General features: G+C 36.5%; 2 pseudogenes; both read right to left on the reverse strand.

Moving 5' to 3' along the window:
• Nucleotides 1–5,287: 5,287 nt before the first annotated feature.
• LOC149204795 (2-hydroxyisoflavanone dehydratase pseudogene) lies at nt 5,288–6,410 on the reverse strand (annotated as a pseudogene).
• A 10,829-nt stretch (nt 6,411–17,239) lies between these two features.
• On the reverse strand, nt 17,240–19,854 carry LOC149204796 (alpha-bisabolene synthase-like; annotated as a pseudogene).
• Nucleotides 19,855–72,089: the final 52,235 nt, after the last annotated feature.

A 72,089-nucleotide genomic window follows, 5' to 3' on the forward strand; every position in this document is an offset into this window, starting at 1 on the left:
CTTATCTCAACTCAATATATTAGTTTTAAAACTTATTACCTGAATATTAAACACTTTAACCATTCTATATATATATATATATATGTATGTGTGGGGTTATAACTAATTTTACTCATATATTAATTATAATATTTTTTATAATTAATTTTTAAGTTCATGTTTTTTTGGTGGTTAGTTTATTTTGATCTGTGAGATTAGTTTCTATTTAAGAAATATGGGCTCAGTGTTAGTTAAGTGATCAAAATTACTTAGTGATTGTTTGGGTTACACCAACTTTTAAGTTTCAAACCAACTACATTCACACAAATAGTTCCTTAACATAACACTAATACTTCAAGGGTACTTTTTAAGTTTATATATATATATATATATAGTGACTAGTGGGATTGCCAATTTGGGGAGTATTGTACTCACATTATACATATATAGTGACTAGTGGCATTAACAACTTGGGAAATCTTGTACTCACATTACATGGGTATATTTCGTTTTCTATTACTATAACCATTAGGTGCACCACGCCTACCCCTATAGTCAACATAGGTTAATCAAAGGATCGAACCAAGGACCTCATAATATTTTACATAACACATGTACATGTTTTTCCAAGTGAGCTACCCTTGAGGGCTTTCAAATTCGAGGATATTGTGGTGGGATTTGATCCATTTATATGTGCATGAGTAATGAGATCATTTAGTATAATCTCTCTGCATGCAAGCATACATTTGACCACTACCTCAAGGTGCTCAAGGTTTCAAATTAAATCTTTATAATAAAAAATTCTACCAAATAATATAAAACTCCTTAATTTTTTTCTTTAAATCTAACCCCGCAAATATATATTAATATTATATATCTATATATATATGAATGAGAAATTTACTTCCCTAATCGATCAAATCAATTTTAACTAATCTTAGCTGATCAATTTTAACTAATCTTAGCTGACTTTTACATCTATCATGTTTTATTATAATTACTCTTTGAGTTGATATAAATTACTAATATTTATATTTTAATTTTATATAAATTTATTCCTTTAAATATTATATAAATTTACTTTTAAATATTATATAACAAAATTTTCCCTCAAAACATAGGAAGGAATGCCTTTCAAAAATAATAAATAAAGAATTTTTTAACCGTAAAAATATATGTATTATTTATTTATATAAAATTTTGAAATGTTTCTAAGAGTTAGTTTAATTAGTTAATTCCTCGTTATTAAAATATTTTTTCTATTGAGAAGTCATGAATTCAAATCTCTAAACACTTTGGGGTCTATGGTTGAGTTGGAGACGAGTATCTGCGTGTTACAAATATTCTATAAACGTAGTGGTCTCCGGAATACATTAACCCCCCCCCACACACACACACACACACACACACACACACACACACAGACACACACACATAGGCATAGTCTAACTTATAAACGAAATAACATTTTTCACAAGAATTCACCAAAATACGGAAATGCAATTTCAAGAATTTTTTGTCTTTAAAATACATTTTTGAATGCATAAATAGATTTAGCACACTAAAAAACCCTGGGAAAATTATCCAGATTAAACAAATTAAACTCAAGTTTTGAATACAATTAACCAGAGAAAGGTCATTTCGTCTATAAATTAGACTACGTCTATATATATATATATATATATATATATATATATATATGTATGTTAATGTTATTATAATTATTTTTTAATTTGATATAATAAGATAAAGATATTATTTTATTATGTTTAATGATGACCTATTTTAGATATAGTTTTGTCAACATGGGAAGCTATAGAGTGAGTTTTTTTTTTATGTTGATTTTGATATATCTTATGGTAATATTGATTGGGAATTTATCATAAATATGTTGACTTGCTTTGGGTTGGACAATGATATATTCAGATGGTCAACATTTTGTTTATATTGGCCTATGCTTTTGTTTAGTGAATAATATGTTGTCCCCCCACATCAATCTTCACACAAGGATGTCCATTGGCCCCTTATCTTTATGCTTAGACAATGGATTCTCTTGGGTATTTATTGGAAACAACCCTTTATCAGGGTCAACTTATAAGTGGTATCACCTTGCCTCAAGGGGAGGAGATGGTTTACAACCACTTTGTGTATGATTCCCTCTTATCAATTTCTACTAATCAGGAGTCAATTTCAACTTCAATGGATTGTCTTTCAATATTTGTGAGGCTTCAGGGGTTATCTTGAGTGACCATAAGATGGAATTTTAGCGGCTTGGTCTTGATGATCTTCCTACATGAACTCCAACTACTAGGAGGTTTATTCAACTAGACGTTATTGCGAGATATTTTGGTGTTCCTTTTGGGGTTGACCTTTCTTCCATTGCTATGTGGGATTGCTTCTTGATTAGATTGCAACATAAGAGTCTTGTTTGGTAACACAAGGATCTTCCCTTTGCTGGTAAGCTAACAATGGTGAGCATAATTCTTTAGGCCTCTCACATTTACAATGTGTCATGTTAGCTTCCCTATAAGACTCAATTCCATCGACTAGAGAAGATTCAACGTTCTTCTATGTGGGCCAACTATGGTAGATATCAATGTCTTCCTATGGTTCCTTGGGATGTTTGCATCATGCCCAAGGATGAGGGAGGTACCAATTTGATCAATGTGGTGTCTCAAGGAAGCATTTTGGTTTCCAAATGAGTGGTCAGATGCTTGGAGCATTCATCCCCTTAGCAAGTGTTAATGCAACATAGATTGCTTTCAACCCAACATGTTGGAAAAATTAGGGGTCAATTTGGCTTATTTGACATCAATTTTTCTCCTCATACTCTTCATATTTTTGGGTCCATCACCTTTAAGAGTATTTGGGTAACTTGGAGGAAGGTGGTAGACTTAGTGTGTTCATAGAGGTTCGGTAGTATATCAGGTTGGGATTTGGCCAAGAGTCAAATCTGAAGTTGGAAACAGGAAGAAACTTGTATTTTTTATATTCCTCATTTACAAGAAAAATTTCTAGTAAAAAGAAGTTTTTCTTTGGAGGGATCTATGGGGTTTTAGTTTTTGTTTTTGGAAGAACCAATGTTCAGTGGCTTGGGAGTTTTCTTGATCCTTTGTGGATAGAGCTACCTTTATGGAGATCATTGTGCTCATTCCTCAAGAAGACCTTTTCAATATGAATCTTGATACAGATGGTCCCCTTTTTAGAGATTGGTAGTGGACTTTTGAGTGCCCTTGGACTATGTATGATTCTCATAAGCTCTACTTTATGTTGCATCTATGTCATGAATTAGGATCATTTCTCAATGTTGAATGGGTTCTATAGATGAAGAAAGTCATTGGATTAGCCCAGTGCATGGTTTCTAGTTGATTAGAGTCTCTTATACAATTTGAGTCTTTGCTTGGTTGGAGATTTATCAAGGTTTCCCCTACAATGGTTGGTTAGCCAAAAGTGGTTTTATTAAAGGATGATCCATTTTTGCTTTCCATTAGAAATGGTGAAGCATATTTTGTGGGAATATTCTTTCGTAAAATATTGTTGGGGCTAGGTTCAATCATAGTTGGGTAAGATTCTCTAGGGTTATTTTCATTAGTGGGCACTTTTGTTGGGAGATTCTAGATCAATTATGAGAGACTCTTTGTCTAGTATTTGACATTGTTTAAGAGTATTTGCTTTTAATACTCTCTAGAAAATATGTTGAAAAGTATTTCCGATAAAAAAAAGTTAGTTGTGGAATGTGTTTTTGATAATTCTTTTTCTCAATGATAGTATGATGAAGTATCTATGTAAATCCTAGACAAAGGAGCATTGTTGATTAGAGATATCAAACTATTAAATCCAAATTCTTTTTTAGATTTTATAATTGTTTTAGTTTCTCTTTACAGAAAGATAGGAATTCTTTGTATATATCTTTCCTTTTATTTTCCTTCTTATAATGTATATATAAAATATGATTTTCAATTAAAAATTCTAGTCACCTTTTAGATTGATATAGGATGTTTGTAACATAATGGCAATAGAATGTTATCATCATTAATATTTTATGATTAATAGAAATAAGTTAGGGTTTAGGCTTGGTAACAATTGAGCCACATTTCAAGGATGTAGACTATTCCATCGATTTCGATACTTCATTATCTTCATGATTCACATGTTTCTTTTATTTGCTACTATCTCTATGTTTATATTTTTGGATATTCTGGAAGTTGTTCATTTTGTTGGTTTTCCACATTTGGGATGACTATCTTCTTTTTTGTTCCATTGTTGACATACTCTAGATTGGTTTTCATACTCTTGGCTAATTTTCCACTACAAGACAACTCTTTTCTTTCTTAGTTTGATGCTTCTATTTTTATCTTATTTTTGGATATTGATTGATAAATAATTATTTTGTCTTAGACATTGATTGATAAACAATTATTTTGTCTATGTTTTTGTTTCCAAGTGGCAAGATAAAGATAATTAACAAATCATGAATTTTATAATTTTGTAAAATATTAATAGAAATTAAAGAAAATAATATAATTAAATCTAAGACTTTTGTGATTTATAATATAGATAAATACCATTTTAAAAACCTTTATTAATAAATTATAATAAAAATATATTTGTAGTGGTTACAATTTAAAATATAATTAATAAATTATAATGCAAAATTTATGCATCAATTTTTTAATTATTTTTAAGGCTCACAGCAAGTTTATTAACGAATTATAATGAGGATATACTTGTATGGTTAGAATTTAAAATATAATTAACAAGTTATAATGCAAAATTTACACATCAATTTTTTAATTTTGAAGACTCACGGCAAATCAATTGACATTGATCTTTCAACTTGTAAAAAAGATAACAAATTACAAATAAATTAATCGGGTCACTCGTTAAAAAAAAACAGCAAATTACTGATAAAGCGCGGAGAAAAATTTCCGATCCATGGTAAAGCCACAGAGTAATAATTGTACAATATTGAAGAAACATGAATTTTTTGAGATTAATCACGTAATGAATTTTTGGTCGAAATACATAACATAAGAAGCTACGCCACAGGGTTTCTCATGTGATTAACATAAGAAGCGACGCCACAGGGTAATAACTATACTATCGATCGAATATTGAAGAAACTGGAACTTGTTAATAACATAAGAGGCTACGCCACAGGGTAATAACTGTACTATCGATCGAACATTGAAGAAATCCAGTTTCTTCAATATTCGATCGATAGTACAGTTATTACCCTGTGGCTTTCTGTTTCCGCGACGAAACTGTATATACCGAAAAACTACGTATAGTTGGCTTAATATTCATATTCATACGGAAAGATTCTGGAGAGGCTTCTTACAGTCATCAGAGGAGGAGGAGGAGGAATGCATGAAGTCCGAAATGCGTTTCAACATGAGAAACGCATTCTCAGATTTGGGATTGAAGAGATGGAACACGTGGCCTTCGCCTTCCGTCATAACCAGATCAGCGTCTTTGCCTGCCTTCTTTAAACCTTCGTAGTACAGAACAGCACGATCTGTCAGCAGATCCTTCTCTGCCACGAATACAAGCATTCGTTCATACACCAGAGTCGACAGATCAGGAGAACGGGGTCCAACTGGGTTAGAAAAGGGGTGGTCTTTATCCGCTCCTGCAGGGAGGACGATGCTCCATAGTGCATCCGAAAACTCTTTAAAACGCTCCGCCTCCGCCTGTGGCCCCACTTCGCGGCCAACTGGTTCTTTCCCGCCAAAGGCGGGGTGAAACAGAATGGCCCCTTGTAAACACAGCCCATCCCAATTCCTCCCACTCGCAAGGATGCCCACCTGGTGCACCATGTTGGCCCCTGAGCTGACTCCTGCAAAGAAAACCTTGCTGAAGTCTGCGTGTGAAGCGAGCCACGGATCCACAGACACTCCTTCTAGTGCCGTTGCTTGGCGGTCAAGCCACTCAAGAACACCGAAACAATCGTCATAAGCCGCAGGGAGGCGATGCTCGGGCACTTTCCTGTACTCCACCGACAGGCATATCACCTTGGCCTCTGTAGCGACTTCACTGACATAGTTGTGATAAAGCGGCGAGGCAGCCGATCCGATACAGAAAGCCCCTCCGTGAATGTACACAAGTACCGGAACTTTCTGTTTTCCATCAGTCACTTCCAACGGAGGAAGGAAGAGCCGAACGAAGACGCCTGTTTCAGGATCGATGACCACGTCCTTGGATGCCACTCCTCCCTTGGATTCATTCCCGAGCTGCGAAGAAGGGGGAACTGTGCCCTCATCGAGCAAGCGTTCAACCGTCCCGTCTTTGTAGATCCTCAGCAGACCGGGAGACTCAGCTACGATAGATAAAGAAGAAGATGATTCCTCCATAGGTATGGCGTTGGTAGTGCTGCTATCAATAGCTAAGCCGAGAGAGAGAATACAGTTACAATACCCAGATCCAGATGATTGCATTTAAAGCTCCAGATACCCTGATAATTCCCAAACATACCATGACTTTAATAACGAACCTTAATGTTCCATTAATATTGTATCATAAACCAGGAAATGTTTTGGACCTTACGTTCATGAAATGCTTACCGGGCCCCACACTTGTGTAATGGGACGTAATTTGGTGCAAACTTTTGATGAAAAAACACTAGTTTCCATTACGGTCCACCGGTCCAATGAGGTGTGGTATCACCATAAATTACGGAAAGTTTATTTCTATCGGTTGCAGTTAGGGGGTTAAATTTGATGGTATTTATTTGTATTTTTTATATTTAATCATTAATTAAATATATATTGGAAAAAAAAAATTATAATTACATTGTAACGTGTTTTTCTTTGAAATGAACTCTCATTTGATTAGTGTTAGACGATTTAAATAATTTTCTTTTTTTTTTTGAGAAGAATTTTTGGCTAAAATCACATAGAGATATTTTTGTCGACGTGTTTCGAACCAACCAGTGTGGTTCATCATCAGGACAAGTTGAATGAGCAGATTTTGCTATGCATTATAAATAGATCCGGCAGAATATCCTGCTAGAATAGCGACAGCGAGATTTGACCGGGAAACGGCTAGTTTGACCAAGAAAGGTATAAACAAAATTTATTCAGATCAGTTAATTCGGTTATTAATTTTCTTATTAAAATAAATGTAAATGGACAATTCTATAAATATATATTAAAATAAGTGAATTAAAATACTATAATCATAAAATATATTTTAAATAAAATATCAGTTAAAGGGAGATTTAAATCTTAATCTAAATTAAGTAAATAAATAAATAAATTATTTATTTATTAAGGATGTTTTATAAATATTAGTTAGTTGTATAAGTTAAAGATAGAATAATCTATAAATAGTTATATTTTAAAATATAAGCTAAAAGCACATAATTATAAATATATATTAAAATAAATAAATTAGTTTCATATAATTAGTTTCATATAATTAGTTTTAATATATATTATAAATATATATTAAAATAAATAAATTAGTTTCATATATTGGAAAAAAAAATTATAATTACATTGTAACGTGTTTTTCTTTGAAATGAACTCTCATTTGATTAGTGTTAGACAATTTAAATAATTTTCTCTTTTTTGAGAAGAATTTTTGGCTAAAATCACATAGAGATATTTTTGTTGATGCGTTTCGAACCAACCAGTGTGGTTCATCGTCAGGACAAGTTGAATGAGCAGATCTTGCTATGCATTATAAATAGATCGGGCATGAATGAGCAGATCTTGCTATCCATTATAAATAGATCGGGCAGAATATCCAGGTAACGGCTAGAATAGCGACAACTAGATTTGACCGGGAAACGACTAGTTTGACCAAGAAAGGTATAAACAAAATTTATTCAGATCAGTTAATTCGGTTACTAATTTTCTTATTAAAATAAATGTAAATGGACAATTTTATAAATATATATTAAAATAAGTGAGTTAAAATACTATAATCATAAAATAATAGAATAATTAAAAATAGAGAATAGTTAACTATATTTTAAATAAAATATAAGCTAATTATATTTTAAATAAAATATCAGTTAAAGGGAGATTTAAATCTTAATCTTAATCTAAATTAAGTAAATAAATAAATAAATAAATTATTTATTTATTAAGGATGTTATATAAATATTAGTTAGTTGTATAAGTTAAAGATAGAATAATCTATAAATAGTTATATTTTAAAATATAAGTTAAAAGGACATAATTATAAATATATATTAAAATAAATAAATTAGTTTCATATTCATAGTCAAAAAGTATCCTGATATAAAAATATTAGAGAAATACAATATTAATTAATAGTTTATTAAGGGTAAAAATTAGTATATTAGTTTTAAATTAATTATAAACTAAATAAAAAAAAATTAAATAAAAAAATTAAATAACTAAAAATCAAAAATAAATAAAAAAAAAATTTTAATTTTAATTTAAGTGTCAAAGAGCTTGAATATATAAATATTAGAGAATTCAAGTAAAAAGAAAATCTGAAGGGAGAGAGCTGGGACCCAACAACTACTAATTTTCCAGCCATCCTCTCTATTGAGATTGTTCGGCCTTTTTTCAATCTCAAGGGCTTCTCTAAATTTCCAGTGATGGAATTGCGACACTCTAGCAATCACACTAGCTTTTTCGATGCAGACATGGTGATTGGTTTTCTCCACATGCTCTGCTAAAGCAGAAGACTTGGTTCTCATATGCTTGAGGTCAGCTACATGCTCACTAATCCTTTGGTTAATAGAGTGACTAGTCTCACCGATATAGGGGGTCCCACATGAACAAGGAATAATATAAACACCTTTCATGTCCTTGGGGTCAATAGGATCCTTCACAGATCTGAGGGACTTACAAATGGTGTTAAGAGGTCTAAAGGTTGTGGGGACATTATGCTTCCTAAGAATCCTCGCAATCCTATCCGTGGTCCCTTGAACATACGGAAGATAGACACCAGGAATCCGTTCCTTAGGTTCTCTTCTGGATAACGAATTCTTAGTTGCTTTGAGGAAAGCCTTTTGTCCCAAATGTTGGTTATAGCAGACAAAAGGGTTTCCTCAAAGCAACTAAGAATTCATTATCCAGAAGAGAACCTAAGGAACAGATTCCTGGTATCCATCTTCCGTATGTTCAAGGGACCAGAGATTAGAATTGCGAGCATTCTTAGGAAGCATAATGACCGCACAACCTTTAGACCTCTTAACACCATTCGTAAGTCCCTCAGATCTGTGAAGGATCCTATTGACCCCAAGGACGTGAAAGGTGTTTATATTATTCCTTGTTCATGTGGGACCCCCTATATCAGTGGGACTGGTCGCTCCATTAACCAAAGGATTAGTGAGCACACAACTGACCTCAAGCATATGAGAACCAAGTCTTTTGCTTTAGCAGAACATGTGGAGAAAACCAATCACCATGTCTACATCGAAGAAGCTAGTGTGATTGCTAGAGTGTTGTAATTCTATCACCAGAAATTTAGGGAAGCCCTTGAGATTGAAAAAAGGCCGAACAATCTCAATAGAGAGGATGGCTGGAAGATCAGTAGTTGCTGGGTCCCAGCTCTCTCCTCCTAGTCGTTTTCTCCCTTAAGTTTTTTTTTTTTTTTTACTTGAATTCTCTAATATTTATATATTCAAGCTCTTTGACTCTTAAATTAAAATCAATATTTTATTTTATTTTATTTTTTAATTTTTATTTATTTTTTATTTTTATTTATTTTTTATTTATTTATTTGTTTATTTTTTTTAATTTAGTTTATAATTAATTTAAAACTAATATACTAATTTTTACCCTTAATAAATTATTAATTAATATTGTAGTTCTCTAATATTTTTATATCAGGATACTCTTTGACTATGAATATGAAACTAATTTATTTATTTGAATATATATTTATAATTATATGTCCTTTTAGCTTATATTTTAAAATAGAATTAATTATTTATAGATTATTCTATTTTTAACTTATGCAACTAACTAATATTTATATAACATCTTTAATAAATAATTTATTTATTTATTTACTTACTTAATTTAGATTAAGATTTAAATCTCCCTTTAACTGATATTTTATTTAAAATATAGTTAACTATTCTCTATTTTTAATTACTCGATTATTTTATGATTATAGTATATTAACTCACTTATTTTAATATATATTTATAAAATTGTCCATTTACATTTATTTTAATAAGAAAATTAATAACCGAATTAACTGATTTGAATATATTTTGTTTATACCCTTCTTGGTCAAACTAGCTGTTTCCCAGTCAAATCTAGTTGTCATTATTCTTCTCGTTACCTGGATATTCTGCCCGATCTATTTATAATGCATAGCAAGATCTGCTCATTCAACTTGTCCTAACGATGAACCACACTGGTTGGTTCGAAATGCGTCGACAAAAATATCTCTATGTGATTTTCGCCGAAGATTCTTCTCAAAATTGATATGGATCATGTTATCACTTAAGAAAAATTCAAAATTCTGAACATCAGTTTTTTCAAAAGATTGGTGTCAGTCTTGGTCTGGTTTTTCCATGGTGTTTTAGAGTCTAAGATTTAGAATAGAGTCTTGTTGGTATGGTCAAATAGGGTCAATACTCTATTCTTGCCTATCCCTGGTCCCACATCACGCATAAATTCCATGTGTTAAGCTTGTTTCAAGGTTCTTATGTGCTATGAAACTGTCTAGGAGTTTTCGTAGCGCAAAACCGAGTCTAGGTGTTTTCGTAGTGCAAAACCCAGAATTTGCACTGGTTGCACTATGAAATCGGGGATTCGTGCAGATCCGTAGAAAATCTCATCCAACTGTCAAATCTATTAAAATCTGTTATTTTTACATCATCAGTTGTCAGCCCATACACTTTGCCTATCACATTCAACCGCTTATTCTCATCATTAGGGTCGTTAAGTGTCTTGGTATGCTCAAGTTGCAAGTTTCAAAAAGAAGCCAAGTATTCAAAGTCATGATTATGTTTGGGTTCATGCATGAGGAGAAAATTGGCAGGTGTTCAATTAGAATTCCTTGAAGATCAAGCCCCTGGTCAGTCCCTGCAATAAAGGAAGCAAAATACATCAGGAAAGTCAATACAAAACTGAGAGCTGGGATCAGAATTATGAAGAGGCAAATCAAAGATCTGAAGATACAACTAAGCCAGCGTGAAGGACATCCTTAGCTAAAGGAAATCCCATAGCAAGTAAGGCTAAGTCCTAAATTTTGATAGATTACCTTTGAAGTTTACCTTGAAGAATGGTGCCTATCTATTCAGTTTTGAACAGCTTCATGACAGATGGAAAAGCCGTTTCAAGAAAAAGAAAGCTCAAGAAAGTCAAATTTTGGCCTTAAAACTGTGTTTTTGTAATTACACAGCAGTTTCGTAGCGCGCTACGAAACTGCTGTAGATGATGCCTAATGCACAACAGTTTCGTAGTGCGCTACGAAACTGCTGTAGCTGCATATTATGATTCGGTTGACCAATTTTGAGAGACAAAGGGGAAATATTTTTGAAAGGGAGTTTCTGAAAAGGATCATTTACAAAGTGTAAGCATCCAGCAAGGGCAAAACAAGCAGAGGAAAGACATATATGAACTCTAAGCTATTTGTTATAAAAGTGATCATTATTTCATAGCTAGTATTGTTCATGATGCTTCAGGCAGCATTAAAGAGGTTTTGTCTTCACACGTGTATATGGGCAAGGTCTACAGTGCATGAAAAACAAGGTAGTCCAATACATTTTTGTGTAATTAAGAAGAACAACAAGGATAATTGATTTCGAAGATCCTTGTGGAGACCAAAAGCAGAAAAACAGGAGCAGTTTCCTAGTTTCCAGGAGCAGTAAAGGGATGAGGCATCAAGGGCTAGCAAGGAGTTTCAAACCTCCACCAAAGCTAAACTGAAGAAGGCCATTTGTCAGAGAATGAGTTTGGATTGTAATAAATGCTACTACCAACATGATGAGGAGTTATACTCCTAATTGTTCTAGGTCTCTAGAACTGCCAGTTAGCAGTCAGTTGCATTTAATAGTTAGTTTTAAGTGTCAATAGGTGTCATAGTAGGAAGAATTCGAGTTCCCCTCATGCTGGAGGAGGAATCTCAGTTATGTAAGGAGCTCTATATATAGGAGAAAATTTGATGTACAAAGGGTTGGAATTTTTTCAAAGAACAATCATACTGTGCTTTTGTGTAACACTGTGTTTTAATGTAATACAGTCATTTGGCTTTGCTCCTCAGGATTCAGAAAGAGTTCAATGTTTAAATTGTCCTATGGTTGTCTTCATTTCATTGCTTATAGTAGTATGAATGCATGATTACTTAGAACTCATTGGCTATGCTCTAACTTCCTTCATGTATTTGTAGACTGTGTCTTCCTACATATTTCTGATGTGTTACTGATATGTTGAACTCCAGATGACCTAACTTCCATGTAAAGTTAATATTATTGTCATACTGAAGCATTTCTTGACTCCATAAGCCCAATGGTTATTTACTAATCGTGTTCAACCATTCATGTTTTTTCACTTGTTCCATAGAGTTAGCTATCTAATCTTTATCAAAATCTTTAACCTAGTGAGAGAGCCCTCTCAGGTTGAGGAGGCTAAGCCTCAGCCAAAGATTGGTTTGAAATAGTTGCTCAAACTCTTCTTGATCAATAGCCTATTAGGGTTGGGTTTTGGTGATAACATTTTGGTGCGTCTGTTGGGAGTCTAAAGATTATTCATTCCCAAAATCATGAAGCTAAACTTCTGAAGGTAGCAGGAGCTCAGACATCTTTTCGACGCTGCAAAACTACCTTGGCGACTCCACACATCAAATAACAAATTGAAAGGTGACTCCACTGCTATAAGATTAGTAGCTTGATGAAGTTTCAAGATGAGTTTCATTGCAAGAATGAATGCCAAGTATGCCCCTATGAATCGGTCTCATATCCCTGGTTTTCCAGATCCTATGAAAAAGGTTGATTGGTTAGATGATCTTCCAATGTTCAAAGATGAAAAGAAAGACAATGCTACTCTTCATTTGGTTAGGTTCCATATGCATGTACGCAAACTTAAGGTTCATTTCCCTGAAGATTGTCTCATGAAGATGTTTATGACCACTTTAGAAGGAAAAGCACGGTCTTGGTATAAAAGTTTGGAAAATGGTTCAATATATTCGCTTGCTAATTTTCATGATGAATTCTATGAGATGTATAAAGAATGTCATCCTTCCTTATTGCTGGTCAAAGATTGCTGTAAAAATTCTTTGAGTCTTATTCAGTATTTGGAGGATTGTTATGATGATGATGAATTTATGGATGAAGAAATTTTAGAGGCTCTTCATAACAATGCATTTCAACACCTAGAAGAAAGGAGAACATCCCATGAAATGCAGAATGAAAATCAGCAAGGGTTTACTTATGAAAACCATGTTACATCCTCTGAGATAAATGTGAAGATGCAACAAACTTGCCAGTCTTTTGATCATAAAGAGTATGAAAATGATTACAAACACCAAGAAGAAATACTGGAAGAAATTTTTTATAACCCTCAGGCAAAGGAAAAGGTTGTTCGTGTTTGTAATTCTTTGCAGCAGCGTACATCAAAGAATGATCTTAATAATGAAGAAAATTACATGGTTTGTGGGAATCATTCAGAAGAGTAGTTGGATAACTTATCAAATAAATGTTGTGTGACTAAAGATCAGTTGTTAGAAGTAACAAGATGTTATAAGGATCATCAAGCTGATCATGTATTCTGAGATCCTATAGCTAGATGCATGGAAGAGTTTTACTCTCCAGTGTTTCAATTTTTCTATGAAGATCAGAGGCAATTCCAGTGGCAGTGGTCATCACAATATCATAGTTTCTCTAAACTCCGATGCAGTCTAAAAACTCAAATATCAGATAAGACAAATGATTGGCTGCATTGGAAATTTCACATTGATTGAGCTGAAAGAAGTTTGAAATTGATAGGGTAGGTAGGTAGGAAAATGCAAATAAGCTCAAGGTTGACTAAGCATTTTTTAGCAGATTCAGATTTCTTTCTTCTACAATGATCATCAAGTTTAAGCCCAAGGTGAACACCCAAAAAGTTTGAAGAGGATGCTTGTCAACAAAACTTCTGTTTTTATCATGAGAGGATAAAGCACTTGACCTGCGAGTTCTTAGTGTACCACAAGGGCACACTATCCCAAGTGGAGCCACTGTTATCACTTAAGAAAAATTTCAAAATTCTGAACATCAGTTTTTTCAAAAGATTGGTGTCAGTCTTGGTCTGGTTTTTTCATGGTGTTTTGGAGTCTAAGATTTAGAATAGAGTCTTGTTGGTATGGTCAAATAGGGTCAATACTATGTTCTTGCCTACCCCTAGTCCCACATCATGCATAAATTCCATGTGTTAAGTTTGTTTCAAGGTTCTTATGCGCTACAAAACTGTCTAGGAGTTTTCATAGCGCAAAACCCAGTCTAGATGTTTTCGTAGCGCAAAACCCAAAATTTTCACTGGCTACGCTATGAAATCGGGGATTCGTGTAGATCAGTAGCAAATCTCATCCAGTTGTCAAATCTATTAAAATCCGTTATTTTTACATCATCAGTTGTCAGCCCATACACTTTGCCTATCACATTCAACCGCTTAAGTGTCTTGGTACGCTCAGGTTGCAAGTTTCAAAAAGAAGCCAAGTATTCACAGTCATGATAATGTTTGGGTTCATGCATGAGGAGAAAACTGGCAGGCGTTCAATTAGAATTCCTTGAAGATCAAGCCCCTGGTCATTCCCTGCAATAAAGGAAGCAAAATACATCAAGAAAGTCAATACAAAACTGAGAGCTGGGATCAGAATTATGAAGAGGCAAATCGAAGATTTGAAGATAAAACTAAGCCATTGTGAAGGACATGCTTAGCTAAAGGAAATCCCATGGCAAGTAAGGCTAAGTCCTAAATTTTGATTGATTACCTTTGAAGTTTACCTTGAAGAATGGTGCCTATCTATTCAGTTTTGAACAGCTTCATGACAGATGGAAAAGCAGTTTCAAGAAAAAGAAAGCTTTAGAAAGTCAAATTTTGGCCTTAAAACTGTGTTTTTGTAATTACACAGCAGTTTTGTAGCACGCTACGAAACTGTTGTAGCTGCATATTATGATTTGGTTGACTAATTTCGAGAGGCAAAGGGGAAATATTTTCGAAAGGGAGTTTCTGTAAAGGATCATTTACAAAGTGTAAGCATCCAACAAGGGAAAAACAAGCAGAGTAAATACATATATAAACTCTAAGTTATTTGTTATAAAAGTGATCATTATTTCATAGCTAGTATTGTTCATGATGCTTCAGGCAACATTAAAGAGGTTTTGTCTTCACACGTGTATATGGGCAAGTCTACATTGCATGAAAGACAAGGTAGTCCAATACATTTTTGTGTAACTAAGAAGAACAATAGGGATGATTGATTTCGAAGATCCTTGTGGAGACCAAAAGCAGAAAAACAGGAGTAGTTTCCTAGTTTTTAGGAGCACTAAAGGGATGAGACATCGAGGGCTAGCAAGGAGTTTCAAACCTTCACCAAAGCTAAACTAAAGAAGGCCATTTGTCAGAGAACGCGTTTGGATTGTAATAAATGCTACTACCAACATGATGAGGAGTTATACTCCTAATTGTTCTAGGTCTCTAGAACTGCCAGTTAGCAGTCAGATGCATTTAATAGTTAGTTTTAAGTGTCAATAGGTGTCATAGTAGGAAGAATTCGAGTTGCCCTCATGCTGGAGGAGGAATCTCAGTTATGTAAGGAGCTCTATATATAGGAGAAAATATGATGTCCAAAGGGTTGGGATTTTTTCGAAGAACACTCATACTGTGCTTTTGTGTAATACTGTGTTTTAATGTAATATAGTGATTTGGCTTTGCCCCTTAGGATTCAGAAAGAGTTCAATGTATAAATTTTCCTATGGTTGTCTTCATTTCATTACTTGAAGTAGTATGAATGCATGATTACTTAGAACACATTGTCTATGCTCTAACTTCCTTCATGTATTTGTAGACTATGTCTTCCTACATATTTCTGATGTGTTACTGATATGTTGAACTCCAGATGCCCTGACTTCCATGTAAAGTTAATATTATTTTCATACTGAAGCATTTCTTGACTCCATAAGCCCAATGGATGTTTACTGATCATGTTCAACCATTCATATTTTTTCACTTGCTTCATAGAGTTAGCCATCTAATCTTTATCAAAATCTTTAACCTAGTGAGAGAGCCCTCTCAGGTTGAGGAGGCTAAGCCTCAACCAAAGATTGGTTTGAAATAGTTACTCAAAGTCTTCCTGATCAGTAGCCTATCAGGGTTTGGTTTTGGTGATAACAGATCATAGAAGCCTAAATTCAATAATTTTCTCCTTTAATCTCATAACTAACTCGTTGGCTTTCAACTGACTCACTCATTAATCTCATAACTTCACTGATTCCAAAGACCCGGTGATGCCTCTGAAAATGAAAGGTTAACGAAGGGTTAATGTCCATTTGAACTAAGCAAGGGTTCGAGCCACCTTGCTTTAATATGCAGGTACTTGATCCAGAAAAGACATTGGTTGAAAAAGCCGCGCGCAGTGTTGAGATTCAAGACCTTGCGGACAATCTCTTCTCTCTTTCCTTTGTAGGAAACAACCGCCCTTCTTATTTGTTCCACATGTATGAAAAGCGACCGCAAGTTTTGATCAAAGGGAATGCCAGAACAATGGAATTCTGCGCAACTGCATCTCCCTGGTTAAAGATGGGATCTGGTAACATTTTAAAGATATTTTCTTCCATTTAAACAAATTGTTTTCAATTCCTTTCACGCTTTGACGAAGCTGGAAATAAATGTCTTATGAACCAGGTTTCAGGTGGGCGTATGATAATGCGAAAACATACAGCAAGGATGGGCTTTATAGTCTATTGGGTTGTCCTACATTTTTGGATGGTTGTGACATTATTGTAAAAAAAATCACTAGCGAGCTTGGCTAGATATTCTAACAGCAGCATGAGGTGTCACTATGTTGAGGTATATCGTAATGATTCCTGTTAATCTCTACTAAAGCCTAAAAAGCTAGAAATACATATATTTCTCACAACTCATTTGTGGTTATTTTTCAGTGTTTCCAGGTATTTCAATTTTCAGGGAGTCACTATTGAACAAAATGCCTTTCACATCCCATAAAGCACTCTCCTAGCAATGGATTTAGAAAAGAAGGAATTGAAAATTCCCCATTCATAACGAAATTATTTGTTTTCTCTCCACAGGCTTTACATCGATTCAGTCATGGTCCTATAAGTTCGTTAGAGTAGGAGCGGTTTGATCAGACACTTTTTGATGTGATCCTTCACTTCCCACTTGGAAATGCCGAAGCCATCTTCATCCTTGAATATCACCATCGTCACCCTCGTCTCATCAAAAACCATCTTCTTGCACGCCAATGGCACATGATCGTTTACCTTCAGAAACTCCCTTGTTAGCTCCTTCACTATCGCCTCCACAATCCCATAGATGTGATTCAGAGCCTCCTCTTCTTTACATCCAGGGTGGTCTTTCATGTAATATTCAATGCTTGAAGCCAATTCTCCACGAGCCTTCTCTGCTTTATATGTCTTTGTGTCATCCGCCAGGTGAGAAATGAGTTTATTCAGCTCTGTAAGAACACGTCTCCCTCTATAATCCACTTTCTCCAATGCCTCTTGCGACAACAGTTGCCCGTCCATTATCAACACTCCACTCAGCAGAAGTATACGTTGACCGATGGAAGTGATCCCATTCTTGTTGTACTCATCCAAGCTAGGCACATACTCAGCAACTAACCACTCAGCTTCTTCATAATAACCCAGAAGATAATCCTCCCATTGTTCCATATCAATGGATCCAGATATTAATATAAAAATCAGTATCAAACCCCATGTTAATCAATTAATACAGAAATCCTTTTGTCTTAAAAGCCTTGTATGCATGTATTAACAAAACAATTCAATTCTACTTACTCCCTTTCTGAAAAAGCTAACCAATTCACGCCCTTGTTCCTTCTCTGCCTCCCAAGAAACTTCGTGAACTATGTCATAATAGATTTTGTAACATAGTTTCATATAGTCTAGAAGGTTTTATGTATAAGAGAGGTCCCACCTGAAAAGGTTGGGCCAACATGACTTAATCAGAATAATCATCATAATTTGTATAAATTGATCCCTTAATTTGTATAACTTATGTTTAATTAGCTGCAACATCATGTAATAGAAACAAAGTGATCTGCAATGCAATGTGATCCAATCATGATGACCTGTCCCTACCTTCTAACAGCCTCAGTGAATAGCTTCAATTCATCAAGGGTTCCATATGTGTCGTACATATCATCCAGAACAGTCTACAAACAAGCAACTTTCGTAAAGAGGAATCTGCATTTGGCATACTGGGGCTCATACGTACCCACCGCTATTAAGAAGTAGAATTCCAGCGGCCTCTCCCGAGCAAAGGTGAAGAGAGGCAAACCCGAATCTCTAAACCAGTTGTGATGTGATGTGCATGTAAAGTCAGACACGATCAGGACATCTAATGATTGAGATGGTTTTAATTTTGTAGGTGAAACGGTTATAATTTTCTTTATTAGAACTATTAGTTACCTGGTGACATTCTTCATCTCTTCTTGGTGGATGGACTGGACAATGTTGAAGTCCAACTTTGCCAACTCCAAAATCTTTTCGTTGTTCACGTAGGGCAGCCTGAAATTAGAATATGCAGGACCCTCTCCATCCCATAATATATAGTATTATATTTATGAGGAAGAAAAGAAAGTTCAAGTTATGCAATTATTATATGATGCTCAAAATTACTTGTAAATGCTTTTTGCTAAGCGTGCATAATCTGGGCGATACACCTGACAGTATCTCTTTGCTTCCACTCTGGGGACACTGGCATGCCATGAAGTCTTCAGCGCGTATTTAATCTGGCAGTGGAAAGGGAAAAAAAAATATTAAATCTCATAATGATTAGGAATTCACCCAATCCTTTGTATCAAGAAAACAAGCGACAAGTATATGTATGTTGTGTGAAGTTACCTCTTCGGTTAGGTTTTCCCTGTGGTTCCATGAGTTGAAAGTCTCGCTTTTCTCAAGAGCTTCTCTCAAATATTGAATAGTGAAGCTTTTAGCTTCATCCAAAATGTTTTCTCCTGGAAATACCAGCTGGGAAGCTCTATAAAGGCTCAACATGCTTGCTACATCTTTGTTGAAGTGACCGGTTGAGCAAAGGAATTGCCCATCGACATCTTTGAAGTTCTCGAAAACGACTGTTAATAAAACAATGTTCAAATGTTAGAGCATGGAACAGTTAATGATGTGTCGAAAAATCCAAGGCACACTTTTTGCTATTATCTTGAAGCATCTCTTTAGATAGAAAATTAAGTAAAATTGATACCTACCTGGAGATACATTGTAACGATGCAGCCGAAATCCCAAAGCGGTGGTCTCAAGATCTGCTATGGGGTTCAGGCTTCCCCACCCAATTCCTCGATCATTCCAATGTCTGTATGAGATAGATTTTGCCAATTTTACACTCAAGGATTTTTCAGAGGAAATATGGATTCTTAGGCTAGTAAAATATAATTTTCTATTGTCACCTGTAAACATAATCTAGAGATTCCTTGATTTCCTTTTCAAAATGTCTATCGATTCCAAGGCGTTCAACATTATCCACGATCAGGAGGCGTTCCATCAGATCTATTGGATCATACAGGCAGGCATAACTAGCGAAGGATTTGAAAACCTGCAGAAGGTTTGAGGTGCTCAATGAAAAATGGCTACGATTGGTCGGATGTGTTAGTTGTTAGCTAGGTTAGTGTTGACTATTTACCTTTAATCAACTGCCTACTTACTTTTACTGTTACCAACAACCATGCCTTTTGATCAACCATTATTTACTACCTCCGTGGCAAGTTCATCATCTCTAGGGCACAGGCAACAAGAGAATAACTTAGGAAAGTAGCAAGTTCGAAGAAGGCAGGTCTCTAGTTCACAAGGTTGATGAGGGCAGTGAGTCAAGTGGTAGAAGGTAGGTAGCAACCTCGCAGGTATTTTTTTCAGACGACAAAGTTCTCTATTGCAAAAGGATGCTTTTTGGTAAAACTGATAGTTTAGGTTCCCCTTTATCATTTTTTTCAGACATATTGTTCTAGCCCTTTCTTATCTTAAAATTTCTCTATGGTGCAATCCTTGAAGACTCCATTGTTCCAGTTGTTTAAAATCTGGCCTGCCATCAAGCATAAGGTGTTACCATTTTTTTATCTTAGTAAATGGTATAAAGCATAAGCTTTGTTCTTTTTTTAATTTCTGGGTTTTACCTAAATCTCTTTTAAGTGGTTGGAAGATTCCATATCTCAAGCATAAGGTGTTGCCATTTTTTGATCTTAGTAAATAGTATAAAGCATAAGTTTTTTTTTTTTTTAACTTTCTGGGTTTTACCTAAATCTCTTTCAAGTGGTTGGAAAATTTTGGCTACTTAAATCTCTTTTAAGTGGTTGGAAGATTTTAACTAGCTTATCAATAAGACACTCATTCCAAATTCCATTATATATGAATGTTTTTCTCCATTACAAAGGCTTACTTTTCCATATCTCAAGCATAAGGTGTTACGATTTTTTGTTTTAGCTACCTTATCAATAAGACACTCATTCCAAATTCCATTATATATGAATGTTTTTTAGCCTCAAGAAATTTCATGTTTTTTTAAGTAATGCTTTGAATATCATGGAAATTAATCAATGCTATAAGATTATCTTATGTCTTAATCTAAATTTAAATATTTTAAAGAGTAGTTCTTTTATCTTTTAATTTCATGTATTAGTTCTTTTATATTAAAAAAAAATGGGATCCTTTGCATTATTTAGTTAAAACAATATGAGAACCTTGATAAAAAATCAAACTTCCTGAACCTTGATAGAAAATCAAACTTCCAAGATGAACATTATGGATCTTTTCCATATCTCAAGCATAAGGTGTTACCATTTTTTGATCTTGGTAAATGGTATAAAGCATAAGTTTTTTATTTTTTTTTTGCTTTTTGGGTTTTACCTAAATCTCGTTTAAGTGGTTGGAAGATTTTGGCTACCTCTAATAAGACACTAATTCAAAATTTCATTATACATGAATGTTTTTTTCCATTACAAAGGCTTAAGATGTTAGTGCAATGAGATATATTTAAGGTAATGTAAAAATTCAACAGGTCTAGGATGGATTTTTATTTATTTATTGAAATGTTTTTCCTAGACACAAATTCTGATTAGATAATGGACAAATTTAGAGTTTGTTTTCTCACTTTAGATGGATTTCATCTTGTGCGTTGTCAAGAATCTTGTGCATTTGATGATGCATATCTATTTTGGACAAGAAAATTGGTGTTGGCCAGCCAATAATTTTGGTGGCAAATTCTTCCATGAATAGTGATAAGATCAAAATTTATGGAGCTACCTTATCAATAAGACACTCATTCCAAATTCCATTATATATGAATGTTTTTTTCAATTACAAAGGCTTAAGATATTAGTGAAATGTTTTTTTCTAAACAAACATTTAATTTATAATTTCCAAAAGAGTTGTTTGATGATTTTGTAATACTTGCCATTGAGCATGCTAATTTTGATGGAATTGAATGGAGCTCTTGTAAATAGGGGAGAAAATGCTTCAACTTTGTACAACCGAGAACTAATTGAGGAAATCAAGATCGAGGAGGACAAGTTAATTCACTTTTCAGGAGTTGAGTTGGAATAAGCTTGTACTATAGCCATGAGACTAGAAAAGTAATTATATAACATCAATGAACACAATTTCAGGAGTTGAGTTGGGATAAGATTGTACTATAGTCCTGTGAGTAGCAAAGTAATATCAATGAACACAATTAAGAGGGAAAACAACCAGCAAAGCTAGGTGCAAATACATCGAGTGATCGAGCTAAAAATTCTTACCTTAGCAATTGAGGTGCAAAGTCTAAGTAATATACAGGATCACTCTAGAGAAATGATGTTCAACGAGCAGGCTCCTAAATTACAAAGGCGTTTCCACTCCAGAGAAATGATTTTCAACAAGGAGGCTCCTAAATTACAAAGGTGTTTCCACTCCAGAGAAATGATGTTCAACTTCCTCACAATTTTCTTGCAATTCAACCAAGAGTTGCCAATTTCAGCAATTACAGTAGTTTCATTTGATAGCATGCCCTACAACCAACCAATTTTCACCAGTGAATATAAAAAATAATCCTACTGTAAATGTATCCTCTAATGGAAAAGCCAATGAAAAGAAATTATTTGAGGCGTGAATATGTTTGAATAGAATATTGACCCTCAAGGACTCATATGCTGCACTTTTCAGGGGAACACCTTCGAGTACAAAAACTTACAACGTTTCCTTTGCAACATCTGATGCAAATGCTAGTTAAGTTACAATTAAAAAGATTATTATTATTATTATCTAATTTTGTGGGACAAGAGACCCACCTCCCTGCAGTGATTTGACTACTAAATTTATGAAAACATACATACTCTACCATATATAATTACACCAAATTATTAATTAATTTAACATTATGAATGAATATGTTTAATCATTTTAATATATATATCTTTATATATATATATATATATATAATCAAGTTACAATTAAATTTTTTAATAATATTATTATTATAGTGAGACAAAAGATCCACCTCAAAGCATACATACTCTGCTATGAATGCATATGTTTAATCATTTTATATATATATATATATATATATATATATATATATATATATATAACATCTTTTATAATCAAGTTACAATTAAAAATTTTAATATTATTATTATTATTTAATTTTGTAGAACAAGGAACCCCATATATATATATATATAAATAATTTAGTTGAAACATCTTTTATAATTAAATTACAATTAAAAAAATTATTATTATTATCTAATTTTGTAGAATAAGGAATCTATATTGGTGATATTATTATTATCTAATTTTATAGAACAAGGGACCAAAAATATATATAATTAATTTAGTTGAAACATCTTTTATAATCAAGTTACAATTAAAAAATGTTTCCCATCATAATCTATATCACTATACAGTGAGGTGTCGAGTGAGATGTAGTTTGATTGCTGGCTATGCGTGGTAAATTATATTGTTTTGGTAAAAGTCTTCGGAACCCCAAAGTTTCTCTAACAACTTCTTTCCTATCGCGTGCCACTACCCTCTCATAAACTTTTTAAATTCCATCCTTCAACGTCCCCTGCGCTCGAGAATCTTTTTAATTTCCGTTGACTTGAACAAAGCATCTATCTAATCTTTTAATTAGATAAGTACAATATAAATATATATATATATATATATCTCAATCATACACGTCGCTGTAATAATTTAATTAAAGAAGCATGTCCACATATGGTAATTTAAAACCCATGTCCACATTACTTGACCCAAGTTCTGCATATCACGGTTATTATGGACTCTGAATATCTTGAATGTCCCGGTTACTATTGTTATAGATCTTCTAGAATCCGTGATAACCGGGATATTAAAAATTGACCGAAATTTTATGGACACGCGTCAATAACCAATACATCACGGTGAAGTATTCTACTCAGTAATGTGATTGAAATATAATTTATTAATTATATTATTATAGTGGGTGCAGTAATGTGTTTGAGATATATTTTACTAATTATATTATTTTGCAGTGGGTGGAAGATAGATATAATTTATATTAATTACATTATTAATAAATTATAATATAATTGTTGTAGGTTTAGTCTCATTTAATTTTTTAATTTCTTTGATTTTATTATTATATAATTATTGTAGTGGGTAATGTGTTTGAGATATATTTTATTAATTATATTATTATTGTAATGGGCCAAGATAGATATAATTTATATTATTTATAAAGTATAATATAATTGTATCTCGAGTATATTTTATTTTTTAAATTTATTTGATTTTTTTAATATTTTAAGTTTTTTTCCGCAATTTTATAGATTTTTTAAAATTGCAAATTTAAATTAGTTAAAAGCGGGGATACAAATAACCCTTTAATTATAGGACAATTATGATCAGCCCTCTCTTAACCAAGTTATATGGTAGTATTTTGGAAAAGAAGTTAAGCATATGGCTTGAAAGTGAAGGTAAGCGGGCTAAAGGCCAAGCAGGTTTTAGAAGGCATCACTCAACAACAGACCACCTCGTTACGCTTAGGATCATTGCGGAGGAATGTCGTAATGATAAATCCAATTTATTTTGTTGCTTTGTGGACTTTAGAAAGGCTTTCAATACGGTTCCTAGATACAACCTTTGGAATAGATTAGAAGAGCTAAAGGTTCCTCTCGAGTTGAGAGTTGTCGCTATAAGATTATACGAGAATGTAATTGCCAAGCTAAAGAGCAATGAGGGGTGTTCGAAAGATATTAAGTGTAACATCGGAGTTAAACAAGGTTGCCCCCTCTCCCCTACCCTATTTGGCATTTACATCGATCAGCTTGAAGGCTATTTAGAGGAAGCAGGATGTGATGACACGATCTTAGCTGGGATAGTTTTCATCCTTCTTCTCTATGCTGACAATATTGTTCTTTTGGCAAGGTGCCCATCTGATCTTGATAAGCAACTCAGGCTTCTTAAGGATTTCTGCTCTACCATGTGTATGACTGTTAACACTGACAAAACAAAAGTTATGATTATCAAATCCAAGAAGGACACTTACGCTAATTTTATGTATGACAATAATAACTTGGAGGAAGTGTATTCTTACAAGTACCTAGGAATTGATATTCATCACAAGCTCAACTGGAACCATAGCATTGAGAAAAGGATTAATGGGGGGTGGAAAGCTTATTTTGGTCTTGAAAATAATTGTAAAACAACAAACCTCATAATGTGGGATAAAAAGAAGTTCCTCTTTGAAACTTTAGTCACTCTTGTTATCTTATATGGCTATGAGGTTTGGGGTTGCAGCATCTCCAGAGAATCATGGAGAAAGATTGAGCAAATCCAAAAGCGTTTTATAACTTATAACCTGAAAATTAAAAGTAATACACCCTATCCTATTCTCCTTATAGAAGCAGGTCTTTCCCCTGTTGAGAGCCTAGCTAAGATTAGGTTTCTGTTGTGCAAGCACAAACTCAATAACATAGACAATCATAGACTTCCTAAGCTAGCTTTAAATTCCAACCAAAACCACCTAAGGCTCAATCGGGGGTGGTATAAAGACACAAGGGCTGCTTAAACTATTGGGAGATTGTTACGGAAAAGTGTCTATGCAGAACTGCTAATCCCACTAAGGCGGTTAGCTACCTTAGAAACAAACAAAGTAAAACTACTTTCGTTTTCCTTTATGAAAGATAGATGAGAGAAGAATAAAGGAGACCAACCTTTGTCTTGCGCTTGGTTCCTTGTTCGATTCCTCTCTCTTCTGATAGTCCTTTGCTACTTGCTTTCTTGTATACCCAGCTTCACAGAGTACCTGTAGATTCAAAGCAGCATAACACTATACGAGAACATGGATCTATTATCATAAACAATATAGGATCAGATGTAAATTGACCATACAAATGCACAAAACATAAATTACACAAGAGTATGGAGGAAAACTTGAATAGCTTTATTGATAATCAAGAAAGAGCCAAGAGAGTTACAACCAGTTGTTCTGACCCAGCATCATCCTCTCAGCAGGTAAGCCCTTCTTCATCTCATGCAAAGCTTAAATCACCCAACACTATGATGTTGCCTCAAGAAACCAACATCAATTCCTTACAAGATGCAAAATTCCAGTCCCCAGATCTCTGGGATGAGGGATCCATATATAGATGTCTGTAAGGGAGATGAGTCAACTTGTGATTTGATTAGTGTGTCTTCCCTCTGATAGTTCTTGCTTCTACTTAGAGATTGATGATCTCTTACTCATCCTTGGTCGAATTCGGAGAGGCAAGTGTCACAGGAGAAGTTTCTGGAAGATTCCATGCTTCTCCACCTCGCGGATTGACACTGCCATTTGTCTCTTCTCGTCCATCGCACCCCATAGAAGGGCTTTTTGAAATGCAACGCACCCACTGAGTGTACTTAGGTGAGATGCAACGCACTTTGCCTATGGAGTAGGTGAAATGATCCAGTTTTGACCAGTTCTTAGTAGTTTTTCATGGAGAACTTCTCGGAGAACCTGTAATCAGTTGACCTTGTTCCTTTAGGGGTCGGAACAACACTTTTAGGGACTTAGGAGGCCTTGGTTTATGGACATTTTATGCTTGGGGTTGCAGTGCCCAAAAATGTCTATAACAGTTTCCCCCTAAAGCATGAGGTCGTTAATCTTTTTGATGTCGGATGAAATGCTTTATCATGAGGATCCGAAGTTCCTTCAAGCTGGGAGGAGACCTGTAATAAGATACAGTACAATACATTATCTTGATAATATTTTCATGATCTAGCTGAGGTGGGCATTCCCATGCTCAGCTTTATAAATTCATTTTCATGTACATAGGACAGACAATTGTCTGATTGTAGACTGATGATTCTGGTAGAGCCATCATCCCTTTGATTGGATGATTATCTGTGCAGCAATGATGTACATTTTATGTCTTTATTTTCCTGAATATATATCGCAGCCCAGATGGATGAAACTAGATTCGGGGTCTTCAATCTCGTTCGATCTTCACTCAAAGTACAAGTCGATCCATGTGAGAGATGTTCTGGAGTCGAACATGGAAAGACATCGCCTGATTACCAGCCAATGATGTAAGTTGTTAACAGGCGCGAGAGGAATCACCAATAATGATAATGACCCTCAAGGTACTGCAGTACAATTCACGTGGTGTGAATAAAAGACTTGGAGTCGAACACCATGCAAAATCTTTCGGTCGAAGGCGATTGATGTAAACCTGTCGCCGGAAGTAAGAAACTTGCCATTGAGGCATGCAAGCTTCAAAGTACTGAAAGGGGTGTCCCTAGATCGACTTCTTGGATAATGAGCTGATGTCGACAAGAAGCGATCTGTCATAGGAGGGCCTTAATGAATCCCACATCAATGACACGGAACGGAGCAAATGATTTTAATGGAGGTGAAAACTGTCTGGTGATATAAGGTTCAGGGTGGCGGTCATGAAAGAATGGAGCGTAAATGTATTACAGCGGGTGAGACATAGGTGAATTCTCTGAGTGACTTCTCTTGAACATATGGACGACACTGACATGATGGATTGGTAGCATTAACCCCAAATGTGGATGGTGTGATGTGACCATGGTGATGTGACCGGTGAATGAAACAACCCAACCCGACTTGGATGCGGAGTGAAAGTGTCATGTTCAAGAGCGACTTTCTACCAACAAAGTTTCTTCAATTTTTCTTCCCCATTTTTCCCCAGTCATTGCTGACCAGTACCTCTTTATTTTTGTCAAGCTTGAGGAGGATAACATATGCTTGTTCTATAATTTGCCCTTCGGGAAAACCCATCGCTATGTTTTGACGAGCCTAGCGATAGTGAAACTCATTCTTGTCTGCTATGGACAAGTTTGTCTCTATTAGGTTTTAACGAGTTTAACGACAAAGACAACTCGGTCCTTTTCAATTTTAGAGAGTCTGAAAAGGAATGTAAAGGAAACTCCAAAAATCCTTTTTCGTCATATAATCCCTTAATAAGTCCGAAAAAGTATAAAACAATACAGAAGGGATGAATTTTCGATACTTTTAACGAGCCGAACAAAACAAGTGCTCGATCTTTTTGTGTAATAATCCCTCAGGTCCAAAAAGATTAAAATCTAAAGGAGGGATAACACTTCCGGTCCCTTTAACGAGCTGGAGAGGCCAATGGCTCGACAACCTTTTCATATTTTATGAGTCAGTTGAAAAGAGCTTAAAGGAGACTCGTCTTTGAGGAACGAGTGATAAATTTGGGTAGCAGCTGATTCCAGGTAAGGTTTTGAATTTCCCAATCACGGCAGTGTTACAAGGATGGCTAATAGGATCACTCTTCGCAGCTGTTCTTCAAAAGGGGTAAACAATCAAATGGAGGTGAATGATCGGCCAATACAGAGTGGAGGTGATGACGAGAACACGACCAAGGCTTTAAAGGCTGAAGTACTACATTCACGACGGTTATTTACCAGAAATTGGTTCATTTTTTATTGAGCTTAAACGCTGGGGGAAACATTTTCTCACTGCTTATGTTTATTTTTTAACGAGCATGAAGTCCACGTTAAAACTGCTCGATATATCCAGTCATATAATAAGGATGTCTCATATATAAAAACGACAATTTTTCAAATCTTTGCCCCACATCCTTTCTTTATGCAAGTTAGGAAACGACCAATCCTACGAGTTTAAAGGGTTATAGGACCTACAAATTTAAAAAAATAAATGGTCGCTCTTCGCTTCCACACCAAAAGGTTTGCATGCCCCCAGGTATAAAATAGAGTTTCAAGGTCACCTCTCAAACTACCGACAAAACATTTGTTTCATCGGGAAAGGCTTACCTCTTTCAGGTTACCAAAGATTGTTCTATTCACACTGCAAACAAAACACCTCTTCGGCGATGCCTACCGAAATAGACAAAGGCGAGTGGCATAGACGCCACCACTCACATAACTTTGACAAGGGAATCTTATTCCAGTCCAACCCCCTTTTCCAATCAGGGATGGGAGTGTCAGACTAGTCATATATCTCTCGCGGAAACCTATCCTATACCTGAAGTTTTCCTGCCAAAGCAGACCAGGGTGCATGCCCCCTGGGTTTCAGTCATGTCCCCCGAATTACTCGCGCTCATCAGGTGGACGGACTGGAGATTGATGAGACATTCCTTGCGTGAAAAGACCATTCAGGGATGGTATATGACTATTTACTATGCGTGAACCGAGGAATGAAAGTTTGTCTACGAGCTTGACCACTCTTCCTTCATGCGGAAAACACATTACTCTAAAGAGTGATGAGACAATGGCTCCCATGCAATAAATATAGTCTCTTCCAAGGAGTAGATTATAATCCAGGGGTCCTTGGACTACCATTACATTCATGTGAATGGTTTTCCCCCTCAATGTTATGGGCACATTGGGAAGGATCCCTAACGGTCGACTGGTTCCTTTGTCAAAGCCTGTTAGATTTCTCGTCTCAGGCAAAAGCGATGGCGAACCAAGCGCTTTCCAAGCAGTCAAGGAAAGGATACTCACAGAAGCCCCTTCATCTATGATGGTACCGGCCATAACCATTCTATATACTTGAGCAATGATTCAAAATGGTATACTAGCTGGTAAACGGGGTCTGCCTAGTTGATTCCAGTCGTAGGAGACAACCAGGTTGCTTGGAGGTGGGATTGAATAGATGGCCGGGTATGACTCTAACAAACTTCCTTCTTGCGCTAAAGGAATGGGTAAATTGCCCCCATGTTCATCGGAGTCTGTGTTTACGAAAAGAATTTGGACGGTGTCATCCTTGTTCTCTCCGGTGATTGTATCATCTGAAGATGGAACCTCTGAATGCAAGACTGGGTCAACTGCCACCTCAACCTTTTGACTTTCATCTGGTATGGGTTCAGATGGTTTATCTTCAATGATAGACGCTTCGGCCGACCACCTGGGCGGGTCAGCCGGATTTTCAACTAGTGACGGACTCGGCAAGAGTTTCTTATATCCAGGAGGAAGTCGTAATGGTGAAACTGGACGATTGTCCAAAACTCTTTTAGCCTCGTCTAAGAAGGGACAACGGTGGATGGCATGATCGCCTTCACACAGTTTACAAGGAAATTTGCACTTTCCTTTTTGTCCAGGGGCTTCACTTTCACTAGTCAACGGTGTGCTTTCAACATGATCATCAGAGGTTGACGACACCGGGTTGTGAAAACGGGAGACCAGTCCCTTAAGATCCGAGGGATGTAGGGACAATCTCTATGATAGTGGTCTCCTTTGCAAATGACACATGGCGATTTAGGCCTGGTCGGTGCAGTGTGTGGATTTTCGCTAGACGACGCTTGGTTGCCCCTTTTCGCCTTTGGCTCCTTCTTCTTCTTCTCTTTCTTCTTCTTTTCCTTCTTCTTCTCAAGTACTTGATTTTTGGCTTTACCAGCCTCATCAAGCGAAGAGGAAGGAGGAGAGGAAGAATTAGACGAAGTAGAGGGTTGGGGGGTAACTCTGGAATTGTCTAGTTGCTGACTCGATTGTTCAGCAATTGCGGTGTTCTTAACGACGGAGGTTGAGAAAAGCCATACGGGCAAGCCGATTGTCAATCTTGGAAGTGACAATGTGGCCATATGGGGTGCACCAACATCTCCCCAAGAGGAGAAGGGACTAGGATTTCCTCCAAGGGGAACTCCTTGGTTGGTGGACTCCATTTTCTCAACCTAAGACCAACGTAGGAAAGGTGATGATTGTTCAATTTAAAATAAATTTTAGACGCTTTGACACAACTTGTTTTTTCAATTTTAAAGAGTCGAGAAAAAACAAAATATGACTCTAGTCGCCTTCGATTTTTAATGAGCCTGAAGTGACAAGTGCTCAGATGGACCTTTTCCGTTAAGGAGTCTGAAAAGGAATGAAAGGGACTGCTCTAGAAATCTAGGCAGAGGGATTACCAAACCAATCGCAAAACTGCAGAATACTTTTTATGGTACGGCAGTCAATCTTCCCGAATGTTGTGTTCAGTGCATTGCGATCGATAAGGTGGCAGACACGACTTCCTATGGATAAAGGATTAAGCCTATTGTGGTCTCCCAAAATATACTTGACGGTACGTGGGAGCACAAGTCCATACTGGCACTTATTGTCTCAAAATGGAGGAATCACCCAACCAACAGTGAGAACAACAGTTACCAGGCTTTACGACGCCAAAATACGTCTCTAGCCTAGACTTCTAGATGTTGTGCGTTAGGTTCCAAAGCGTTGTTAGATTCATTAAATTTATTTTATAGTTGATATTTCTTAAGAAATTTGCCTTTCAGGTTCACCGCGTGATGTAGATGTACAATTCCTAAAATGAAATCTAAGATGATAAACAGTCTTTTTATCTTATTTGTGAAATGAAAATCCTAGCTACTAAGGAAAGAGAGACATAATTCTTTCAGCAAAGAGCATAGAGCACACACTATATGCACTGTCCTAAATCAAACCAATTAAACAGTATAAATGCAAATGCACATGCATGTTTTTGTTTTCAGCCTTCTTAGTATGTGAATGATAAAAAGCAAGCTAATGCACAAATCTGAATTACTTTTCAAAGTGACAATTACTAACAAGTTTCTTTTCAAAATCAAAATGAAGACAATGAAGACACTTTGCGATTTGGAAAGGAAGACTTGCTTTCGACACTAGAAAAACTACTAATTTAGATCAAATACAATAGTAACAGGGTAATCGACTATCAAGAGCAATCATACTCTCTTCTATGAATGAAAACGACACTTGCAACACTTTCAAATCAAGAAACGATAGTACAATTACGTTACTTTTTTGCAAAGGAGAACTGAAAATGACTCAATAAATACACAAAAACATTTACAGTTCTTTACACAATGGAGGCGGAATAACAACAAGGAAAGGGGTTTCAAACAGAGGTGTACTGACTACAGGCAACAAAATTCTTGAATAGATCTGAAAAGAGTGAACACAGAAACCAAAATTTAGGAACAATGCCTAGTCTGATCAGCGCACTTGTAACACATTGAATTTGAAATGCAGTGCACCTACTACACTCGAGAAGTGCGCTGAATTTGAGATTCACATAACAGAGAGTGCGTTGGGCCAGGGACAAGACTTTGCTTGGGTTCTGGGTCACAGTTTGCAGTTCATTTCAGGGATTTTGGCCGAGCAAGTGGTAATCAGTAAATCAACAACAGGCGTAGATCTAAGGAGGTTACTAGAGCCACCACAAGGGCAATTAGAGAGTTCGTAAATCAGTTGTTTAATTCATAAACAAAACCCAGAGATTGACTGAAGCGACATTTATCTACTTTACATTCGCATGGCAAATGCAGTTCGAAAGCTACCTAGCTCAACTTCAGGCATCGTCTGTAAGTTTATAAAGTAAACAAATGTAGATAAACAAACAACCTAGTCACTCTCTAGTGGAGTCACCATTTTGTTATAGGGAAAAGTTTCTATGCAGAACTGCTAATCCCACTAAGGCGGGTAGCTACCTTAGAAACAAACAAGGTAAAACTACTTTCGTTTTCCTTTATGAAAGATAGATGAGAGAATAATAAAGGAGACCAACCTTTGTCTTACGCTTGGTTCCTTGTTCGATTCCTCTCTCTTCTGATAGTCCTTTGCTACTTGCTTTCTTGTATACCCAGCTTCACAGAGCACCTATAGATTCAAAGCAGCATAGCACTATACGAGAACGTGGATCTATTATCATAAACAATCTAGGATCAGATGTAAATTGACCATACAAATGCACAAAACATAAATTACACAAGAGTATGGAGGAAAACTTGAATATCTTTATTGATAATCAAGAAAGAGCCAAGAGAGTTACAACTAGTTGTTCTGACCCAGCATCATCCTCTCAGCAAGTAAATGCTTCTTCACCTCATGCAAAGCTTAGATCACCCAACACTATGATGTTGCCTCAAGAAACCAACAACAATTCCTTACAAGATGCAAAATTCTAGCCCCCAGATCTCTGGGATGAGGGATCCATATATAGATGTCTGTAAGGGAGATGAGTCAGCTTGTGATTTGATTAGTGTCTTCCCTCTGATAGTTATTGCTTCCACTTGGATATTGATGATATCTTACTCATCCTTGGTCGAATTCAAAGAGGCAAGTGTCACAGGAGAAGTTTCTGGAAGATTCCATGCTTCTCCACCTCGCGGATTGACACTGCCATTTGTCTCTTCTCGCCCATCGTACCCCATAGAAGGGCTTCTTGAAATGAAACGCACCCACTGAGTGTACTTAGGTGAGATGCAACGCACTTTCCTATGGAGCAGGTGAAATGATCCAGTTTTGACCAGTTCTGAGTAGTTTTTCATGGAGAACTTTTGGGAGAAGCTGTAATCAGTTGACCTTGTTCCTTTAGGGGTCGGAACAACACTTTTAGGGACTTAGGAGCCCTTGGTTTATGGACAGTTTATGCTTGGGGTTGCAGTGCCCAAAAATGTCTATAACAGAGATCAACGAGAATGATGCATTGCAAAACATAAATAACATTAAAGATATTGTTACTTCTATGTTCAAAGAAAAAATGTGGTGTGAGAAAGATTTAGCAGCTAAAAGAAAATTAAGTTATTATAAGAAGGTCATCAACCCCACCCTAGAAGATCAAAAGTATCTCTCTATTTTAACTAACTCAAAGAAGAAAATTAATATAGCAAAGATTAGGACAAATTATCATGAGCTCCATAGTGAAACAAGTCGTTGGGCAGTTCCTAAAACACCATGGATGGAAATGATCTACCATATATGGAGAATATGAACATCGAGGATAAAAACCACTTCCTCTTAGAGTGCCCCATGTACAACCACATTAGATCTCAGTTTCATAATCTTTGTTACAATACTGACCTTCCTAGCCTTTTACAATGTCAAAATTATAGTGAGCTTGGGAGGTTTCTCTCCAAGTTTTTTGCGCATAGGAATAAAATCTTAAATCAAAGTAAATAATTTGTTTCTTTAGGTCCGATAGACCAATGTTTGGTCTTAGTGGACATTAACCATCATCATCATCATCATTTTCATTATTTAATTTTTTTTAAAACTTAAAATTTATTTATATATTTAAAAATATAGTTTATATAATTAAAAATTACAATTTAAAAAAAATATGATTAAATTTTCAAATAATAAAATATAAAAAGCTAACCTATTTTATAGATATACACTTTTTCTAATTATTTTAGGGATGAACCACATTAGCTATTAGAAAAGCTTAAATAATTTAAATGATTTATGTAATGATTCAAAAGGTAGATCTTTAAATATCTCTTACAAGTTTTTTTTTTTTGTATTTGTTGATTTGTTATTAGATGCATATATGTTGTGATAGTATTTTGAGATGTACATTTTGATAACATAGTTGGACATACTGTTTTTGTTGGTATTTATGATATAGCACCATACTAGATAGAGGCATATAGAAGACATGTAATTTTGTTTCATACTGGAGAATGTAAGTTTGTTTCATACTGGAGAATGTACTGGTACATAATATAAACCAGTGTTTTTTTCATCCGAAAAGAAAAAGAAATAATAATAAATAAATAAATCTCTCTACGCACAAAAGCCTTCGCAACTTAATTTAATGAGATTATAATAATTTATTTGAACCTAAAGTGATAACACAAAACATTTGGTTATAAACATGGAATGCATGTATATATAGTTTAATAGTTTAGTTGAGGGCCAAGCAAGAGGAAAACTATTTTTTATTATTTAAATTATTATGGTATAATGGAAGTTAGATATAATTTATTTACGTTTGGAGTTAGATTATGTAACACTCCTGATGTAACACTCCTCCAATGATTGTAAATATTGTGAATTACTTGCATTTACTTTTATTACTTAAGACTTAAGAACTAATGGGCCTAGTGGAAGCCTAACAAGAATTTAGATTAATTAAAGTGTAGTGTTTTGATTAATTAAAGTGTATTGTTGTGTTATCCTAAAGACAAATAAATAACTAGGGAAAATCTTGGAATTCACCGGGGAAATTTAAATAGAAACTCTTTTACCAGACAGTTACAAATCAGTTACCTTTCTATCCTTTGAGATAAAACATGATCTCAAAAGATGAGAGCCAAGGCAACCGAGAGAGGAACTTTAAATGGAAACCTTTTACCAGATAGTTACAAATCACTTACCTTTCTATCCTTTGAGATAAAATATGATCTCAAAATATGAGAGCCAAGGAAGGCAACCGAGAGAGGAAGTTGGAGGCATCAGGAAGAAAGGAATTGGATTCAGAAGCCAACACGAGATGTTGTGAGGGTGAGGCAGGACGTTGCCTTGAGGTATTCTTGAGTTGGACAAAGAGCCAATGGAAGCCTCAAGACTAATGCAAGTTCCAAGTTGGACCTAGTGGGGTTTTGTTGCCTGAGAACTAACCCTATAGGGTTACTAATAAAGAAATGTTATGGTACAAAGATGCTCGAGGGAGAGAAAATGATGTAACTATCTTTCTCAAGGTTTGGTGGTGTGGTTACCATGTGAATTCCTAGTCTACCTGATTTAGCAGATAAGTATTCATACTAGAATGCTAGTTGAAGTATCAACAATTCTATGTATAATTATATTATTGAATTGTTTTCCCTTTATAAAAATGGAATCGGTATGGCTACAAGAATATAAATGTGCTTATGATCGAAAGATTAATATGTTGTGTGAAACAAAAATAAAATATAGATGTAAATGCATTTTATGATTAGAAGTTACAAATTGTGCATTAAGGCATGACTATGCCTCTATGAGAACAGAGTCAAGTAAGTACAAGTGTGGAAACTATCATATTGTTGCTTGTGATAATATATACATAGAACTTCTTTCAAAGAACAATAATAGGAATGTAATGGGAAAATAAAATACTACAGGAGTTAGTACCTATGTAATGATGAACCACTAGCTAAAAACCATATAACTATCAGAATGAATGTGGGGTAACAGATTTTGTAGTAAATAAAGTTAAGTAGTGACTATCACACTCAGAGAGAGTCCACAACTGTAGTATCAAAGAACAAAGAACATTGGTCGGGGGTTCCCGATAAGGTTATTCCATGGGCAAGGCCAGACTGAGACAACCACCTGAGGATAGTCTTGAACCAGAACCAGACTAGGAAAACAATACTAACTGCCTAAACTAATTATAGATTAAATTATTGCAAACCCCTATACATTTGAAAGTCATGAAATAATTTTATAATACATCATCTAATTTCTAGAGCAATGAGTAATTTCATAAACATTATAAACCATGCAAAGAATCTGATGTAAACCAGAACAAGTTTTAAATCTGGCAATAAACCCTAAGGCACACAGTTCTATCCATTTACAAGGGATCGACACAAGGAAAATAATTTCATTTATGTGGCATATAAGTATGCATATCAGAAAAAACTTAAGTAGAAAGAATACTACAATCACTATACATGCTGAAGAAAATACATATAAATCCTTCTCACGCATTTTGAGCCTAACAAAGTTACAATCTAGAACACAGTATTAAGAAGAGAGATGTTCATCACTACAACTAATAATATGTGTCTTTCTTTTTCCTTAGCCTAAAACTCGACCGTCGTTTCAAGATTTGGGGTTTCAGAACAAATACATTATAACTCCAGTAGAGACTTTATGTAAGGAAGAGAAGTTAAATTGTTGCACTTGTATGAGAAATCCTTCATTAGAATGCTATGCCAAGAAAACCCCATGTGCAGAGCCCAGAAAATAAACACCATGAGTCTGCTAGCATGTTGGACACATTACCTGTGCAGGAAAACTACATGCAACACCATTACTGTAAGAAGCCATTGAAGAAGGACTATGATAACAGAACATTGAAAAGGAAGGGAATCGTTCCATCTTACTTGAAGAAAACATGTCGCTCGACCATTTGTTGTTACCCTGAGAACAAAAGAAGGGTGAACCCTAGAATCAGATTGTGTGAAGTTTCAATTAACATATTCATACTCCAAAATCCAGTGTATTACCCTTTACCTACAAACCCTGGCAAGCCTGAGTGGAAAATGTAGGAGCCATGTCCATTCATCGGATATAAACCCTGCAAATTTTACCGTTGAATGTCAAGATTCTGCTAGGGAGAAGGGGCTGATAGAATAAAAGGAAAAAATCTCAGACATAACCGATTACCAAATGAGAGAAGGGTAGCCAACCTACAAGGGTTGCAATAGAGCTCACCCAACAAACCACTCTCACTTCACAAGTGTAAGCTAATGGTACTTCGAGAAAGTTCGTTGAGTTATCTAAAGTGTTGGGCAACTGGCACCCCCTCATTGCACCATGGAATGGGATAAAGACATTAGCCCTAGATACAACATTAATGTATAATATTAATAACAACCATACTATAGAGAATATATATATATATATATATATATATATATATATATATATATATATATATATATATATATATATGTATATATATATATATATATACATATATATCTATATACATATATATATATATATATATATATATATACATATACATATATATATATATATATATATATATACATATATATATATATATATATATACACACACACACACACACACACAGATATATATATATATATGTATATAGATATATAGATATCTGTGTGTGTGTGTGTGTGTGTGTATATATATATATGTATATATATATGTATATATATATATATATATATATATATATATATATATATATATATATATATATATATATATATATATATATGTATATATATGTATATAGATATATATGTATATATATATATATATATATATACATACATATATATATATACATACATATATATATATATATATATATATATATATATATATATATATATATATGGTTTGAATGAGTATGGAACCCCGAACCCTATTCATTAATTATATTTCATTAAAACACTCAAATAACGTATAGACATACCTCTATGACCTTGGAAAATTTGGTACAAGGAAAATCATGAAGCATTTTAAAAATAAATATTTGACAGAATGGTTTTATGACAAGAAAGTAAAGGAGTTTCATGATTTAAAGCTGGGACATCTTATAATGGACGAATTTGTGACCAAGTTTACATCCTTGTTAAGATATTTCTTGTACATTCGTGAGGAAAAAGCTAAAGTTCAATGCTTTGTTAGTAGTCTATCTATATATATGAAGGAAAACTTAGAATTTGATAACCCCAAGACAATGGATGAGGCAATTTGTAAGTCTCGAATTTGGTATCAACAAATCAGACAAAAGGGGGATAGTGGTAAAGGCTCATCACATAAGAAAGGGTAGAAAAAACTTTCAAAACACTAGAAACATAAATACTACAAGTTTAAAGAATGCAAAAAAAATTCAACCAAATAGATAATTTGGGAAAAATCAACAGAAAATTAAATGGAAAAACAAACCCAAACAAACAGAGGTATCAAGCAAGCTAGATTTTGGTCCATCACAAAAACCACCTTTACAGTGTTGGGGTTGTTGGGAACCTCATTACTATAAAAATTCCCCCCATCATGCAAGACTAGAGCAGACTGCTAATGTTCAGGAAGCTTCTACGGTCAGTGAGGTAGCGATGAGCATACTCATAATCAATATTGCCTTGGAAGATCATCAAGTGGATTACCAACCTACCATGGTAGAGTTGGAAGGTAAGTTATTCAACCAGAGTATGTCTATTTTAGTACATCCAGGAGTAAGTTTAAGTTATGTCAACCCTAAGGTAGTGGAAAAATGTCATTTACAAATTTATAAATTTAAAACCCCTAGATGGTACAATTAGCTACCAAAGCCAAGAGAAAAGTGATTGTTAAGGTACCAGATTGTTCAATTGAAATAAGAAGATGACAAATTAAAGTTAATTTGAATATATTGCCACTAGGATATTATGAAATGTTGATTGGAATGGATTAGTTAGAAGGGCATTGGTACTTAGTGAATTGCAAAGAAAAGTATATTAGCTACCTTGTTTAAGATGGCTCCAGGAAAGAAATCCAGGGGGTCAAGAAGCCAATAAAATTACATTCCATTATTTCCTCTCAGTTAGGTAAATGTGTTAGGAAGTTCTATTCAATATATGTTTTTCAAGTTGGGTATTCTAATACTAAGTATAAGACAACTTCCATAGAAAACATACCAGTAATCCAAGACTTTGCTGATGTGTTTCCTGAGAACATACCTAGACTACCCCTAAAGCGAGACATTGACTTTACAATACAGTTGGTCCCTGGAGCATTCCTAGTGTCAAAATTCCCATAATGTATGAATATACCTGAGCTAACATAGCTCAAGATGTAGTTACAAGAACTTCTCGACAAAGGGTACATCCGCATAAGCGTGTCACCTTGGGGAGATCCAGTATTGTTTGTAAGGAAAAAGGATGGAACTTTGAGACTTTGCATTGATTATAGGTAACTTAAAAAATTAATTGTCAAGAAAAAGTACCCATTGCCTTGAATTGACAGTTTATTTGATCATGTCAAAGGTGCTACTATCTTCTCTAAGATCGATTTGTGATTGGGTTACCATCAAATTAGAGTAAAAGAGGAGGACATTTGTAAGACAACATTTAGAACTCGTTATGGACATTACGAGTTTGTGGTCTTACCATTTGGATTGACCAATGTGCTAGCAACATTCATGAGTTTAATGCATGTTATTTTTCACCCATTCCTAGATAAATTTGTCTTGATATTCATAGATGATATCTTGGTTTATTCTAGAAATCTAGAGGAATATAAAGAACATATGCGTATAGTGTTGCAAGCTTTATGGGAACATCAGTTGTATGTTAAATTTAGCAAGTGCGATTTTTATAAGGACCAAATCTAATACTTGGGACATGTCATTTCAGCTGAAGGTATAATGTTGACCCTGAAAAGATCAGAACCATTATGGAATGGCATGTACCATAAAATGTAGTAGATATATGATCCTTCATGGGTCTGGAAGGGTACTATGGTCATTTTATTGAGGGGTTTTCCTGAATTGCTTACCCGATTACTTCTCTGTAAAAGAAAGGAAGGGATTTCAAGTGGAAAACTGACTGCCAACGAAGTTTTGAGCAGCTGAAGTAGTTATTAACCACTACCACCATGTTAAAAATTGTTGACCCAAACAAGGAATTTGTTTTCTGCACAGAAGCCTATCAAGAAGGGTTAGGGTGAGTGCTAATGCATGATGGAAAAGTGATAGCATACGAGTCCTGGAAGCTGAAGGAACATGAGCAGAGATATTTTTCTTATGAATTGGAATTAACTATTGTAGTCCATGCAATGAAAGTATGGAGACACTATCTATTGGGCAAAAGGTTTTTACTGATGATAGACCATAATAGTCTAATGAGTTATTTTAAGCAGCCTAACTTGAATGCCCATCAAGCAAGATGGAATGCATTTCTTAGTGAATTCAAATTCAATATTAAGCATCTAAAGGGGAAGGAAAACTGTGTAGCAGATGCATTAAGTCAGAGGGTACATTGTGTGTATGAACTTCACTACCACCAAATAGAATTTAAATTCTTGGAACAGATTAAAGAGGTTGCCCAAAAATATCTAGAATATAAGTTTTTGTGGCAACAATCCCATCAGATTAACAACTCTGGAAAATAATTTGAATATAGTATTAATGAGGATCATCTGCTAAATTTTAAGGGGAGAGTATATGTCCCCAACCATATTTTAGTTAGACAACTGATTCTGGATGAATTTCACATAAGTCCTTATGTTTCCCACCTCGGTTATCAAAATTTGTTATCTGCAATAAAAATGATTACTTATGGCCAGGAATGAGAAAATATATTGCAAAGTATTTAGCAAAATGTTTAGAATGTCAGCAAGTTAAATCTGAACACCAACACCTTGTTGGCTTATCTCCTTATGTTTTTACTCAAATTTAATGTGTAGACACTCACTGAATGCGGAATTAAATTATGCATCCAAAAAGTACCCATTATGCTTACTTTTGAGAAGACCCACATTGATAGAAATTGTAGATACGTTAAAAAAAAAACATGTTCAACACTTTTTTAATGTATTTATAACTTTTATCAATTTGAATATTCTCAAAAGAATTCATAATGGGTACTCGTTGGACGTAGAATTTAATTCCGTATCCAATGAGTGTCTACACTTAAAATTTGAGTAAACCTATATGGAGATAAGCCAAAAATACAATTAAAAAAAGTTGTTTTTTTTCTTTTCCCTCCAAAATATTTACATGTACCTCTTTTTAAATTTAAAGGATTTTGATTGGTTTATATTTTGATTGATTCAAACATTCATTAGTGGGTTTAAAGTAGCATATAGAGACCATATTAAGTTTGATGAACGATGGTCATTGGAGGAAGCCATCAGGAAACTAAAGCATTGTTATGAGCAGTCAAAGCGTAAAACTAAGCCTAAGCATGAATTGAAGGGGAATGAGAAAGTTGAAGGGAAGTGGCCATCGAAGCGAAGAATACCTCATGATGTAGGTGAGAAATAAATGGTGTTCCTTACAAGAAGTTTAATGTAGTTGAAAAGGGACATGGGTCACAGCTTGGAGAGAAGCAGAATAGAGGTGATGGTAGAGGACCATTGCAGTGTTGGATATGTGGAAAAGATCATTGCAAGAAGGATTGTCCATTATACTAGGGTGGAAGTCCTCAGATCTATAGTGCTAAGGTGGCGCAGACGGTTGGGGATGTGGGCCATAACATTCCTCATATTTATGCAGTTGTGGACAACAAGTAGGCAAATCACCAGGAATCCATTATTGAGATGGAAGGTAAGCTCTATTGTCAAGTTGTTTCTATTTTGATTGACCCTAGATCTAATTATAGTTATGTTAATCCTGACCTGGTGGATAAGTGTGGCTTGAGAAAATAAGTGCATGTAGAGTCTCGGTTGGTGCAGTTGGCTATAGATACTAAGAAGAGAGTTCATCACTAGGTAAGAGCTTGTGAATTTGAGTTGGATGGTATGCCTACATCAACCCATCTAAATGTGCTTCCATTGGTATCATATAGTATGATTTTGGGTATGGATTGGTTGTACCTCCACAAAACCAAAGTAGATTGTTATGAAAAGGCTATTGAGTGCTTGGATGATAATGGGAAAAAGAGAATCTTGTAGGGAAAGAAGATTATAGCTATGTAAGCCAAGTGCAGTGATAGAAAGTGATTGTGTACTATTTGTAGTCCATATTTCTAGTGACAAGGGTAAGAATGTTGAGGATGTAGAAATATTCAAGAGTTATTCAGTATTATAGCAGTTTCAGGATGTGTTTCCAACAGAGATTTCAGAGTTTTCTCCTCACAGGGAAGTGGAATTTTCTATTGAGTTGGTACCAGGGGAAACACAAGCATTGAAGGCACCTTATAAGATGAGTACTCCAGAGTTAGTGGAATTAAAGTTGCAGTTGAAGGAAATGATTGACAAGGGGTACATTAGGCCAAGTGTATTTCCTTGGGGTGCACCAGTATTGTTTGTGAAGAAGAAGGATGGTTCTCTCAGGTTATGTATTAACTACATGTAGTTGAACAAGGTAACCATCAAGAACAAGTATCCATTACCAAGGATTGATGATTTGTTTGACTAGTTGAAGGAAGAAGCAGTGTTATCAAAGATTGATTTGAGATCACGATACCATCAAGTATGCATTAAAGAAGAGAACATCTACAAGACTTCTTTTCGTAACAGGTATGGGCATTATGAGTTTATTTTAATTCATTTTGGTTTGACTAATGCTCTAGCTAATTTTATGTGCTTGATGAGTAGTGTGTTGCATCTTTATCTGGACAATTTTGTTATTGTATTCATTGATGATATATTGATATATTCTAAGAATGAGGAAGAGAATGTTGAAAATTTAGAAGAAGTATTGAGATTGCTAAGAGAGAATCAGTTGTATGCCAAGATTAGAAAATGAAGTTTCTTTCAGACAAAGGTACATGACTTGGGGCATGTGGTTTCCAAGGAAGGCATAGTAGTAGATCCAGAAAATATAAGAGCTATCATGGAATGGGAAACTCCTAGAAATGTGGATGAGGTCAGATCATTCATGGGATTAGTGGGTTATTATAGGAGGTTCATCAAGAACTTCTCATGGATCGCATATCCTATTACATCCTTGCAGAGGAAAGGAAATAAATTTGAATGGACAAAAGAATGTGTAGCAAGTTTTGAGAAGTTGAAGCAGTTGTTGACAAATGCTCTATTGTTAAAGATTGTAGATCCATATAAATAATTTGTTGTGTGAACAGATTCTTGCAAGAGAGGACTTGGTGGAGTCCTTATGCAGGAGGGATAGGTGATATGTTACGAATCAAGGAAACTGAATGAGCATGAGCATAACTATGTGACACATGATCTTGAGTTGGAAACAAGCATCCATGCATTGAAGATGTGGAGACAATATCTTCTTGGAAAGAAGTTCATCTTGATGAGTGATCACATTGGATTGAGATACTTGTTTGACCAACTGAGTCTGAATGCCATGAAAATTAGATGGTTGGCCATGATCAGTGAGTTTGACTTCAAGATTAGGTACATTAAAGGGAAGGAAAACAGGGTTGCAGATGCTCTTAGCAGAAAAGTGTAGGTGAATCATATAATAGCTATGAGTTCTTATGGGACAAATTTATAGGATTAGATCTTATAGGCAAGACAATAGGATGACAGGTAGAGGGAGCTTAGGCACAGGTTACAACAACAGGGTACAGGTGAACAAGATGTGGACTATCATCTCACAACAGATGGTTTGATCAGATTTAGGGACATGATCTATGTGTCGAACAACAGTGAGCACAAGAAGCTTATCTTTAGGGAGTTTCATGTCAATCCATATTAAGGTCACCTGAGATATCAGAAGAAATTGACAATGGTGAAAAAAATCTACTATTGGGCGAATTTAAAGAATGAAGTGGAACAATTTGTGGCTAGATGCTTAGATTTTCAACAGGTAAAAGCAGAGTGTAAGCATCTAGGTGGATTACTACAACCGATTCTAATTCCAGAGTGGAAATGGGAGGTCATTTCCATGGATTTCATTACAGGTTTTTCGAGGACATCTAGACAACATGATTATATTATGGTTGTGGTTGACAGGTTGAGTAAGGTAGCTCACTTCATTCGAGTGAAAACTACTTATTCAGCTAGTGATGTAGCAATGGTCTTCATCAAGGAGATAGTAAGGTTTCATGGTGTTCTGAAGAAGATTATGTAGGACATAGATGCTAAGTTCACTTCCAAGTTTTCAAAGGAGTTATTTGTAGGTTTGGATAAAAAATTGGCCTTCAGTGTAACCTATCATCCATAGAAAAATTGATAGATAGAAAGGGTCAACAGGATCCTGGAGGATATGCATCAAAAACAGAAGTGGGAGGAGTATCTTGCACTGGTTGATTTTTCTTACAAAAATAGATATCAGGAGTTACTGAGGATGATTATATTTAAGGAACTCTATGGCCAAAGTTATAATTCTCCCATTAGCTAGAGTGATCTAGTGAATAGGGTACTTATTGGACTAGACATGTAGGCAGAAATGGAATAGGAAATGTAGGTTATCAAGCAGAACCTAAAGGAAACATAGGAGAGGAAAAAGATTCATGCAAACGAGCACATGGAATTTAATGAGTTTCAGGTTGGAGAGCATGTGTACTTGCACATCAAGCCCAGTAAGAGCTCCTTGAGGACTGGATCATGTGCCAATTTCGTACATCGTTATTCCAGGCCTTTTGAGATCCTTGAGAGGATTGGACCAATGGCCTAAAGACTAGAACTGCCTCCTTCATTGTTTGTTGCTTGAGGCAAAGCAGTTTTGGTATATGTACATATTTATGTATGGTTGATATTACCACAATGAGTTGTGTTATAAAGCTCCAATAAGTGGTATGGTTTTCATGTTGTCATGTTTGTCATGATGGTTTTTACTTTTGAACAAGTTGTTCATTGTAAATACTGCAACAAGATGGGTTATAAAGCTCCATGGGTAGTATGTTTTGGTTTTTCAATGTTTTTTCTAGTTGTAGGTGTCATTGAACACCGAGGACAATGTTCCCATAAGGGTAAGGATCTGTGATAGCCCCAGGTTAAAATTTCATGTAATAAAGTTAATAAAGGAAAAATAAGACCAAGGTCATGGGACACGTATTCCAAGCTGAATGTTGGGAAAAGTATCATAATGGGCATCACTTTTTGTTATTATGGCTAAGGGGAAACTGGTAAAGGCATTGAAAAGGAAAAAAATGCATTATTGGTATTTTATTTATGAAAATAAAGGAAAATAGGAGAAAAGGAAGGTGAAAGGTCATAGGTTGTCTGTGAGGAGGAAATTGAAGGAAAATAGAGGAAAAATTAAGAAATTAGAAGCATCAATAATAAAAAGGCATAATAGGATCAGTTCACAGACTTTTCGTCAGCCTTTTGTTAGTTGAGTTTTAGAATTGGTTCCAGAGAGGAGAAGAGCACCAATAGGAGATGGAAAGTAAGCAAGCAAAGGAAGGATAAGGAAAGCAAAGATCAAGCAAGGAAAGGTTGGATCAAGCGGCTTTAGTGGGAATACTTGTAGGTAACAGGTTGCATGTATGATTTCCTAGCTAGTTTTGACATGCATGGTATATGCATGTGTGTATTTGGTTTATTTGCTATCATTGGAATGGGTTTTTCCAGGTTTCAACAATGGTTTTAGCCTTTCCTTTCCATTTCCGGATAGCCATGGTGTGATGGGATTCATTCCTGGTTGAGATTTGGATTGTCGGAAGATTTTGGATCTGGGTGAGGTGGTCTCAAGAAAATCCTAAGGGTTGAGGGTGGAGATGGTTAATTTTATCCAAGAAGCCCTCAATAATTGGGTGGAGATAGGAAAATTCATCAAGGGATGGGGAAGGAATTCTAAGGCAGCCAAACTTGGTTTGGTTTTATGATATCAAGACCGGTTTAGGTGGGATCACGGTAGTGTGAGGGTGGAGGTAGTTTAACCTCTGGATTCCCTTGGTTGTTTATGGATTGGTTTATCCAATGAGATCCCATATTCATGCTTGGAATATGGTTTTGAGCATTAGAGAAGGTATGTAATTGCCACATATTTCGTTATCTTTTCCTGTAATTCATAACTTCTTTACATTATGAAATGGGCATATGATGAAGGGTATTGATAAACTTTAGGAGATTTGTGAGTAACATAAAATGACTAATTATTACCTTTCCTATGCAGAAAATGAAGGAAATCGCAGATCGCCATTCCAAGGGAAAAGACAAGACAAAATCAACTGATGTCCCTTTGATAGGGAACCGCGTCCAAATGAGGCAATCCAGATCGGAGCGCATAAGCCAAGAAAGGGAAGAGGAGATACCAAATCGGCATAAGAGAAAGAAGAGATAACTGAGGAATAACGAAATGACGAATCCCTCAGGATCCTTCGATCCTGAGGGATCGCTACCTTAAAGAATATCTGTATCTTTGGTATTTCCACCTGGCTGCTATAAAAAGGGATAGTGTTGCTAGCCCAAGGAGCTATTATGGTTGTTTTATAGAATTCACTGTTGTAACTTAAACTTTGATCATCGACTCTCTTTAAAGAGTGATTATTGTAACTCTGTTTCATGATTAATACATAAACTCTGTTGCTGTTCTGTCTTTGATTCTGGAGTAATCACGGTAGTACGTCCCTAGAGGCTAAGGGCCCAGCCCTAGTGGATCACTTGCTTATTGTACAATTAATTTCCAATTTCAAGTCGTGTGTGGTTTAATTTCTTTTATTTGCTTTGTTCAGTAATATGCTATTCCTTATCATTTCACGTATTGGCTTTGTTATATTTCATTCATATTTGAATAGTAAGGTTATCCTTTGCAACTGGAATGTTATGATGTTCATTCTGAATCTAAATCGCATTGTCGTGTCTTAAGAGATTAATATTATTGCATAACATTGTTGTTCCTTCACAGATTACCATTACTGTTCGTTTACAGAGTAACAGTGCTGTGTATTTATAGATCGGTACTATTGTCTATTTATCTACGATTTACCTCTAAGAGTGATTGTTGTTCATTGGGATTGTTGTTCCATGGTAATCGCAATTGTTGTTTCCTCATAACCGTAATTAATATTCGCTATGCCGAAACTCTTATTACTGCTTCTCTTAGTATAGATGCGCTGTGTGTAACATTCAATTTAGCTTGCTGTGCATTTACATTTGATTCAGGTTGTTGTTCAATATTTTTTCAACTTACCTTAGTTTGCTATTTCATTTTCTGTTTGCAGTTCAAATGATTTATGAGGTGAAGATTGTTGCTTAATTCCTTTAGATTACAATTGCCGCTTAGCCCATTTTTATAGGTTAAATCTTTGTTGTTCAATATTTTTAAAATATATTGGTTGTTGTTCCCTTTCCTGTTAATTTCTTTGGTGTGAATAGAACGATCTGAAACTGTAGTGAACATTGACTATTGTTGTCCAGTTCCTAGATTGACAATCTTCTCCTTGATTTCTTTTCAATTGCATCAGTTTACAAAGGGAAGAGTTATCATTACTGCACCCTTGACTGATGAAGCATTGTAGTTCCTTAAATGAATGATTTAGTTACAAAGCATTTCAAGTTCTTGTCATTACATTTAGAGTTTTTTTCCAGCATTTATTTACTTTTGCAAGAGCACTATACTACTAGCATTACTCTTGACAAGTGACTGCCTCAAACTGAGTACACTCTTTGAGATAACAAATCGTACCTGGATTGATAATTAATGTAGGGTAAATAGAGGTGAAAAAGACCCTTTTTAGTGCTCGACATTTTGGCGCCATTACCGGGGAAGAGTGTAGCCATTTGTTTCTTTCCAGAGTAGTGTAAGTACTTGATAGGAGAGAATTGGGTTTTAAAAACGGAACGTAAGAACCTGTGTACAATGCATGTAACAGCCCTGCTCCCCTACCCACTTTCTTGCAGATTTGTTGTTGTTTGGGGTAGAAATCAACATTTGATTTGTGTGCATGACTAAGTAGAAAAAGCTTGAAATGAATCCTAAACCACTACCCAAGCCTGATAAAGCTAAGGGGCCGGTGACCCTTGGTCGATTGAGCTTTATAGATGAAATCCTTAAAAAAGCAGAATCTCAGCCTTCAGTAGGACCTAGAAAAGTTACTTCTAGACAACTTACTAGTTCCCTTCAGGCCATAGGATCATCATCTGTAGCCTTTGCTGAGGTGCACAGCCAAACTGAGGAGCAATATTTTCAAGAAATTGATAATTATAGCCCAAAATCATTGCAAGAAGGGAACCTTAGTAATCTCTACGAGGGGAGAGGAGAAACAGGGGAAACTCAAGAACAAAGATCTCCTCTTGGAATAATTCAGCCATTAAGCAGCCCAGATAAGGGAAGTGTTACAAAAATCACCTAGAATGAAGTCGAAGAACCTCAAGAGTTAAAATCCCCCCAAACATTAGGAACTCTCATCATCCCAGACAAAGGAAGTGCTATTAAGGCCATTCCTATTAAGGCCATCCCTGCTCCATCTAACCAACCTAAGAATACCCTCCTACAAATCCTAGAATGTTATTGGCACATATTTGACCAAATGGCTTAGAACCAGCCAACCACCCAAACCTCCACACTGCAATATCCCATTGTAGATACTGTAGTCAATGCACCTATGAAGGTAATTCCTCTCTAGCATATCCCTACATTTCATGGCCTAACATCGGAAGACCCAGATGCATTTTTGTTCAAATTCAATGTGTTGTGTAGGGGATATGACTATACCACTGATCCCAAAAGCTAAAACTATTACCCTCTACATTAAAAGGAGCTGCTTTACGATGGTTTATGGGGATGGGTGGAGGTGTTATAAATAACTGGGATCAGATGAAAGATTATTTCCTGAAGAAATATCAAGATTATTGTAGATACAGAGAGTTAAAAGATGAAATATTTCAAATGGTAGCTAGACCTAATGAAACACTATAAGAATATGTTGAACGTTTTCAATATAATCTTCAAATATCTCCTTATGCATCATTACCCTTACCTGACAATGTATTAAAAACAACATTAATTAAAGGTATGAAGGAACAATGGATTGAAACACTAAATATTATATGAAAAGGAGACATCTATCAAGAATATTTTTCTAACATCATTGATTTATGTTTCAGGAGCTCACGAGGCAGCACAAGGCTAAAACCAGTGGAACGTGATAGGTTTACAAGGGATAACAAGATCTCTGGAGAAGGAGTAACTCGCGTGGAAATTGGAAATTTATTAGAAAATTTCAAAATTGATATATTGGGGACTCTGACAACGCAGCTCGATATTATGCAAGCGAAACAGAAACAAGCAGAGGAAGAGCAAAATCTGGCAATATTCTGTCCCATATGCAGAAAGAAACACAGCCACAAAGAGTGCCCATTAGATGCGGTTCAAGTTTGCGCTATTTGTACAAAAGACCACTCTACAGAGAGCTGCCCCTCATTTCCTGGTTTGAAAGTAGTATATAAAGAAGTGGAAGAAGAACCAGAACTGGTGTACCTACTTAATCAGCGCCAACAATGGCGGCCATGACAATCAGGTGTGTTCCCTGAACCAGCTTCTTCTTTCCAGCCTCCACAATATCATGCTCAACAATATAATACAGTGTGTCAAAATCAACCTCCCTTATCAAATTGGTCACAACAACCATTTCCTTCATCATCACCATGGCTGAACCAAGCAAGCCAATCTAATTGGCCAAATTTTCCCTACGCTCCACCATATTGGAAAAACAATGTGTATCGAGCATAATGGTCTCTTCCCACTTCGCAGAGTCAAGCCTGACAGAAAAACTGGCAAAGACCAATGAATCAGACAGTAGGAACTATTTCACTCCCTCAAACTACACTACTAGCACTACAACAAAACCCCCAGTCCAACTTAACACTGCAACTCCCAGCCCAACCCAACCTGAACCCAAATAATAGATCGGTGCAATCTGTTCAAATAATTGAAACCCCAGAGCTAGAAACCGATATAAGGGAGTGCAACGACCTTCAATTAAGGTCTGGGCGCATCATAGAGACCAAGGGAGATAAAAAGGTTCAAGTTGAAAATTAATTACCCGTAGAACAACCATTACAAGAAGAAGATGTGGTCAAAAAATAGACTCATGACCAAACAACCACATCTTCTCCCCCATTCCCAGAATGATTAATTATACCACATCCTATAGAACATCCTGACTTTGATATTCTGGGAGAACTTAAGAATTTGTACATAAAAATCCCACTCCTCCAAGCTATCCAAGATATCCCAATATATGAAAAGACCATCAAAGAGCTATGTATAAAAAAACCAAGGAGGAGAATAACAAATAACCCAATAGTCCAAGTAGTTGGCACCTTATCTGACCTGTTATCAGGAAGAGAAGCACCCATCAAATATGAAGACCCAGGAAATCCAATAGTGATAGTGAAAATCAATGGACAAACCTTTTCAAATTCCTTAGTTGATTTAGGGGCTACAATTAATATCTTAACAACCACCACTTCTCAAAAACTGGGCATTACATCAGTAGAACCAAATTCGACTTTATTAGAACTGGCTAACCGATCAGTGGTTAGGCCAGAAGGCACACTACATGATGTCATGGTATCCGTTGATTCCTGGGAATATATTGCCAACTTTCTGATAATAAACCCCAAAAACCAACTTGATGGACATCTGTTAATTTTAGGCAGACCTTGGCTTGCAACCGCTAATGCTTACATTGGCTGTCGACAAGGCAGTATGACCATAACTAGAGGGAGTAACATCAAGAATCTAGCTCTATACCCTCCATCCCAGCCAAGTGTAATAATAATAAAAACTAACAAACATCCTGTATCATACCTTACCGAAAATATTAGATCCCCATTAACCATAGAAGATGCCCTCGATTTCAAAGATCAAACAGAGGATTATTTTATTAACAACTTCATTAACCAAGTTGAATCTAGATCCCACGTACAATGTCACATGATAGAAGCATCATTTGACAATGAACTAGAAGAAGATCCTGTCAAGGACACTCATTATCAGATAATACCTACTACCTCTATTTCAAATAGCAAAACTATAGAAATTGAGCCAGGAAAAACTTTGAACATCAATAATAACCTGACTCCTGAACAAGAAGAGAAGCTGATCCAACTACTAAGAAAATACAAGGAAGCATTTGCATGGGATTATTCGGACATGAAGGAAATCGATCCCCAACTATGTACACACCACATTTATACAAAAAAAGATGCGAGACCTGTTTGCCAACCCCAAAGAAGACTTAACCCTCATCTAAAAGACATTGTGAAAGATGAACTACAAAACTTTTAGATGTAAACTTTATTTATCCAATCTCCGATAGAAAATGGGTCTCTCCACTTGTAGTGCTGCCAAAGAAGAATGGAAAGTGGAGGATTTGTGTAGATTATAGAGAATTAAATAAAGTGACCCAGAAAGACCACTTTCCCCTTCCATTCATTGACTAGGTATTAGATACACTAGCAGGAAATAAATTATTTTCTTTCTTGGATGGCTTCAGTGGATACAATCAGATTCAGATTGCCCCTGAAGACCAGGGCAAAACTACTTTTACCTATCCTTGGGGAACGTTTGCCTACAGAGTTTTACCCTTTGGCCTATGCAATGCTCCTGCCACATTTCAATGGGCTATCCTAATCATCTTTTCAAATTTAATAAATGAAGGGCTCGAAGTATACAGGGACGATTTCACACCATACAGAGATGATTTCGACCCAACACTAGACACATTGGAAAAGGTGCTGCAACGATGTATCGCCACTAGGCTCTGCTTGAGCCATGAAAAATGTTATATGATGATGAATGAAGGACTCATCCTAGGTCATTATATCTCAACAACTGGAATACAGGTAGATCTAGCCAAAATTCAAATAATTTTGTTAATACCTACTCCTACCACACAGACAGAGGTACGCAATTTTCTTGGATTTTTTGGTTATTATAGGAGATTTATAGAACATTTTTCTCAAATAGCTACACCTCTATATGCACTAATAAGGAATGTTGATTTTGTTTGGATAGATAAATGTGATCGTGCTTTTGAGGATCTGAAAAAGCTTGTGTCAACAACCCCAATGCTTAGAGGTCCAAATTGGGACCTACCATTTCAAATTTCATCAGATGCTTCAGACACAACTATTGGAGCAGTCCTTGGGCAGGAAGAAGACAAAAAACCATATGCAATTTATTATATTAGCAAGAATTTTTCTCTTGCTGAGTTAAACTATACTATTACTGGAAAATAATTTTTAGCTGTAATACATGCTGTAAATAAATTTAGGCATTATATCACTAGATATCATATTGTTTTATATACAGATCACTCTGACATAAAATATTTAGCAAATAAACCAATTACAAATGGTAGAGTAACAAGATGGTTGATTTTATTGCAGTAATTCGACATCACAATAAAATATCGACGTAGAAAAGAAAATCTTGTAGTTGATTTTCTCTAATGAATGCCGAAGCCAGTGGGCGTAGTAGCATTTGAAGATCAATTTCCAAATGAACATTTATTCACCGTTACGATCAAAACACCTTGGTATGATGATTTTGTGAATTATTTAGCAGTAGGAAAATTACCAAAACATCTGACCCCCATTGAACGAAAATAGATTGTGCACTGTAGTACCCAATTTTCTTAGATTGGGGTCTACCTATTCCATACAGGGGCGGATATGCACATAAGAAGATGTGTCCGTGAAGATGAAATTTTGACATTCTAAAAGCCTATCACGATGGACCGTGTGGCGGACATTTCGCAGATCGAAGTACTCGTCACAAAGTTATGCAAACAGGGTATTACTGGCCCACAATCTTCAAAGATGCAAAGAAATTTGTTCAAGCTTGTGACAGTTGCCAAAGAGCAGGACATCCTGGACAGTTTGACGAAATGCCTTTGAACCCATAGCTAGTCATTCGACCATTCGAGCATTGGGTGCTTGATTATGTTGGTCCAATCAACCCATAATCAAACTAGAAAACAAATATTTTGGTAGCAACAGAATATGTGACCAACTGGGTTGAAGCAGAGGGACTTCCAAGAGCTACAGAGGATTCCGTCATTCATTTCCTGTTCTAGATATTTGTGCAATATGGCCTCCTAAGAGACATAATCATGGACGGGGGACCACAATTTGCTAGTAATAAAATTGCTGCAACATTAGAAAACTATCATATTCAACATAAAATTACCACTCCATACCACCCAAAGGCAAATGGCCATGTAGAGAGCACGAATAAAGTAATAGAAGCAATATTAACAAAAACCATTGCATCGCACATACACGATTGGCTACAAGATTGCTGGAAGCCTTGTGGGCATACATAACAACATGGAGAAATACTATTGGTTATTCACCATATCAGCTAGTATTTGGAAAGGAACCCATCTTTCCAATAGAATTCGAAATACAAACTTTGAGAACAACACAAGAAGTCGGTCTAGATTTAAATGAGGCCCAGATTAATAGATTACAGCAAATCAATGAGCTGGATGAAATCGGGCTCTCTGCTCTTCAACATACTGCATTAATCCAACAACAGAGAGAAAAATGGTACGACACCCTCATAAAAAAGAAAGTCTTCTGCAAAGGAGATTGGGCACTCCTATACGATTCCAAGTTTCAGGAATTTCCAGGGAAACTTCAGATTCGCTGGCTGGGACCATATGAAATCCAGAAGGTGCATGATAATGGCACCATTACTTTAACCACCATTGACGGATCTGGACATACCTTTAAAGCAAATGGCCACCGAGTTTGACTGTACTGCAAACAGCTTACTCGGGAATCCTTCTACCAGCAACTTTGGGAAGACTCCGACATGCAGATTTTGGCTGAGGAATAGAACTCTCGCTTGCCTTTGGTTCACTAAGTAATATGATTGCTTTTAAATTTTGTATATAATTCTTTTTGTTTTAATTTTTTTTACAAATTTCTGCATTTATGCAACTTTTGCATTCTGCTATTCCTTTTCGAAGGAACAACATTTTCACCGCTTTGTTATTCCTTTTCGAAGGAACAACATTGTTGCATTTCATTGTTCTTTCGGAAGGAACATCATTTTCACCATCCTGCTATTCCTTTTTGAAGGAACAACGCTTTTTCATTTTGTTGTTCCTTTCGGAAGGAGCAACATTTTCACCGCTCTGCTGTTCCTTTTCAAAGGAACAGTGCTTTTGCATTTTGATGTTCCTTTCGGAAGGAACAACATTTCCACCATTTTGTTGTTCCTTTTCAAAGGAACAACACTTTTGCATTCTATTGTTCCTTTCCAAAGGAATAGCATTTCCACTATTTTGTTGTTCCTTTTCGAAGGAATAACACTTTTGCATTTTGCTATTCCTTTCTGAAGGAACAACATTTTTTCCGTTTGCTATTCCTTTCCAAAGGAACAAAACTTTTTCATATTGCTGTTCCTTTCTGAAGGAACAACATTTTCACCGTTTGCTGTTTCTTTCCAAAGGAACAACACTTTTGCATTCTACTATTCCTTTCCGAAGGAACAACACTTTCGTTTTGTGCTTTTTTGTTGTTCCTTTCTGAAGGAACAACACTTTCGTTCTTTGTTGTTCCTTTCCGAAGGGACAACACTTTCGATTTTTCGTTGTTCCTTTCCGAAGGAACAACACTTTTGTTTTTCGCTGTTCCTTTCCGAAGGAACATCACTTTCGTTTTTGCTGTTCTTTTCTGAAGGAACAACATTTTCGCATTTTTTTTTTGCGCTTGCTTTATTTGCTATTCCGATTAAGGAAAAATTGTTGTTCCTCTCAAGGAACAATATTTTCGAGCATGTTTTTTTTCCTTTTTGCTTGCGGTTTTTGTGTGCAAATATTCTTTTTCTATCCCTCTAAAGAAACAACAGTTGTTCCATCTTGAGAACAGCATGTTGGGTGCATTTTTCTTCTTTTTTGTGTATATTTGTTTTACCATTTAGAGGATTTTTTTGTGAGTAATGGTCATTTAAGGCACAACTATACATTTATGCGAGAATACAAAAACTAGAGGATACTGAAATCAGCAAATCACATAAAAATCATCATCTTTAGAAGAAATTGCTTTGAATTGATAAAAGAAAAGAGGAAAGAACACAACTATTTATCACCTTGTTATCAATATTTTACCAACACCAATATGATTGATTATTTTTATCATGATGGTTCTTTCTAAATCCCCATAATTCTCTTTGATCATTATTATTGAATAAGAATAAGGGCATATTTTTCTCTATTGAGATGTTCAGACTTCTTCCACCATCCCTACTCTTAAGGAGTGTTGAACCACCCTCTATATATAAATAGGAAAAGTGTTATATAAAAGAAAAGAGAAAAAGAAAAATGTTTATCTATATGATTGCTAACATGATTTGTCAGATGAAGGATAGGGGGTCTCATCAAGAGCCAACCTACCATGATCATAAGGAAGAAAGTGAAGTGACATTCCCACTATGGCCACCACACCAGGGATATGATCCAAGAAGCACATCAAAAAAATAAAAAGTCCTTGGAACAGGAGGTCTCATCATGAGCCCGGCTGCCCACCTTTCACTCCTTCCTGGTGAATGGCATTGTGATTTAGCTGGTTACCAAGCCAGCACAATGGCTTCCATTCTGACATTGCAACAACACTTTCCTAGGCATACACAAAGGATTATGGTTCCAAGGGTGAAATAAATAACTCTGTCAAGGCTATGAACACCTGTGGGCAACAGAGATCTGTTGATGGTATTGGAGTCATATCTCCTATACACCAATAGTAACTATAAAACCATTCTTCTTATATCATTATTCAAATGAGATTATGTATATAACCCTTTCGAACCTTTGATACACGAAAATCATTTACAAATCAATCATGACGGTAAAAGTCGATAATGACCGCATATGAACTTTTATTCACGTTAGTTGTCCTATCCTCCATTTCTCGCATCATATCATGGCATTTCCATATTTATTAGCGATTCTATCATACGCCTCGATTTTTGTAATCCTCTCATTTTTGTAAACATGGCATATTTCTATATGTTGTTCCTTTATTACTATACACCATTGCAGTTCATCACGTTGCTCCTTTATTTGACGGCTGAGGATAGCCTATCACATTACAAGCGGGCGCGGGTGATCTCCATAATTCATTGGCATACGTGTCAGCTCATCATTCAGAAGAATTATGACTCGAGAATAGCAAGCTTAACGGTATTTTGTTTCCCAATATGCATGGCTTGTTGTTCCGATGCCATTTCCGTGTTTTGCTCTGCAAAAATTAGCAGTAAGTTAGAAATTTGAACAACGTGTTGTTCCATTACCTTCTCTGTGCTTTCTTAACAGTGAGCTAAAAATTTGAACAGCCTGTTGTTCCATTGTCGTCTCTGTGTCTCTACAGTGTGCTAAGCATGAATAAGATGGGAGGAAGATCAATTCGCAGTGAGATACAGGTGTTGACAGTCTCCGATGCTGCACGAGAAATCCTAGCAACGGCAGGATGGATAGTTTACCTTAACTGTCTACAGCAATCCAGCGAGACAGTGGCAATTGAGTTTCTGCAGAACTTGCAAGAAAATCATTGTTGGCATTATGAGACAAGTGTTGTCCTTGATGGCAACTCACATAGATGGTAGATCATAGTGTAGCAGATCAGTAGCAAAGAATTGATGATCAGACTACAAAGAATGAAGAAAGAAGAGTATATACGCAGGTTCACTATATACCAAGTAGGGTATACACGCAGGTTCACTATATACCAAGTCGCGTATACGCAGGTTCGCTATATACCAAGTAGGATATACACGCAGTTTCATGCATGGAAAAGCGTGTACATGTCGGAAAGCTTACTTTTGGTCCATGGTAGTTAGTCCTCGGTATTTGAACCTATGGTTTTGGACCATGGTATCTCGACAAGTGTGTTGATCCCAAGTATTGGGCTCTTGGTATTGATTTATTATGGTTTTGGACCATGGTATTGAGCAAGGCCTAAGACTATAAAAGGAGAATAAGATCATTAGGCAAGAGTATTCAGAAAGTCTTGAATATCTGATGAAGTATGAGATCCAGTATGCAGGTTATGGGTTGATGATGCATTGCTTGATCTGAGCTAAGGAGGGATCTCACTGGTTGATGGAGAACAAGATCTAAGGAGAGATCGGGATCAAATGGTTTGAAATAAACTATCTTTATATGGTTGATTATGCTTATTCTAGATCTGCATACTGACGCATGTAATATAAATGTTATGAGTATGACTGATGTCTGATACAGCTGAAAAGTTATAAGGAAATATTTTTAGATTTGTACGCGGGTTGGCCTTGGAAAAAGTGTGTATGTACGCGGGTTTGATTCATCATAGTAGCGTATACCATTTGAGCTATGATGTCTGAAGTTACAGGTGGTTGTGACTGTTGATGAGTTCTGATCACTGTTTAATGGTGTCAGTGTTCTGCATATCTTGGTTGGATGATTGTGTATTGATGGATGAGAACTAATATGGATCAAGATCATAATGACTCATATTTATGTTATCCGATGGACTAGATCTGGGTGCTAACACATATATTATCCTTGTAAATGTAATGATCTGGTTATGTCTGAAGTCAGGAAGTGCAGAGAAGTTATGAATAAGTAATTAATGACATATACGCTGGTTCACCTTGATGAAGCTGCCTATACATGCAGATTCAACAATTCCAAGTAGCGTATGCACTCTGATGCATGTTTTTGATGATACAGTTGGTTCTGATTGATTTTGCAGTGTTCTGTGACTGTGTTGATTGAGAGGGTTTCAGTGTTTCAGTGATTCAGAGATTGATGATGCTAGTAGTGATTGTTTTGAGCTTCAATGATAGTTATGGGTCCAATATGAAAATTTGATGAAACATGGCCTTCAGATTATAGTGTTGTGCTTCAAGAGTATCCAATCTGAAAATGTATGAAATGTGGTACCCGGAGGAGAGAAGATTGTAGGCAGGTGCCTACGTACTAGTATCTTAGCTAGTACAAGAGAAAAGGGGGTTGGAGCTCCCTTCCAGGAGAGTTTGGAGAACGAGAGAAGGTTGTAGCCTGCGTGCTGGTAAAGGACTGCACCAGTACATTGTAAAAGAAGTTTCTTAATAAAGGAAGATAGAAACGAATTGCAGCAAGTGGTTTTCACCCACATTGGGTTTCCACCTTATATCATGGTGTTCATGTGTGCTTCTTGTTCTGTTTTACTGCTCCTGCTTACTATGGTTAATGAAGTTCTGATGCACTAACTAAAGATCAACACTTAATGGATTAACTGAATCATAAGTATTTTGGATATACGCTAGTTGCTTTAGACACAGTTGCGTATACACGCGGGTTCCCTTGAATGAAGTAGCGTATATGTATCTAAGTATGGAAATGAAAAAGTTTTATTGATCTGATAATACTAATTCACCCCCCCCTCTCAGTATTATTTCCAACAATTGGTATCAGAGCAGGTCCTTTGGTAGAAGCTTGATCGCTTGAAGGAGATCCGTGCAACTATGGGAAAGAAGCTTAAGAAGAAAGCACCTAAGAAGAAGAAGACATCTCAGAAGAACTATGACAGTGGGAGAATTGATTGGGGATTAGGTATAAGAAGCTCTTCAGATTCACAATCAGATTCAGAATCATTTCAGAATGAATATGAACTATCAGGTATGAATTTGCTATCCTTTGATGTTCCAGCTATCTATCCATTTGGAAAAGATGAAAGTGATAGTGAAGCAACTGAATTTGGTTTTATGGGTGAGCAAGAAAAATATCAAATAGAGGCAGTATTTAGAAGGCTTATAGACAAAATTAAAGATCAACAAGATCTATTGAACAAAAGGGAATGTGCTTTCAAAGAAGAAGTTACCAAACTAAAAGCTCAATCAGAGGAAGGAAACCAGGTAAGGAAGTTACTCAAGGACAAGGAAAATAAATGTCAAAAGTTGCAGGGTGAAGTGACATCATTAAGAGATGAAGTCAATGAAAGAAGCACAACCATCAAGAAACTCAGAGATAGATCCAGTTACTATGAAAGTATTGAAGCCACGATCCGCTCGCTAAAGGAAGATCTTGAAGAATCAAAGAAGCAGAATAAAGATCTTCTCCAAGCTATTGAAAAACAGGTAAATGAAGATATCAGCTTAAAATCTCAACTGGAATGTGCCTTCAGAATTCATCAAATGCAGCAGGATCTGAATGAAGAACAAGAAAAGGAGATTCTCAAACTAAGGCATCAGTTGGAAGAAGGAAGGAAAGCTGAAGAAGACATGAAGAAGCAATGTCTAGAAAAGGAGGAACAACTTCAAGGTGAGGTAAATATCTTGAAAGGTAAATTAGAAGAAAAGGATAAACTGTTGAAATTTCAAGATAGTACTAAAGCCTTGGATGATATTCTTAGTAGTCAAAGGTCTCCTGCTATCAAGACTGGTCTTGGTTTTCATCAATCTGTTGAAGGTGAATCTAGTTCACAAGGCGAGGCAAGGAACTCTAAAGAGAAATCTAAAATGATCAACAAGGAGATGAAAGGTCAACAATCAAGGAAAGAGACTCCTCAAATAAAATCTTTTACTCCTCCTATGAATAATGTTGAATGTTATGTATGTCATAATCTTGGACATGTTGTAGCTAGATATGGAAGAAGAAGGGTTCAAGACCATCATGTAGAAATATCATCACATTCAAGGTACTTTAATGGATATTTCTTCACTTGCAATATGTTTGGTCACAAAGCTGCTGATTGCTACAGGAGAAATATGAAACATGTAAGATGTTATGCATGTAACAAGCTTGGACATGTAGCAAAGGAATGCAGGAACAAAGCATAGACATCACACCAAAAGGAGAAAACAACATCACACTTGAAGATATGGAAGAAGAAGGAAGTACAGTCAGAAAGATGTGGCACAGCACAATGTACTCAGACACAACACAACACAGACATAACAGACTCAGAGGGAGCTGAAAGTATAAAACTTCAGTGTCTTGAATCTCATACACAAGTTCCATAAAGGGAAGTCGCATATATACGCAAGTTGGATGCTGCACAGTCGCGTATATGATTATCTGAAGAAATGCAGTAGGGACAGGTTCAGGAAAAGGATTTGTTATGTTTCAGTCCATTATTTTCTCTGTTTGATAATATTTATAGTCTGCTGAGGATGTGTGGAAATATCTTGATACTTGTAAGATGTTTAGAAGGGTTTGATCCTAACTTGATGATGATGTCTTGATGCTTATTACTGATATAGGCATGATCAGATCTAATAGTAAACAGATGGCTCAGGTTGAGGGGAGCATATGCCTTTAATAATGCATTGTTGGCATTATGGATTAACAGTCCTTGGTGATGATGCTTATATGGCTAAATGATATATCTTGCTATGATGTGGTTATGAGTTGTCCATGATAAAATCTCATATGATTCTTGGGGTTACATAGTTGATGTTCAGATTAGATTTATGGTTGATTCTTTGATGATTCATATATGGTGCTTACATGATGATCTTCATAAGGATAAGGAGAAGTACAAAGCTTGAATACACATCTTCCTCACTTGATGATGAGTCACTCATATGCTGCTGTCTTCATATGCATAAAGATCATACAGGCACTCTTGTGGATAAGGATTGTTGCTGTTGATGATATAAAGAAGTTTTGTCAAATGAGCTTGAGCTCAAGATACGTAATGCTGATACATGGATGACTACTCAAAGTTGCTTTGTTGGAGACATGATGATGAGTTCTTATCTATATGATGATAGGTTGATACTTACATATGTTGATTGATGCAGATGTTCCCAAGTAATGATACTTGGATCATGTAGATCTTGATGTTGATGTAATGGCTATGGTGGTTTCACATATAATGTGAATGATTTCATGATGATGTTTAAAAGGAGGAGTTGACATCTATGTTCAGACATACCTTGTTACAGGACTTTTACAGGTTGCTGATATGGAAATGGTGGTTGTACGCGAGTTTCATAAGGACTATCCGCGTATATACGCTTGTTTATGTGGATACAGTCGCGTATATGATAATTTGAAGAAAATCAGTGGGTCAAACTCAGAATGAGAAGATTCTGATATGGGTCTAACAGAGACCATCTGGCACAGGTTCAGGGGGAGCAGATAAACTTCCAATGATGCATTGTTGGCATTATCTTAGAAGCTTTTGGTTCTAGTTCACAGTTGTTGTTGGTTTCAGGTGGAACAAAGGCAGAGGGAGAACAGAAGGATCTCTTGGTTACTGATCTGAATGGTGATTGACAGATGCTGCCGATATCAGTTATTGGTGTCTTTCATAAAGTCTTGCTCTAGATATTTCATCTCTAGGTCATATATCTCTTTTGTGATATCTCTTTCATGGTGTCAAGGTCATGTAACGGCCTATATTGGTTTCCCCACTATTCTTAGGATGAAGATGTAATGTTCTTTCTTTATCATGTGTAAACTTTTGATGTATCCCCACTTGGTTGGGTGGATGAGTCAATTCTAGTATATACCCACGTGGTTGGGAAATGGATGTATGTATTGAGTCTTTTGGTGATAGGAAGGTCCCTTATGATGTATAAGTCATGGTTCTTTTTGAAGAACATCTTTTTGCAGATCTTGCTGTCAGTCAGGAAGAGCATGAACAACACACTTCAGCAGTACAGAGACTTGGCATGTACTCAGGGGGAGCATGGATAGATTGGTACACTTTGGCATATACAAAGGGGGAGCACATTTGGAGATTTCAGCAGGTACTCAGGGGGAGTATGGACAGCAGAATGTTTATCAAGGAAAGAGAATATCTTGGTCCACCCTTTTCCCTTGATGTCAAAGGGGGAGAGTGATGTGGTGTTGTTGCCATCAAGTCCAAAGGGGGAGATTGTTGGCATTATGAGACAAGTGTTGTCCTTGATGGCAACTCACACAGATGGTAGATCATAGTGCAGCAGATCAGTAGCAAAGAATTGATGATCAGACTACAAAGAATGAAGAAAGAAGAGTATATACGCAGGTTCACTATATACCAAGTAGGGTATACACGCAGGTTCACTATATACCAAGTCGCGTATACGCAGGTTCGCTATATACCAAGTAGGGTATACATGCAGTTTCATGCACGGAAAAGCGCGTACATGTCGGAAAGCTTACTTTTGTTCCGTCGTAGTTAGTCCTCGGTATTTGAAGCTATGGTTTTGGACCATGTTATCTCGAAAAGTGTGTTGATCCCAAGTATTGGGCTCTTGGTATTGATTTATTATGGTTTTGGACCATGGTATTGAGCAACGCCTAAGACTATAAAAGGAGAATAAGATCATTAGGCAAGAGTATTCAGAAAGTCTTGAATATCTGATGAAGTATGAGATCCAGTATGCAGGTTATGGGTTGATGATGCTTTTCTTGATCTGAGCTAAGGAGGGATCTCATTGGTTGATGGAGAACATGACCTAAGGAGAGATCGAGATCAAATAGTTTGAAATGAACTATCTTTATATGGTTGATTATGCTTATTCTAGATCTGCATACTGATGCATGTAATATAAATGTTATGAGTATGACTGATGTCTGGTACAGCTGCAAAGTTATAAGAAAATATTTTTAGATCTGTACGCGGGTTGGCCTTGGAAAAGGTGCGTATGTACGCGGGTTTGATTCATCATAGTAGCGTATACCATTTGAGCTATGATGTCTGAAGTTACAGGTGGTTTTGACTGTTGATGAGTTCTGATGACTGTTTAATGGTGTCAGTATTCTGCATATCTTGGTTGGATGATTGTGTATTGATGGATGAGAACTAATATGGATCAAGATCATAATGACTCATATTTATGTGATCCGATGGACTAGATCTGGGTGCTAACACATATATTATCCTTGTAAATGTAATGATCTGGTTATGTCTGAAGTCAGGAAGTGCAGAGAAGTTATGAATAAGTAATTAATGACATATACGCTGGTTCACCTTGATGAAGTTCTGTATACATGTAGATTCAACACTTCCAAGTAGCGTATGCACTCTGATGCATGTTTTTGATGATACAGTTGGTTCTGATTGATTTTGTAGAGTTCTGTGGCTGTGTTGATTGACAAGGTTTCAGTGTTTCAGTGATTTAGAGATTGATGATGCTAGTAGTGATCGTTTTGAGCTTCAATGATAGTTATGGGTCCAGTATGAAAATTTGATGAAACGTGGCCTTCAGATTATAGTGTTTTGCTTCAGGAGTATCCCGTCTGAAAATGTATGAAACGTGGTACCCGGAGGAGAGAAGATTGTAGGCAGGCACCTACGTACTAGTATCTTAGCTAGTACAAGAGTAAAGAGGGTTGGAGCTCCCATCCAGGAGAGTCTGGGGAACGAGAGAAGGTTGTAGCCTTCTGCAGGTTGTAGCCTGCGTGCTAGTAAAGGACTGCACCAGTACATTGTAAAAGAAGTTTCTTAATCAAAGGAAGATAGAAACGAATTGCAGCAGGTGGTTTTCACCCACATTGGGTTTCCACCTTATATCATGGTGTTCATGTGTGCTTCTTGTTCTGGTTTACTGCTCCTACTTACTATGGTTAATGAAATTCTGATGCACTAACTAAAGATCAACACTTAATGGATTAACTGAATCATAAGTATTTTGGATATACGCTAGTTGCTTTAGACACAGTTGCGTATACACGCGGGTTCCCTTGAATGAAGTAGCATATATGTATCTAAGTATGGAAATGAAAAAGTTTTATTGATCTGATAATACTGATTCACCCCCCCATCTCAGTATTATTTACAACAATCATTCCATGGTGAGAGGGAGACAGATAACAGTCGCTAATGACATAATTGTAGAAGTTTCGGGACTGCCAGCTACTGGACCTGTGTGGACTGTGAAAAAGGTGAGACTGCGAGACGCCATGACCATCTTCCAGGATGAAGGGCAAAACATTACTGTAAAAGGGAAAGGAGTTCTGCCGACGACCCTACGAGAGCCATGGGCAAAATTGGTGAGAATTATCTAGAGCTACATCACTTGTGATGGCAGAAAAGACGTGGTAAGACCACGCCATCTCAAACTTTTAGCCATGTTAAAGCAAAAATGTTCTGTGAATTTGCCTGCATTTTTAAATTTTTTATTACACAATGTTGCCCGAAGCATGAAGAAATCTCGTCATGTAGAGTCAATAGTAAGCCACGATGGGTTAATACGACCGATAGTCAGCTACAGTCTTGCCCGACAGGAGAGTAGTTGGGAAGAATTGATTTTCTCCATAGACGGGGGACTGGCGTTGCCAGCCCTGAAACGAAAACATATTGCCAGTACATCGAGTAGACCACTGAAATGAAAAAAATCTGTTAGATTGGCAAGGATCAGAGGAATGCTAGGAAATTCCCAGGGAAACATTAGTTAACTTGTGGAAATACATGATTTAGGAGATGGACAACCCCCACAATTAGAAGGTGGGGAGAACGAAAAAGAATTGGAGGAAAATGATGAAGGCGAACTAGAGGAGGAGACTGAACAATCCGGTCAGGAAGTAGGGGAGGAAACAGAGAAACGCAGCGAAAGTCCGTTGCAAAACCCTCTACAAGAGGATGAATCGGCACAAATTATAGCCAATATGGGTGCATATGTCCAACCTCATAGCCCACTCAACCCCCATACCGAAGAAGGGTCAGAGGAGCACTCTGCTCATGATAAAAGTGCATCCGAGGAACTGTGTGATGAGGAGGAAGAAGAAGAGGATCACTCTTCTAATGATAAGAGTGTATCCGGGGAGAAGAGTGATGAGGATGAGGAAGAGGAACAATCTATTCCTAGTCAAAATACACCCGAAGAATTCCATGATGAAGAAGAGGTAGAAGAAGAAGTTGCCCTGGAGATAGTAGAGAAAACTAGGGTTTCTACCCCTGAAAAACCTGATCAACAGAACACTGAAGAAGTATCCCAAGAAGGAAACAAGGAAATTGGCCAAGGCGAAGGTACAAAGCCCAGGCCTGAGAAGACAAATGGTTGTTCCTTCTAAGAAAACATAGGAAATTAAAAGATTCCGAAAGGAACAACAAATATTGCTTAACGTAATTAAGCAACTTCGACAACAGTTAAGATTCTTGAAAATGGGGAAGAAATCAGCAAGAATATGTGGCAAAGCATGCAACCGCCTAAGCAAAACCCCTTAAGAAAAAGACCAAGAGGACTCAATTCCAACCTGTCATTCAGAATCGAAAGGAACAACATCGGGCTGTTGCAAATGTAGAAGTACAAACAGATGACGCACTGGCCTGTGATAGAGAAATCTAGACAGAAGCACTATCCTCTAGCGAGAAGGAAACTCAAACCATAAAGACAAGATGTCATAATAAGGAGATCGAATTTGATCTCTAGCCCAAGATTATCATGTTGGATAATGACCCGAGGATAGTAACTTTGCGAAAATATTTGTCACAAGCCCAACAAACAATAGAGAAACTCACAGAGCAGACTGTTCCTCAAGAAAAATACCAGAAGTTACAATAGCAGCTGAAGAACATCAATGCATCAAAAAACGGGCCTCTGAAGGATGGCAAAAGTCAGAGGGAGGAGTCAAAAAGGTAACCCATAGACTAGACATAGTCATAAATTAAATGGATACCTTATGTTCTCTGTACACTGATGTTCTAGCATGTAGGGCACATGCCAGAAACTATGCTTTGTATTTAATGGAAAGATATTTACAATTGAAAATTAAAGTTGTCAAGGTAGGAGTACCTATAGAGATAAAAACCATTGATGACTTCATAAATTGTTGTAAACATTATGGGGTGAAAGTTCAGTGATTGTTATGTGAATTTTATTTGCACAATCTTGTATTAGATGGAGAAACAAAACAGAACCCTAGCCCTTTTGTGGGTGATGTCCAACTATAGGCATTTATTTCTTTTGGTGTTAATCAGATAAAGTGGCTTAAAGCCTACAATGTCTTTCAAAGACAAGAGAATGGATTAGATCTATGGGTGAGGGGTGAACCTAGAGACCCATTGCAATTATGGAATAAACATAGGAGCCTAATGAGAACTCAGGGTGTGATCGAGACATTGGGACCTATTCACATAGCAGTCATCTAGCAAGGGGTAGAATACTTCTTTACCATCAAAGACCTTGTCATAGCAGCAGCCAAATTCCGATACCAGACTTCTAATCGGAATATCCAAAATAGATAACCACTCAACTATGAGAATTTTAAGCTAGCTGTTGACCGCTTGGGTATCTATGGCGACCTCATTTTGAGAGAAGGCCCATCTTGGTTAGGCTGTAGGTTCTGAAGTCCAGGCATTTGGTATCCTTCTCCAGGATATAGAGCCTTATATGAGTTGCCTAAAGGTCAGACAGGGCATATTTTTGAATTCTTAGCTAGGAATCATGGTTGTAGACCACCTACTGAGAACCCTTCTCTAGCCTATTCCCTAACTACCTTGCATGTCAATTACAATGTTTTCATCAGGGCATGAAAAAGGGTAAGCATGGCGGTGTGTTGAGCATTAGAGAAGGTATGTAATTGCCACCTATTTCGTTATCTTTTCTTTTCATTCATAACTTCTTTACATTATGAAATGGGCATATGATGAAGGATTATGATAAAGTTTAGGAGATTTTTGAGTAACATAAAATGACTAATTATTACCTTTTCCTATGCAGAAAATGAAGAAAATGGCAAATCGCCATTCCAAGGTAAAAGACAAGACAAAATCATTTGATGTCCCTTTGATAGGGAACCACATCCAAATGAGGCAATCCAGATCGGAGCGCATAAGACAGGAAAAGGAAGAGGAGATACCAAATCGGCGTAAGAGAATGAAGAGATAACTAAGGAATAACGAAATGGCGAATCCCTCGGGATCCTTCGATCCTGAGGGATTGCTACCTTAAAGAATATTTTTATCTTTGGTATTTCTGCCTGGCTGCGATAAAAGGGACAACGTTGCTAGCCCAAGGGGCAATTATGGTTGTTTTATAGAATTCACTGTTGTAACTTAAACTTTGATCATCGACTCTCTTTAAAGAGCGATTACTGTAACTCTGTTTCATGATTAATACATAAACTCTGTTGTTGTTCCATCTTTGATTCTGGAGTAATCACAGCGGTGCGTCCCTAGAGGCTAAGGGCCTGACCCTGGTGGATCACTTGCTTCCTGTACCATTAATTTCCAATTCCAAGTTGTGTGTGGTTTGATTTCTTTTATTTTCTTTGTTCAGTAATCTGTTGTTCCTTATCATTTCACGTATTGGCTCTATTATATTTCATTCATATTTGAATAGTAAGGTTATCCTCTGCAATTGGAATGTTATGCTGTTCATTCTAACTCTAAATCGCATTGCCGTTACTTTACAGATTGATATTATTGTATAACATTGTTGTTCCTTCACAGATTACCATTACTGTTCGTTTACAGAGTAATAATGTTGTGTATTTATAGATCGGTACTATTGTCTATTTATCTATGGTTTACCTCTAAGAGTGATTGCTATTCATTGGGATTGTTGTTCCATGGTAATCGCAATTTTTGTTTCCTCATAACCATAATTAATATTCGTTATGCCGAAACTCTGATTACTGCTTCTCTTAGTATAGATTCGCTATGTGTAACATTCAATTTAGCTTGTTGTGCATTTACATTTGATTCAGGTTTCTGTTCAATATTTTGTCAACTTACCTTAGTTTTCTATTTCATTTTCTATTTCTTGTTCAAATCATTTATGAGCTAAAGATTGTTGCTTAATTCCTTTAGATTACAATTTCCGCTTAGTCCATTTCTATAGGTTAAAGCTTTGTTGTTCAATCTTTTTAAAATATATTGGTTGTTGTTCCCTTTCCCGTTAATTGCTTTGGTGTGAACAGAATGATATGAAACTGTAGTGAACATAGACTATTGCTGTCCAGTTCCCAGATTGACGAACTTCTCCTTGATTCCTTTTCAATTGCATCAGTTTACAAAGGGAAGAGTTATCATTACTGCACCCTTGATTGATGAAGTGCTGTAGTTCCTTAAATGAACGATTTATTTACGAAGCATTTCAAGTTCTTGTCATTACATTTAGAGTTTGTTTCTAGCATTTATTTACTTTTGCAAGAGCACTATACTACTAGCATTACTATTGACAAGTGACCGCCTGAAACTGAGTACACTGTTTGAGATAAAAAATTGTACTTGGATTGATAATTAATGTAGGGTAAATAGAGGTGAAAAAGACCCTTTTTACTGCTCGACATAGGGCACAGGGGTGATAGGCTGAAAGAAACATTTGGTTCAGCCCAATTTATGGTCGGGTGGTACGTGTAAGTCCTTGACTTGGTTGGGTTTTGCATATGGTTAATATACGAGATAATTTTCTCTTGTATTTATGAGTAAATGTTCTTGTTATTATTTGGCTTTAATGGTTGTTCTATCATTGCTGATTATATGGTTATATGCTAGTTATAAGTATGGTTTTATGACAAATTTATGTATGGATCTTGTTATCACTCAGGTTGTCCTTAAGGCTCCTTAAAGGATACGGCCGAGGTAACCACAAACCAATCTTTGGACTGCAGGTCCTAGCCTACCTGCAATCAGAGAGGGCTCTCTCTTTATAATTTAGCTTTATTGAAGATGATATTAGGCTAGCTAATGAGTTGAAGGGGGTTTTGTTTATGTTTGGTGGGATGGGGGATTCTTTCAAACAGAGTTGGGATGCATAGTGTGAGAAGTTCAAAACATTGGGCATGGAGTCGTGGATTAGGCTTGTTGTTGCATTTTCTTGGTCACAAGAGGAATACAGAGTAGGATAGCTACACATAAAACAATATCAAGCTGGAATAAGGATGGAATGAAGGTCAGTGAATGAAAGGCAACTAAGTGGCTCTCATTATGCTAACAGAGGGAAGGTGAATGAACATTTATATAGGAGCAATCAAGGATTCCTAAACAACATTCATATATGAAGGAACTAGTGTAAATATGAGCCAATCAGTATTCATATTCAGGACTAATTCCAAGGAAAACATAGATAAATTACAGAAATTGAGAACGGAATACAACTAAGTGAGCTCTGAACTATTCTTTCTTTCTGCTATTTAGATAGTGAAACAATGATGGCATAAAACATATAAACTGTAAATAGAGATAAGAAACACTTATTGGGTTTTGTAGAAGCATTAGAATTCCATAGTCACTCTTTAGTCATTAAAACACAACAGCCAGTTCATCTCCCAAACATTCCAGCGATCTTTGATTATAGAGACTCTCAGAAAATACAGTGCAAGTCTAGAGAGGAAGTTATCGACCAACCAACCCTTAGAACAGTGCAGAGGGTGGTATATATAGAAGAAATAGCTACAGACTTCCCTTGAACAGGTGTTAAGGGGAAAAATATCGCAAAAAATATCTCTGGAAATAGATCAAAAGAGATCTGTGAAATCACTATCTTTGAACCTAATCTATGCTGGAAATAAATGCATGAAACATCAGAAATAGCTGCGCTGGGGCAGCTGGCATCTCAAGTCATGTAGACCAGGACTGCGCATGAGGCAGCAACCTCAAAAATGAGTGGAGAGAGGTCCTCGAGCCATTTGCTAGCCTCATGGCCATAATTGTGCATGGGCTAAGCAGCGCCACCCCAAAATGTGGCCTCATACAATGTTTTTGCAATAAATCTGCTTTGAAATCCTTTATCTGTGCCTTTAAGTGGTCCTGCTGCGTTAAATGGAAAAAAATGCAAGCTGGTGAGCCATTACATCTCAATGATGCTTTGTTGAATCTGCTGGGGCCCCTTTTCATTCATTTGCCTTGAAAAATCTTCACTGATACACTTTGCCGCTTCCTGATATTCTTTGGCACGCACCTGGGCTATCTTGGCTTCAAAAATGCACTTAAACTGTCAAATCAACACTTACTGGCCGCTGATCGACCCAAATATCTGCTGTGAGGCCTTCTGCCACTTTTGGGTGGTTGTCGGCCCTTGGCCGACTCAATATACTTTAGCAACACTTAAAATCACGAACTGGATGAGTAAAGGGTCATTGAAGGCCTGCTGCGGTGAAAACCTGCTATTTGGGGCAATTTGGGCCTAGAGCGATCCAAGAATGGCCTGAGAAAACCATGTTTTCTTTATACCTGGGCGGGCACGGGTGCTGCACACGAAACCTTTGAAAATGGCCCATTTCCGAATAACATAGGAAATGTGCCCAAAACATGAAATTTTAATGAAAAATTGGCTTTTGGCGGGTACTGTAGCAGCCTTTAAATCCTGGCCATTGGATCCGGCGCGGGCCGATCCAACGGCTATCGCTAAATCGCACTAGGGCGGACCGGGGGGCGGCACACAAATAATCGCCGAAATCGTGGACCCGAAATGCTTATAGTCCCTTTCCTTATTTGAATCGGGTCCGGTCCATCGGCGATGTCAATCGGCGGATTTAATAAAAAAGAGTTAGCGGACCCGAAATCTATATATGCTGTAGTTTATTATATTTCGGCTCCGCCCCATCGAAGCCTTCCCTTTTCGCTGTGCAACGCCCCCTTACGGACATGAAATCCTTTATACGCCACGCCTTAATTTTATTTCGGCTCCGCTGGTCGGAGCCATATACATGGTGTGACCGCCGATTACATATGGGCCGTTGATTTGGGGCCCAAAAATGGATGGCTGTGATTAATTCGGCAATTCGCTATCGGCGGGGTCATGGGGCTGCCACATAGAAACGCTGAAATGTGGCGTACCCGATATGATTTTACCAGTCCACTTTATATGTTTTCGGGTTCGGCCCATCGGCATTATGCCCCATGCCTTGAGACTTAGCCATTTCGCTTATGTATGCCACTGCCCCCTCCCGATAGCGATATTGCATCGGAGGGGGATCAAATAGATCCTTTTCTCATCGGGGCATGCATTTTGTTAAAATGCAAAGGAAACATGAATTCGGAGGAGTTATATATGGTGTTTGAACATATGATTGCCCCCTCCCGATAGCGATATTGCATCGGAGGGGGACCCAAAGGACCCATTTCTCATCGGATCCATTATTTATTCAAAAATGCAAGTCTTTTGAATTCGGAGGGGGTAACCTTTATGCTTTTGCTTGGATTCTAAGGCATCGCAAGGGGTCCGATGGCCAAAAAGGGAGGATTTTATCATTTTTTGAAGGTTTTTCATGGTTTTTGCATGGTTTGCATATTCTTATGCCTTGGAAGGAGTCCAAAGGCACTTAGGAGGAAATTGATGTGGTTTTGAGAGGGGTTTAGTGGCCAAAGAGGGTTTCATGCCTTATAAAGGCAAACCAATGTCAAAGGGGTGATTTTTAAACATGTGAAGGGGAATTATACAAAGGAATGAGTCCTTATGCACTTGGGAGATAGTTAGGGGGGATGAAGGGTTCTATGCATTGGAAAGTGTCCAAAATGCATTAGAAGATGGTTTGAGGGGGCAATGAGGGTTCTTGCTGAGTTTCAGATAAACTTAGCAATCCCCAAGGATGCATATGGTTATTTTTCAACCAGGGGGAGGGATAAGTATATAGGGGAGTTATATACATAGTTTTAGTAGGGGAAGGGGAAATAGATAGGGAGCTACATAATAAAGTTAGTAGTTAACATGACAAATATGAGAAAAAGCGCTAAGTATGATGTCTTAGGCTATCAATGGGGGAAACTGACTGATATAAGAAGTGTAAGCATTCCTTGAGTGAAGCAGATCTCCACCAAGGCAAATGATATGGAGAATGATGAATCTAAGAGGTATCAAGCAGATATTGACCTCTTTGGGGGAAGTTAGTGAGTGATTTGGGGAAAGAGGAAGAAGGGGAGTTAGACATGCCTCGCTTGAAGTCCTCCAACTAAACAACTGCCTTCAACTTGTGATATGATAGATATAACACTTGACAATATGAGATGGAACACAAGTCGTGATTCTGCAACCACAAAGCTACCTACCCGACCTACTCACCTCGCATTTTCTCTTCTTTTTGGTTTGGGTGCACTTGAACTAGCATACCCAGCTTTTCATTCTTTCTTCTTGCTGTGCTCCTATCTACTTCTACACTTATTTCAGCCGGGGGCTCAGATTAAGCTGTTGAGCACCCTTGTTTCTCTACCTATCTACAAATCTGCCAAGATTAAGCTGTTTGGACAGATGTTCATTCTCTATATTCTACAACAGGAAATTGAAACCTAGGGAAGCCAATATTAAGCTGTTTGGCCTTCCCATACTTGAAAACTGATCAAAATGGATTACTCATCAAGACTGGAACAGAGCAGTGGCACTTTAGACTAGCACACTCTCAAAGACACTTCTTTAGCCAACTGTGGCAAATATGGAGCATTGCAGCATGCATAGTTCGACATATTTCGCATGTAAAAATGTCGATCATGAAAGATGATTAACCTGCTGCAGCAGGAGGCTAGCAGATCTTATCGCCTTTTAATTAATGAATGAATGGTTAATGAACACATGATCTGATCGGTATCATGACAGTGAGTGTGAGAGCGCACT

Source organism: Pinus tabuliformis, chromosome 1_2 (genome assembly GCF_031772625.1).
Source record: "Pinus tabuliformis cultivar Carrire ecotype Pingquan chromosome 1_2, CPIR1, whole genome shotgun sequence".
NCBI classification, from domain to species: domain Eukaryota; kingdom Viridiplantae; phylum Streptophyta; class Pinopsida; order Pinales; family Pinaceae; genus Pinus; species Pinus tabuliformis.